General features: G+C 40.9%; 2 protein-coding genes across 2 annotated transcripts; both read left to right on the top strand.

Annotated features, from left to right (window-relative positions):
• The first annotated feature begins 51,354 nt into the window (after nucleotides 1-51,354).
• On the top strand, nucleotides 51,355-54,132 carry LOC112261050 (homeobox protein HMX1-like). Its single transcript, XM_024436408.2, has 2 exons — nucleotides 51,355-52,073; nucleotides 52,821-54,132. Exons 1-2 carry the CDS (start codon nucleotides 51,794-51,796, stop codon nucleotides 53,420-53,422), a joined length of 882 nt encoding a protein of 293 aa, XP_024292176.1. The 5' UTR covers nucleotides 51,355-51,793; the 3' UTR covers nucleotides 53,423-54,132.
• Nucleotides 54,133-55,239: 1,107 nt separating this feature from the next.
• LOC112261051 (homeobox protein HMX3-like) lies at nucleotides 55,240-57,217 on the top strand. Its single transcript, XM_024436409.2, has 2 exons — nucleotides 55,240-55,580; nucleotides 55,812-57,217. Exons 1-2 carry the CDS (start codon nucleotides 55,358-55,360, stop codon nucleotides 56,369-56,371), a joined length of 783 nt encoding a protein of 260 aa, XP_024292177.1. The 5' UTR covers nucleotides 55,240-55,357; the 3' UTR covers nucleotides 56,372-57,217.
• Nucleotides 57,218-72,089: the final 14,872 nt, after the last annotated feature.

A 72,089-nucleotide genomic window follows, 5' to 3' on the forward strand; every position in this document is an offset into this window, starting at 1 on the left:
CAGAATTATTGATATAGCGTTTTTGCCAATTCAGTGCTCTTTGCTTTAATGGGAAATCTGTGCCTGAGTGGTCCAGGGATTTTTGGTTAATGGAGTACCTAGTCTCTCATCCAGCAGCACACAGCTTCTAAGTGTTAGTCTTCCATTAGGAATTATTGCCACACTGAAACAACTGCTCCGGGGCAAATGTAATATTATTTTTCATATCAGCAGTCCAGGCGCACAGGGAAATCAATGGAGCACAGCCTGATATTAGTTGCCTATAGGTTTTGCAGTTATGAAATATGCCTACTTAAAGCCTACCTATATAGAGAGAGAGCCTGCACTGGGGAACAATGAAGAGACTCAAAGGGCTGGGAAATAACTTCCATTTGAATACCCTACATGGCCAAAAGTATGTGGACACCTGCTCTTCGAAAATATCATTCCAAAATCATGGGCATTAATATAGAGTTGATCCCACCTTTGCTGCTATAACAGCCTCCACTCTTCTGGGAAGGCTTTCCGCTAGATGATGGAAAATTGATACGGGGACTTGCTTCCATTCAGACACAAGAGCATTCGTGAGGTCGGGCACAGATGTTGGGCGATTAGGCCTGGCTCGCAGTCGGTGCGCCAATTCACCCCAAAAGTGTTTGATGGGGTTGAGGTCAGAGCGCTGTGCAGGCCAGTCAAGTTCTTCCACACCGATCTCAACAAACTATTTCTATATGGACCTCACTTTGTGCACGGGGTGGGGTCATTGTCAAGCTGAAACAGTAATGGGCCTTCCCCAAACTGTTGCCACAAAGTTGGAAGCACAGAATCATCTAGAATGTCATTGTATGCTGTACCGTTAAGATATCCTTTCACTGGAACTAAGGGGCCTAGCCCGAACCATGAAAAGTAGTGTTGTCCTGTCATCCGCCAAACCAAGATTTGTCCGTCGGACTGCTAGATGGTGAAATGTGATTCATCACTCCAGAGAATGAATTTCCACTGCTCCAGAGTCCAATGGCAACGAGTTTACACCACTCCAGCCAACGCTTGACATTGTGCATGGTGATCTTAGGTTTGTGTGCGGCTGCTCGGCCATGGAAACCCATTTCACGAAGCTCCCGACGAACAGTTATTCTGCTGAAGTTGCTTCCAGAGGCAGTTTGGAACTTGGGAGCGAGTGTTGCAACCGATGACAGACGATTTTTACGCAACTCAGCACTCTGCGGTCCTGTTCTGTGAGCTTGTGTGGCCTACCACTTTGTGGCTGAGCCCTTGTTGCTCCTAGACGTTTCCAATTCACAATAACAGCACTTACAGTTGACTGGGGCAGCTCTAGCAGAGCAGAAATTGGACAAACTTACAGTGCGACGTTGAAAGTCACTGAGTGTTTCATTAAGGTCATTCTACTGCCTTTGTTCGTCTATGGAGATTGTATGCCTGTGTGCTTGATTTTATAAACCTGTCAGAAACGGGTGAGCTGAAATAGGCAACTCAACTCATTTGAAGGGGTTTCCACATACTTTTGTATACAGTTGAAGTCGGAAGTTTACATACACCTTAACCAAATACTTAGAAACTCAGTTTTTCACAATTCCTGAGATTTAATCCTAGTAACAATTCCCTGTCTTAGGTCAGTTACAAGCACCACTTTATTTTAAGAATGTGAAATGTCAGAATAATAGTAGAGAGAATGATCTATTTCAGCTTTTATTTCTTTCATCACATTCCCAGTGGGTCAGAAGTTTATAGACACTCAAATTCGTATTTGGTAGCATTGCCTTTAAATTGTTTAACTTGGGTCAACACATTTCGGGTAGCCTTCCACAAGCTTCCCACAATAAGTTAGGTGAATTTTGGCCCATTCCTCCTGACAGAGCTGTTGCAACCGAGTCAGGTTTGTAGGCCTCCTTGCTTGCACACGCTTTTTCAGTTCTGCACACAAATTTTCTATAGGGTTGAGGTCAGGGCTTTGTGATGGCCACTCCAATACCTTGACTTTGTTGTCCTTAAGCCATTTGCCACAACTTTGGAAGTATGCTTGGGGTCATTGTCCATTTGGAAGACCCATTTGCGACCAAGCTTTAACTTCCTGACTGATGTCTGAGATGTTGCATCAATATATCCACATAATTTTCCTCCCTCATGTGCCATCTATTTTGTGAAGTGCACCAGTCCCTCCTGCAGCAAAGCACCCCCACAACATTATGCTGCCACCCCCACAACATGATGCTGCCACCCCCATGCTTCGTGGTTGGGATGGTGTTCTTTGGCTTGCAAGCCTCCTCCTTTTTCCTCCAAACATAACGATGGAAATTATGCAAACAGTTCTATTTCTGTTTCATCAGACCAGAGGACATTTCACCAAAAAGTACGATCTTTGTCCCCATATGCAGTTGCTTCCTTGATGAGCGGCCTTTCAGGTTATGTCAATACAGGACTCATTTTACTGTGGATATAGATACTTTTGAACCTGTTTCCTCTATAGCATCTTCACAGGGTCCTCTGCTGTTATTCTGGGATTGACTTGCACTTTTCACATATAATTACGTTCATCTCTAGGAGACAGAACGTGTCTCCTTCCTGAGCGGTATGACGGCTGCGTGGTCCCATGGTGTTTATAATTGCGTACTATTGTTTGTACAGATGAACGTGGTATCTTCAGGCGTTTGGAAATTGCTCCGAAGGATGAACCAGACTTGTGGAGGTCTACAATCTTGGCTAATTTCTTTGGATTTTCCCATGATGTCTCACAAGGAGGCACTGAGTTTGAAGGTAGGCCTTGAAATACATCCACAGGTACACCTCCAAATGACAAGAAGCTTCTAAAGCCATGACATAATTTTCTGGAATTTTCCAAGCTGTTTAAAGGCACAGTCAACTTAGTGTATGTAAAGTTCTGACCCACTGGAATTGTGATACAGTGAATTATAAGTGAAATAATCTGTCTGTAAACAATTGTTGGAAAAATTACTTGTGTCATGCACAAAGTAGATGTCCTACCCGACTTGCCAAAACTATAGTTTGTTAACAAGAAATTTGTGGAGTGGTTGAAAAACAAGTTTTAATGACTCCAACCTAAGTGTATGTAAACTTCCGACTTCAACAGTATATAGTGTATGTTTTGCTGAAGTTTGTTTGTGTGCCAATTGAATAATGATACTGTGGCATTTCAAATAATATATGCCATTTAGCAGACGCTTTATCCAAATCTGGGCATACATATTACGTATAGGTAGTTCCTGGAATCAAACCCACTACCCTGGTGTTACAAGTGCCATGTGAGCTATAAAGGACCTCATGAACGCCTTCTTCACAAGCTGTTGGACGAAGCTATGATTATGGCACATTTCCCAGAAAAATACGTTTCTTCACTGATACAGGTATAATAAACTACACTGAACAAAAATATAAACGCATCATGCAACAATTTCAAAGATTTACTGAGTTACAGTTCATATAAGGAAACCAGTCAATTGAAATACATTCATTAGGCCATAATCTATGGATTTCACATGACTGGGAATACAGATATGCATCTGTTGGTCACAGTTACCTTTAAGAAAAAGTAGGGGTGTGGATCAGAAAACCAGTCAGTATCTGGTGTTACCACCATTTGACTCTTGCGGTATGGCACATCTCCTTCGCATAGAGTTAATCAGGCTGTTGATTGTGGCCTGTGGACTGTTGTCCCACTCCTCTTCAATTGCTGAGTGAAGTTGTTGGATTTTGGCCAGAACTGGAACACGCTGTTGTACACGTTGTACACGTTGAGTATGCAGGCCGTGGAAGAACTGGAACATTTTCAGCTACCAGGAACTGTGTACAGATCCTTGCGACATGGACAGTGCATTAACATGCTGAAACATGAGGGGATGGCAGAGGGTGAATGGCATGACAATGGGCCTTAGGATCTCGTCACGCTTTCTCTGTGCATTCAAATTGCTATCGTGTTCGTTGTCCATAGCTTATGCCTGCCCATACCGTAACCCTACCGCCACCATGGGGCACTCTGTTCACAATGTTGACATCAGCAAACCGCTCTCCCACACGACGCCATACTGTCCGGTAAAGTTGAAACCGGGATTCATCCATGAAGAGCACACTTCGCCAGCAGTGGCCATCAAAGGTGAGCATTTGCCTACTGAAATTGGTTACAATGCCGACCTGCAGTCAGGTCAAGACCCTGGTGAGGACGGCAAGAACGCTAATGAGCTTCTTCCCTGAGACGGTTTCTGACAGTTTGTGCAGGTATTCTTTGGTTGTACAAACCCCCAGTTTCAGCAGCTGTCTGGGTGGTTGCTTTCAGATGATCCCGCAAGTGAACAAGCCAGATGTGGAGGTCCTGGGCTGGTGTGGTTACACGTGGTCTGTGGTTCTGAGGCCGGTTGGACGTATTCAAATTCTCCGGCAGCAAAACCTAACCCCATAGGGGAGGGTCTGGGTGAGCATCTGCTCTGGCGCGGGACGTGGACCCCACTCCACCTTAGTCTTGGCCCACTTAGTTGGCGCCTTAGGAGCGGCAACCCTCGCCACCGAATAGATGGGAGACTCCGGCAGCTCCGGAGTGAAGGGCGACTGGCAGCGCCGGAGTGAAGGGCGACTCTGGCAACGCCGGAGTGAAGGGCGACTCTGGCAGCGCCGGAGTGAAGGGCGACTCTGGCAGATCCTGACTGACGGGCGGCTCTGGCAGATCCTGACTGACGGGCGGCTCTGGCAGCTCCTGACTGACGGGCGGCTCTGGCAGCTCCTGACTGACGGGCGGCTCTGGCAGCTCCTAACTGACGGGAGGCTCTGGCAGCTCCTGACTGATGGGAGGCTCTGGCAGCTCCTGACTGATGGGAGGCTCTGGCAGCTCCTGACTGACGGGCGGCTCTGGCAGCTCCTGACTGACGGGTGGCTCTGGCAGCGCTGGACAGGAGGGAGACTCTGGAAGCGCTGGACGCGAGGAAGACTCTGCAAGCACTGGACAGGCGGGAGCACCTGGAGGGAGGAGATGGAGAGACAGCCTGGCGCGTGGGGCTGCCACAGGAGGCCTGGTGCGTCCGGATGGACCAGACCATGGAGGCGCACTGGCGGTCTCGAGCACCGAGCCTGCACAACCTGCCCTGGTGCCATAATACCCAGACTGTTGAGAAACATTGGAGACCAGATGCGCTGAGCCGGTTTCATTGCTCCTGGCTCGATACCCACGCTAGCCCAGCCGATACGAGGAGCTGCGATGTAGAGCACCGGGCTATACCTGCGCACTGGGGACACCGTGCGCCTCACGGCATAACACGGTGCCTGCCCGGTCCACCTCTCGCCACGGTAAGCACGGGGAGTTGGCTCAGGTCTCCTACCTGACTTAGCCACACTCCCCGTGTGCCCCCCCCAAGACATTTTGGGGGCTGCCTCTCATCCCTGTTGCGAGACGTTGTGCTAACTCCTCATAACACCGCCGCTCGGCTTTAGCTGCCTCCAGCTCTTATCCTACCATCCAAAATCTCCTCCCATGTCCAGGAGTCCAGAAACCTCTGCTCCTGGTTACCACGTTGCTTAGTCCGGTTGTGTTGAATGGTTCTGTAACTGTTGTCGTCTTCCTCTTCTGAGGAGGAGTAGGAAATATTGGACCAATATGCAGCGTGGTAAGTGTTCGTCATATTTATTACACTGAACACAGGAAACAAACGAACAAGTGAATAAAGAAAAACCGAAACAGTCCCGTATGGTGAAAAACACTGAAACGGAAAATAACCACCCACAAACAAGAGTGGGAATAACAGGCTACCTAAGTATGGTTCTCAATCAGAGACAACGATTGACAGCTGCCTCTGATTGGGAACCATACCAGGCCAAACACATGGAAATATAAACACAAGAACAAAACATAGAATGCCCACCCAACTCACGCCCTGACCAACCTAAAATAGAAACATACAAAAGGAACTAAGGTCAGGACGTGACAGAATCCAAAAAATGTCATTCAAATGTCCCCTCTGAAATGAGTTGCTTTACTGATGACGATGGCCATGGGACACCATGGGATGAAACATCAATGGCCGCCACCTCTGAGGATTTCCTTTGTGTCGTCAGTTCATACATTTCGGTGGTTTCCTGCTGCCATCTGATTTTGTATAGCCACATTGCTGGTTCCACCTGCACACTTGGCTGCCGGTGAATGAATAAATGAATAGACTCATTCCCCTGTTCATGCCTGAGACGGTATCTGTGTTTGTGACTCTCTGCTTTTGATGTCTGCAGCTCAGATTTAGCTTATTTTTTATTTTAGTCATTTAGCAGATGTTCTTATTCAGAATTACTTACAGATAATGCATTCATCTTAAGATAACTAGGTGGGACAACCACAGATCTCAGTCATAGTAAGTACATTTCTCCTCAAAGTAAGAGGGAAAAGAGTCATGTGCAAGTGTTGGTTCACAAAAGGCTTATTATTATACATTAAAAGTTCAAAGGTTTTAGAACACCTACTCATTCAAGGGTTTTTCTTTATTTGTACTATTTTCTACATTGTAGAATAATAGTGGAGACATCAAAACTATGAAATAACATATATGGAATCATGTAGTAACCAAAAAAGGGTTAAACATATCAAAATATATTTTACATTTGAGATTCTTCAAATAACAACCCTTTGCCTTGATGACAGCTTCACACACTCTTGGCATTCTCTCAACCATCTTCACCTGGAATGCTTTTCCAACAGTCTTGAATGAGTTACCACATATGCTGAGCACTTGTTGGCTGCTTTTCATTCACTCAGCGGTCCGACTCATCCCAAACCATCTCAATTCCGTTGAGTTCGGGGGATTGTGGAGGCCAGGTCATCTGATGCAACACTCCATCACTCTCCTTCTTGGTAAAATATCCCTTATACAGCCTGGAGGTGTGTTGGGTCATTGTCGTGTTGAAAAACAATTGATTGTCCCACTAAGACCAAATCTCTGGATTTATTTCCACCTTAATGCGACTGAGCCAATTAGTTGTGTTGTGACAAGGTAGGGTTAGTATACAGAAGCTAGCCCTATTTGGTAAATGACCAAGTCCATATTATGGCAAGAACAGCTCAAATAAACAAAGAGAAACGACAGTCCATCATTACTTTACCTGAAGGTCAGTCTGCTGCAGAGGATATGTTTATTAGAGTTACCAGCCTCAGAAATTGCAGCCCAAATAAATGCTTCACAGAGTTCAAGTAACAGACACATCTCAACAGCAACTGTTCAGAGTAGACCGCGTGAATCAGGCCTTCATGGTAGATTTGCTGCAAAGAAACCACTATTAAAGGACACCAATAATAAGAAGAGACTTGCTTGGGCTAAGAGACACAAGCAATGGACATTAGACCTGTGGAAATCTGTCCTTTGGTCTAATGAGTCCAAATTTGAGATTTTTGGTTTCAACTGCTGTGTCTTTGTGAGATGCAGACTAGGTGAATGGATGATCTCCGCATGTGTGGTTCCCACCATGAAGCATGTAAGAGCAGGTGTGATGGTGTGGGGGTGCTTTGCTGGTGACACTGTCTGTGATGGTTTTAGAATTCAAGGTATTCATGGCTACCACAGCATTCTGCAGCGATACACCATCCCATCTGGTTTGCGCTTGGTGGGACTATCATTTGTTTTTCAACAGGACAATGACCCAACACACCTTCAGGCTGTGCAAGGGCTATTTGACCAAGAAGAAGGGTGATTTAGTGCTGCAGCAGATGACCTGGCATCCACAATCACCCGACCTCAAGGAAAATTGAGATGGTTTGGGATAAGTTGGAACACATAGAGAAGGAAAAGCAGCCAACATGTGCTCAGCATATGTGGGAACTCATTCAAGACTGTTGGGAATGCATTCCAGGTGAAGCTGGTTGAGAGAATGCCAAGAGTGTGCAAAGCTGTCATCAAAGCAAAGGGTGGCAACTTTGAAGACCATAAAATATCAAATATACATTTATTTGTTTATCCCTTTTTTGGTTACGACATGATTCCATATGTGTTATTTCATAGTTTTGATGAAAATGTAGAAAATAGTAAAAATAAAGAAAAACCCTTGAATGAGTAGGTGTGTCCAAACTTTTGACTGGTACTGTATATACAGTGCCTTGCGAAGGTATTCGGCCCCCTTGAACTTTGCGACCTTTTGCCACATTTCAGGCTTCAAACATAAAGATATAAAACTGTATTTTTTTGTGAAGAATCAACAACAAGTGGGACACAATCATGAAGTGGAACGACATTTATTGGATATTTCAAACTTTTTTAACAAATCAAGAACTGAAAAATTGGGCGTGCAAAATTATTCAGCCCCTTTACTTTCAGTGCAGCAAACTCTCTCCAGAAGTTCAGTGAGGATCTCTGAATGATCCAATGTTGACCTAAATGACTAATGATGATAAATACAATCCACCTGTGTGTAATCAAGTCTCCGTATAAATGCACCTGCACTGTGATAGTCTCAGAGGTCCGTTAAAAGCGCAGAGAGCATCGTGAAGAACAAGGAACACACCAGGCAGGTCCGAGATACTGTTGTGAAGAAGTTTAATAAGCCGGATTTGGATACAAAAAGATTTCCCAAGCTTTAAACATCCCAAGGAGCACTGTGCAAGCGATAATATTGAAATGGAAGGAGTATCAGACCACTGCAAATCTACCAAGACCTGGCCGTCCCTCTAAACTTTCAGCTCATACAAGGAGAAGACTGATCAGAGATGCAGCCAAGAGGCCCATGATCACTCTGGATGAACTGCAGAGATCTACAGCTGAGGTGGGAGACTCTGTCCATAGGACAACAATCAGTCGTATATTGCACAAATCTGGCCTTTATGGAAGAGTGGCAAGAAGAAAGCCATTTCTTAAAGATATCCATAAAAAGTGTTGTTTAAAGTTTGCCACAAGCCACCTGGGAGACACACCAAACATGTGGAATAAGGTGCTCTGGTCAGACGAAACCAAAATTGAACTTTTTGGCAACAATGCAAAACGTTATGTTTGGCGTAAAAGCAACACAGCTCATCACCCTGAACACACCATCCCCACTGTCAAACATGGTGGTGGCAGCATCATGGTTTGGGCCTGCTTTTCTTCAGCAGGGACAGGGAAGATGGTTAAAATTGATGGGAAGATGGATGGAGCCAAATACAGGACCATTCTGGAAGAAAACCTGATGGAGTCTGCAAAAGACCTGAGACTGGGATGGAGATTTGTCTTCCAACAAGACAATGATCCAAAACATAAAGCAAAATCTACAATGGAATGGTTCAAAAATAAACATATCCAGGTGTTAGAATGGCCAAGTCAAAGTCCAGACCTGAATCCAATCAAGAATCTGTGGAAAGAACTGAAAACTGCTGTTCACAAATGCTCTCCATCCAACCTCACTGAGCTCGAGCTGTTTTGCAAGGAGGAATGGGAAACAATTTCAGTCTCTCGATGTGCAAAACTGATAGAGACATACCCCAAGCGACTTACAGCTGTAATCGCAGCAAAAGGTGGTGCTACAAAGTATTAACTTAAGGGGGCTGAATAATTTTGTACGCCCAATTTTTCAGTTTTTGATTTGTTAAAAAAGTTTGAAATATCCAATAAATGTCGTTCTACTTCATGATTGTGTCCCACTTGTTGTTGATTCTTCACAAAAAAATACAGTTTTATATCTTTATGTTTGAAGCCTGAAATGTGGCAAAAGGTCGCAAAGTTCAAGGGGGGCGAATACTTTCGCAAGGCACTGTATATATAAGGCCATCAATTATCAGTTGCAGTAGAACTCCCATAAAATACACAACACATTAATTGCACATGTGGAAAGCATTTCCAGGGGTCCCTAATAGGTGCATGAAAGTAGGGTTGAAACCCCCCTGAGGCCATCTAATATTCAGGTTTGCATCCCAGTGGCACCCTTTTCCTTATGTAGTGCACTAAATAGGGAATAGGGTACCATTTGAGAGACAGCCTCGGTGTCCCATAGCTCCCTAATTACCTGGTAGGTTGAGGCTGAGCAGATGGAGTGTGGAAGAGAAATTAGTCTTTTAATCATGACCTACAAAGTCTCTTGTTTACCAGCAGGAAGGCCTTGTAGACATGCCATGGATATTTTTGAAAATGGTAAAGTACAGAAGCCCAGCATGGGTGGTTGCCTATAGCCAGGCAGTCACATCAAACAGGTCTAGTGACCCTGGAGGTAGGTGCCCCGGGGCCCCAAATTTGGCCCTGTAGCAGTGGAAACAACAGTGATATTTCAAATTAGACTGAAATTACATTTACTAGGTTAAAACCTCTCTGATGGCATCTCCAACTAGCTATAAACCATTAAAACTGTATATTCAGCATGAAAAAATGGGACAGAGCCATAACAGGTGAGAAAGCAGTCGCTATTATATTACATGCTGAGTGCACTGTATGGAAGAAGCCAGTCATGACCGTAATTTTCCAGTCAAAGAGCTTAGCAATCAGAACTATCCCATTGTTCAGCACTTTTTAATCCCAATGGGATAGTTCTGATTGCTAAACCTGTTGTCATAAATTAAATCATTTCTGAGCATCACAGACTATATCATATCTTAATAATGGAGGCTAAAATGGTGGATAATCTTTTCAGCTTCAAACCAATTACACATTTTGAAAAGAAAGTTTACAATTACAGTGCTTCCATCAATAGAGTTTTATTGAAACACATCACTTGCCATCTGATGGTTTTCTTTGTACATCTTAGAATAAATATAGAATATTCAATGAACTCTATAGAGCACATTCAATTTAAGTTGCAATTACATTCTTCATTTTTAAATTTTTTATTTAACCTTTATTTAACCTTCAATTCCCTTGTAACTCCATTAATTTGAAACAAGTATATCAGCAATAATGAACTTTATTGGAAAATCCACTAATGTGATTGTCATTTGATATATTGTTTATTCTACTTGCACTGGCTAATGTTAAGAGGTTGGATCGATGCTGTTGTCCATGACAACACCACATCACTCTTATCAATTATGTTCTCTGTCTGGTGATTGGCCTCCCTTCCAAGCCAATGAAGTGAATGTCTAGTCAGGACAATGTTTGTTCTAGAGTTTGTTCAAGAGGTTAGTGAAGCTAACTGTTTTAAGGGAGTTCATGAACAAGCTATTTATGTTTGACTAGCTCCTGATGATGGATCATTAGGCTACTTAAATAAATAGTTGTCTGGCTGGCCTCCGATGAGGTCCTTAGGCTACGATAAAGTAAAGAGTAGAAGTTACAACCAGGGCCACGATCACTTTGACTAAGAACTAGATAGTGTGTGGAAGACTATTGATTCGCCAATCAGTGACGTAAAGAATAGACATGAGATGTATTCTGATGAAGTGGGGATATTTGTAAAGTGTTTAATACATTAACCATTGACTCTCTGATCCATCCATATCATCAGCACCAGTTTGATGTCTCACTTTTTAAGGGTACAAGGTGTTCACTCTTTGCTCCAAACTGAGAACTTCTTCCAATTGAGTTCCTCGGGACCAGACATCTGATGCTCTTCAGTGTGTGGGTGAACTCATTTTGTTGTCTGATTTGATATCGCTTTTTCTCCCCTCTGGGGTACAGCTATTAGTAGTGTAGATACAACGAATTCAGTGTGGGTGTTGTAATCTCTACAGAATCCTGAATTCGTTCAGTGTTTCCTGCAGATGTTGACTTGTGAAAGGTGGTGAAAGGTCTAGAAGCGCCATTAGATGGAGGGCAATTGAGAGTTTAGGTTTTTATTAAAGATGCCATTTGGCAGCAATGTAACAGCATTGTGTATGTGTGTGTGTCAGACCAGTCTTTTTTTTATCTCAATGGCCTCATCCACACAACTCTTGTCAGGATGGCAGGAGGGCATTGGTAAATAATTCAGTATCGAGGAAAAGAACACCTCCAGGTTTAGTTGGGGCAACGGTAATGATGGTGATGGACTGATGATCGAACCCACTGCCACTGGTGCTGTTAAATACCTGCTTATTGTCCTGTTCCCTGTTTGACTCAATCAGTACAATCAGGGTCAAGGTACGGATTCACCTAGTTTAAAAGGGGAAGTTCAGTATTTTACAACATAGTGTTAGATGGTTCCTTACTCTAAAAAGCTGAACTTCCCCTTTAAAGTCGTACTTTATTGAACCGCCTGTGTAAGCCTGGGTATAAGTTAGTCACAACAAATAATGGCTCTATATTCATAATACATTATTCCTCACAGGTGGAAAGAGTTTCCTAGATGACTAATAGTATTACATTTTCGGTGAGTCAATACTACAGACTGAGCCAGTGCAGAACCCACTATTGTGAGGACAAGAGAGAATACTACAGACACAATACTACAGACTGAGCCAGTGCAGAACCCACTATTGTGAGGACAATAGAGAATACTACAGACACAATACTACAGACTGAGCCAGTGCAGAACCCACTATTATGAGGACAATAGAGAATACTACAGTACTACAGACTGAGCCAGTGCAGAACCCACTATTGCGAGGACAAGAGAGAATACTACAGACACAATACTACAGATTGAGCCAGTGCAGAACCCACTATTGTGAGGACAAGAGAGAGGAGCCACACGGGGATTATGAGTCTATGATCAGGATTTTGGCGCCTGTAGTCTGCATCACTGCAGCCGTTTCCCTGTTCTATCTATGCCAGACTGAGATGAACACACACACATTCTCTGCTATTAGCTGGGGAATAACATGGGGTGAATAGAGATGGGGGGCTAAGCCTCAGCGCCATCTGCGAGACTGATAAGGAAGTAAAGGCTATGGGGGCATTGTGCCACCAGATGATCTATGGTGGCAAAGCCTCAATTGGCTGTGATCTACAGCAATGCGCCTTCAATTTATCTGCGCGGGAGACAACAAATCTTCAGAGGAAAATAGGGGATTTTGAATGCCAAAAGGCCAGCGGGGTTGGGATTGGTTGGGGACTGAATGGGAGACATTTGAGGGAGGAAATAGGCCTCTGTTTAGGAGTGATGTTGATAGACCTTTGTTGTTTGGGAAGGAGGCGATGGTCTATACCTCGAGCCAAGGTCAATTCCATGCCCCCTGCTTTATGATGGGGAAAGTGTGCTGTCGAGGGCCTTATATTTTGATGGAGGTGGGAACACCAAGTTCAAGATTTGTGTGGGGGCAAGGAGTGGCATGGCATACATACTTTATGAACATATACTGTATGTCTACTGGGTCCTAAGCAGTGGGCATCCCTCAGTAGCCTAACATAATTATTTTGCTGTACCAAATAAGTGGTGTTGTTTCACACTTAATTGGCCTATCAAAACCAATCACAAACATCTTGGTGACATATCTGGGGATATGTGTCAGATGTACTGTGCCTAATCTGGAGTCTGTACTGTAAATACAGTCTTTGTTGTCTGTGTATACAGACCGTATGTACTGCCTACGGTACAATACACCATACTGCCTTCTCTCTTAATTCACAAGACCTTTTATTGAATGCAAGCATATTTGGAATATGAAACAAAGAATTTACTCATGCAGGGGGTTTAGATCAAGAAGACAGACAGCTGGAGGTTATGTAAATGACTGTACTCTAGCTGGGCTCCCAGGAACTGGCTGCCAACAGAACTTATGTCACTCGCACATTGATTTTGAAATCCATTTGAAGTGAAAGCCCACCAACACTCATTTGCATTACGGTGGAAGTGTTTGCCTTTCGGAAGCGGGATTGAGCCTCTCAACAATATTTGATTTTCTTCGGCGTGAGACCCTTACAAGGAGAAGAGGCGGTGTGTGGCGTGTTGCATGAGAAGGAGCCTTCAGACTCGCCGTCTAATGGATTAAGCTGTACATTATGCATGGTGAATTATTTTAAATGCCCTCAGCAGCCAGGGCTTCTCCCCAGTGTGAAATCAATGCCTGTAGTAGTAGTAGTAGTAGTAGTAGTAGTAGTAGTTTAATTGCCATTTGCATGTATTAAAAGTAATACATATATTGGAATTGTTTTTTGGAGGTTCAAAAATAAACAAACAAACATAACAATAGTAGTCCTTGGCTACACAGTTAGCCTACTAGGTAGGTATACTTGAGTTTGACATAAAACACATAAACAAAACAAAGGACGACATTGCCATAGCAATGAATGGTGAGTTGCCTAAAGCTGAAGTGTTGAGGGAATGGGGCTGAGAAAGTACCCACATGGGCTCTTCTTTCAAGAGAGACTGCTGAACTTGCTTCAGACCCAACCCCTTGGATGTCCTTTCTTCTACCCCCGTCTGAAGTGATGATTTTAAACCTTGACCCAAATGCTCCTGTCTTGCGTTAAAGGTAGAGTCAGAGTTTATTAGAGTTTATTCTCTATTTTGGTTAGGCCGGGGTGTGACTAGGGTGGGCCTTCTATGTTCCTTTTTCTATGTTTTGGTTTTTCTTTGTTTTTGGCTGGGTATGGTTCTCAATCAGGGACAGCTGTCTATCGTTGTCTCTGATTGAGAACCATACTTAGGTAGCTCTTGCCCACATGGGTTTTGTGGGTAGTTGCTTTCTGTTTTGTACCTCACAGAGCTGTTTCGGTTGTTCTTTTTGTTACTTTGTATTTAGTGTTCAGTTTTATTTAATAAATGACGAACACGTACCACGCTGCGCTTTGGTCCTCACCTTCCTCCACCAACGGCCGTTACAGCTCTGCAGCTATTGTGATGGGCAAAATGTAAGACTAGGCTCACACACAGTATCTGCATACGTGCACGGTTTCGCTTCATGCTCTTACATGAAAACAGTGGACAATTTAGCCTTGCCCTCCAAGGTCCTTAGTTTTTGCAGAAATTGACACTATGCTGTTTACTTTTTGCATCTACGAAATATTGCTGACTCTACCTTTAATCTAGCAGGCTTGTCCTTTGGGAACAATTTACTGTAATGCTGCACGTCTTATGTCCTGGTTTGAGATGAGGGGGAATGCATTTGGATAGCACAGGGCTCTCTGTACTAAATTGGTTAGGAATCCCCTTTCAGCATACAGGAAATGTGGTTTATCACAACATAAAATTACAAGTGTGGTGATCTATTTTAAGTGTTGTTATTACACTCAGACATAAGGTATCCTTATTGCTGCCACAGTAATATCATGTACACTGTAAATGTATCATACACTCATAGAACCAAAAAGGGTTCCATCGCTTGCTTCATATATGGAACCCTTTTATAGGGTTCTTTGATCAGAACCCTGGAGGTTATTTTTCACTGAACCTAAATGGTTCCATATAAAACCCTGCATGGTGCCATTTATGAAAAATTTTGAGCGAAGAATATAATTTAATAAACAATTGAATAATGTTCAAAAGGATACCAGAATAGTTTTTAGAATTTAATGTCATTATATGCAAACACAGTTTGGAAATATGCACTAGTAGCCAGGAGGCATCTCTTTGTTTGAATGATGGCCCACATCAACTCGGGCTGACTTTTTTTCCATACAAAACAATACCATATATTTTGTCCATTAGTTACAGTGAACAACAAAAATGTGTCTTCTGCTCCGTTCTCAACCCCCCCTCCTTAACCCCATGTTGTGGGGTTAAGGGCCTTGCTCAAGGGCCCAACGATAGAGAAATGTTTTGAGGATGTGAACCCAGCAGCCCTCCAGTTGTCAGATCAATTCGGCCCGTTTTTTCCCCCAGCTCCCGGCCCTGGATATTAAAAGGACACAGGTCCAACTCCTTAGCCACTGAGCTACCGGCTTGACTGGTTTCAGACACGAAGAGAAAAGGAGCGAAAACATGAGTTGATCATCAGAAAGAAGCATGAGTTAATTTGCCAAAATGAACACAAAATGCTATACAGACATATCACTATTATGATATAGAAAAACAGCTTACATGAAGTTGTCAGCAGCAGCCCGAAGACAGACGCTCTGCCTCTATTAGTTCTTGGTTACTGCCAGACTGGGCAAAACGTAGCTAGTGTGTTAAAAGTCATGTAATTATTAAATAGGCTATTGAGTCAGCAATACTTATTATATAGATTTTGTTATAAATAATTGAAACATACCTCCTTTCACTCAGCAACAGTCTTCTAATGGCTTCATGAAACACAGGCTCGTCGCCTCAATTGACTCCACACTTAATTACTGACATAAAAGAAACAATTAGCTAATTGCCAATGTCGGGCTGGGTCTGTAGCTTCATTTGGCATATCCCACAATACAAAATGTGATTATTTGAAATATATACAGTACCAGTCAAAGGTTTGGACACACGTACTCATTCAAGGGTTTTTCTTTATTTTAGTGTTTTTTTCTTTAGTGTTAAACAAATCCAAATATATTTTATATTTGAGATTCTTCAAAGTAGCTAACCTTAGCTTTGCCCACTCTTGGCATTCTCTAAACTAGCTTCATGAGGAATGCATTTCAATTACCACGTGGGCCTTGTTAAAGGTTAATTTGAGGAATGTATTTCCTTCTTAATGCATTTGAGCCAATCAGTTGTGTTGTGACAATGTACTGTTTGTATAATGAAGATAGCTATATTTGGAAAAAGACCAAGTCCATACTATGGCAAGAAAAGCTCAAATAAGCAAATAGAAACTACAGTACATAAAGGTCAGTCAAACTGGAAAATTTCAAGAACTTTGAAAGTTTCTCCAAGTGCAGTCACAAAAAACATCAAGCGACATGAAACTGGCTCTCATGAAGACCGCCACAGGAAAGAAAGACCCAGAGTTACCTCTGCTGCAGAGGATAAGTTTATTAGAGTCACCAGCTTCAGAAATTGCAGCCCAAATAAATGCTTCACAGATGTTCAAGTAACAGAACCCATCTCAACATCAACTCTTTAGAGGAGACTATGTGAATTCAAGGCACACTTAACCTGCATGGCTACCACAGCAATCTGCAGTGATACGCCATCCCATCTGGTTTGTGGGACTATCATTTTTTTTTTCAACACGACAATGACCCAACACACCTCCAGGCTGTGCAAAGGATATTTGACCAAGAAGAAGAGTGATGGAGTGCTGCATCAGATGACCTGGCCTCCACAATCACCCGACCTCAACCCAATTGAGATGGTTTGGGATGAGTTGGACCGCAGAGTGAAGGAAAAGCAGCCAACAAGTGCTCAGCATATGTGGGAACGCCTTCAAGACTGTTGGAAAAGCATTCCATGTAAAAGCTGGTTGAGAGAATGTCAAGAGTGTGCAAAGCTGTCATCAAGGCAAAAGGTGGCTAGTTTGAATAATCTAAAATATTTTGATTTAACGCTTTTTTGCTTACTATATGATTCTGTATGTGTTATTTCATAGTTTTGATGTCTTCACTATACCCTACCCTATACCCTACAATGTAAACAAAAATAAAAAATAACGAATGAGTAGGTTTGTCCAAACTTTTGACTGGTAATATATATATATATATATATATATATATATATTCATGAAGCTCTCTTGTATATATGTATATACAAAAGTATGTGGACACACCTTCAAATTAGTGGATTTGGCTATTTCAGCTACATCCGTTGCTGAGAGGTGTAAAAAATCAACCACACAGCCATGCAATCTCCATAGACAAACATTTGAAGTAGAATGGCCTGAATGCAGAGCTCAGTGACTTTCAAGTTGGCACCGTCATAGGATGCCACCTTTGCCACAAGTTAGTTCATCAAATTTCTGCCCTACTAGAGCTGCCCCTTTCAACTGTAAGTGCTGTTATTGTTTAGTGGAAGCATCTAGGAGTAACAATGGTTCAGCCACGAAGTGGTAGGCAACACAAGCTCACAGAACGCGACCGCCGAGTGCTGAAGCGCGTAGCATGTAAAAATAATATGTCCTCGGTTCCAACACTCACTACCGAGTTCCAAACTGTCACTGGAAGCAATGTCAGTGCAATAACTGTTTGTCGGGAGCTTCATGAAATGGGTTTCCATGGCCGAGCAGCAGCACACAAGTCTAAGATCACCATGCGCAATGCCAAGCATCGGCTGGAGTGGTGTAAAGCTCACCTCCACTGGACTCAGAAGCAGTGGAAACGTGTTCTCTGGAATGATGACTCAAGCTTCACCATCTGCATTTAACGGAGGAATAATGGTCTTGAGCTGTTTCTCATGGTTTGGGCTAGTCCAATTAATTCCAGTAAAGGGAAATCTTAACACCACATCATACTATGACATTCTAGATGATTCTGTGCTTCCAACTTTGTGGCAACACTTTGGGAAAGGCCCTTTCCTATTTCAGCATGACAATGCCCCCGTGCACAAAGCAAGATCCATACAGAAATGCTTTGTCGACATCGGTGTGGAAAAACTTGACTGGCCTGCACAGAGCGCTGTGTCACAACTTCCACTGAAGGTGGGTTCTCTCCTTGTTCGGGCGGTGCTCGGCGGTCGGCGTCGCTGGCCCACTAGCCATCACCAATCCATTTTTCCTTTTCCGTTTGTTTGTCTTTGGTTCATTTACCCCTGGTTCCCCGCTTAGGTTTGTGCGGGATTATTTTCCATGTTGCTCGTTGAGGTTTTGTTTCCTCAGTTTCTTCACGTGTACCGTGTGTTAAGTATAGTAAGGAGCGTTGTTTTTCTCCTTCCGTGAGTAACTGTGTGTTCCCATGTCTTGGGCGTTTATGGACATTGTACCTGTACCGTTTTGGGACTTGCCTATTAAAGACGCTACATTGACATCTCTGCTCTCCTGCGCTTGACTCCTTCACTACCTTCAGTACGATTACGCAACACGCTGACCTCAACCCCATCGAACACTTTTGGGTGGAATTGGAACACTGACTGTGAGCCAGGCCTAATCGCCCAATATCAGTGCCCGACCTCGCTAATGCTCTTGTGGCTGAATAGAAGAAAGTCCCCGCAGCAACGTTCCAACATCCAATTTCCAGAATTGTGGAGCCTGTTATTTGTAAGGGCTGACACTTAGTAGAGGAGCAGGTACAGGGAACATTTAATGAGGAACAGACATGGAACAAGACAGGAACAGCGTCAGCACACAGGTAACACAACGACATACGAACATTAATCCTGAAGCAGGGAACAGAGCTTGGGAACAGACAGATATAGGGGAGGTAATGACACAGGTGATTATGTCCAATAATTGCTGATGTTCAAGACGGGGGAAGGCAGGTGTGCGTAATGATGGTGGCAGGAGTGTGTAATGATGGGGAGCCTGGCGCCTTCGTGCGCCAGGGAGGGGGAGTGGGAGCAGGCGTGACAGTTATAGCAGTAAAGGGTGGATAAACTCCATATTAATGCCCATGATTTTGGAATGAGATGTTAGACGACCAGGTGTCCACATACTTTTGGTAATGTAGTGTTTATATTTTTTATTTTATTTTACCTTTATTTAACCAGGCAAGTCAGTTAAGAACAAATTCTTATTTTCAATGACGGCCTAGGAACAGTGGGTTAACTGCCTGTTCAGGTGCAGAACAACAGATTTGTACCTTGTCACCTCGGGGGTTTGAACTTGCAACCTACCGGTTACTAGTGCAACGCTCTGAACAAAAATATAAACCCAACATGCAACAATTTCAAAGATTTTATTGAGTTACAGTTCATAGAAGGAAATCAGCCAATTTAAATATATGCATTAGACCCTCATCTATGGATTTCACATGACTGGGCATGGGCGCACCCACAGGGGAGCCAGGTCCACCCAATCTGAAATTGTTTTTCCCCACAAAAGGGCTTTATTACAGACAGAAATACTCCTCAGGACAATCCCCCTACTCAGAAATCATTTTTCCCCACAAACGGGCTTTATTACAGACAGAAATACTCCTCAGGTCAATGCCCCTACTCAGACAATCCCACATATGTGGAAGCCGGATGTGGATGTCCTGGGCTGGCGTGGTTACACGTGGCCTGTGATGGTGAGGCTGGTTCGATGTACTGCTAAATTCTCTAAAACAACATTGGAGGCAGCTTATGATAGGGAAATGGACTTTCAATTATCTGGTAACAGCTCTGGTCGACATTCCTGCAGTCAGCATGCTAATTGCATGCTCTCTCAAAACTTGAGACATCTGTGGCATTGAGTTGGTGACAAAACTGCACATTTTAGAGTGGACTTTTATTGTCCACAGCACAAGATGCACCTGTGTAATCATCATGCTGTTTAATCAACTTGTTCTGTTTAGCTAGTTAGCTAAGTTAGCTAGCGAGCTAGCTTACAAACGTGCTCAATTTCTAATAACGTTTCAACTTTATTCATCATTTGGTGTTCTATATACGTAGAACCTTTTGGTCCTATGGACGAGAGTAAAGAACCCTTTACTAAAAAAGGTTCTATATATCCAGTAAGGGCCAAGAAACTTAAGGGTTCTATCCCTAGTCCATACCCCAGAGTGTAATTGGGATTTTCTTTTAAATCTACAGCTAGCAAAATTGTTGCATGTTGCATTTATATTTTTGTTCAATATATATTGTACACCTTGTCTATCCAAAAGCGTATGCTTTTATTAATCACAGTATTATTCTAGCTAGCATTTTGTTAGCTGTTTATTTCAGAAATCCCCACTACACTCTGGGGTATGGACTAGGGATAGAACCCTCAAGGTTCATTGCCCTTACAGGGTATATAGAACATTTATTAGTCAAATGTTTTTTAATCTCGTCTAAAGACCCAAAAGGTTCTATATAGAACACCGGAATAACCCTTTTTTCAAAGAGTGCAATACATATTCATTATCTTCTCCAATTTGTGCCACTTTTATGTTGCAACACCTTTATAGCATTTGTAGGTACACAATACAACAGACTCAATACACTTTTCATCCCAGACCCCTAGAATTGACTGAGAGATAGCCTTAGCAGGAATCAAATTCTCAAAGGGCACTCCATCCCTCTCTAGCTAATTGGGCTCATAATAATGAAGTGGAATTATAATGTATTAATATTATTACCAATGTTCCTCTTATACTGTACCTGTGAAACTTGAAACTAGGCTACAGTGATTTTTACATTTGGTGCATAGTAGAGCCAAGCAACCATACTGTATCTCTACAACACAAAATAACTGAATTATTCATGTTTTGAGTCATCTTAACCACCAGCTGGCTCTCTCTCTCTCTCTGTGCATAGCAATTGAGCCTGGGGATAAGGCTAACGTTTAAGAGATGCATTGAATTTGTTTCTGAGGTAGGGGTATGGAAGAAAACTCTGATTATCTCAAATAAGCAGTCTTTCTCATCCGTAAAATAATTAGCCTTCACCAAGTCTTTGCTTGTGTGAACCAGAACGGCTCATAGGAGCAGGAGCCTATCTCCTCTACCTTACCTGTCACCCTAGACCCACTTCAATTTGCATACCGCATCAATAGATCCACAGATGATGCAATCGACATTGCACTGGTTAAGAGGAATACCTATGTATGAATGCTGCTCATTGACTATAGCTCAGCTCAGCATTTGAGGCCCTGGGTCTGAACCCCACCCTGTGCAACTGGGTCCTGAACTTCCTGACGGCCGCCCCCAGGTGGTGAAGGTAGGAAACAACACATCCACTTCGCTGATCCTCAACACTAGGGCCCCACAAGGGTGCGTGCTCAGCCCCCTCCTGTACTCCCTGTTCACCCATGACTGTGTGGTCCCGCACACCTCCACCTCAATCATCAAGTTTGCAGACGACACAACAGTAGTAGGCTTGATTACCAACAATGACGAGACAGCCTACAAGGAGGAGGTGAGGGCTCTGGGAGTGTGGTGCCAGGAAAATAACCTGTCACTCAATGTCAACAAAACAAAGGAGACTCCAGGAAACAGCAGAGGGAGCACCACTCTATCAATATACACGAGACCGCAGTGGAGAAGGTGGAAAGCTTCAAGTTCCTCAGCGTACACATCACTAACAAACTGAAATGATCCACCCATACAGACAGTGTGGTGAAGAAGGCGCAACAGCTCCTCTTCAACCTCAGGAGGCTGAAGAAATGTGGCTTGGTACCTAAAACCCTCACAAACTTTTACAGATGCGCAATTGAGCGCATCCTGTCGAGCTGTATCACCATCTGGTAAGGCAACTGTAACGCCCGCAAACACATGGCTTTCTAGAGGGTGGTGCGGTCTGCCCAACGCATCACCGGGGGCAAACTACCTGCCCTCCAGGACACCTACAGCATCCGATGTCACAGGAAGGCCAATAAGATCAGGGACAACAACCACCCGAGCCACTGCCTGTTCACCCGGTTATCATCCAGAAGGCGAGGTCAGTACAGGTGCATCAAATCTGGGACTGAGAGACAGGTTCTATTTCAAGGCCATCAGACTGTTAAATAGCTATCACTAGCACATTAAAGGATGCTGCCTATATACTGTACATAGACTTGAAATCACTGGCCACTTTAACAAATGGAAAACTAGTCACTTTAATAATGTTTACATATTTTGCATTACTAATCTCATATGTATATACTGTATTCTATTCCATTCTTCAGTATCTTACTCTATAACACTCTGACATTGCTCGTCCATATATTTATACAGTTGAAGTCGGAAGTTTACAAACACTTAGGTTGGAGTCATTAAAACTCGTTTTTCAACCACTCCACAAATTTCTTGTTGTCAAACTATAGTTTTGGTAAGTCGGTTAGGACATCTACTTTGTGCATGACACAAGTAATTCTTCCAACAATTGTTTACAGACAGATTATTTCACTTATAATTCACTGTATCTAAATTCCAGTGGGTCAGAAGTTTATGTACACTAAGTTGACTGTGCCTTTAAACGGCTTGGAAAAGTCCAGAAAATGATGTCATGGCTTTAGAAGCTTCTGATAGGCTAATTTACATCATTTCAATCAATTGGAGGTTTACCTGTGGATGTATTTCAAGGTCTACCTTCAAACCCAGTGCCTCTTTGCTTGACATCATGGGAAAATTAAAAGAAATCAGCCAAGACATCAGAAAAAAATTGTAGACCTCCACAAATCTAGTTCATCCTTGGGAGAAATTTCCAAACACCTGAAGGTACCACGTTCAGCTGTACAAACAATAGTATGCAAGTATAAACACCATGGGACCACACAGCTGTCATACCGCTCAGGAAGGAGACGCGCTCTGTCTCCTAGAGATTAATGTACTTTGGTGCGAAAAGTGCATTCAATCCCAGAACAACAGCAAAATACATTGTGATGATGCTGGAGGAAACAGGTGCAAAAGTATCTATATCCACAGTAAAACGAGTCCTATATTGACATAACCTGAATTGCCACTCAGCAAGGAAGAAGCCACTGCTCCAAAACCGCCATAAAAAAAGCCAGATTACGGTTTACAACTGCAACTGCACATGGGGACAAAGATCGTACTTTTTGGAGAAATGTTCTCTGGTCTGATGAAACAAAAATAGAACTGCCATAATGATCATTATTATGTTTCGAGGAAAAATTGGGATGCTTGCAAGCTGAAGAACACCATCCCAACCGTGAAGCACAGAGTTGGCATCCATACCTCTTTTTAATAACATTGAAATGTGTGCTGTATTCACATCTCTCCAAATTAAACTTTGTGAACGACTGTGTTAATCACTTCAAGCAATAGTGGGCCTAATTGATTCTAACATTTTAAATAGACCTCAAGAAGAATACCATCGCATCCAGGTGATTTGCCTCTACTCATGCCCTTTTGAGTTCATTGAGAGAGATTTGGGCTCCAGACGATTTGGCCTCTTCTGTTGAGAGAAGACAAGTACTTAATTATTTTAGGAAGGACTTAAAAACCTCTTTTGGCTAGGTGGGCGTCCCACCTCGCCAACATCCGGTGAAATTGCAGAGCGCGTAATTCAAAATACAAAATGTGTAATATTAAACATTCATAAAAATACAAGTGTCTTATATTGTTTAAAAGCTTAACTTCTTGTTAATCCAGCTGCTTTGTCAGATTTCAAAAAGGCTTTATGGCGAAAGCATACAATGCAATTATCTGAGGACAGCACCCCACATACAAAAGCATTAAACATTTTCCAAACAAGCAGAGGCGTCACGAAAGTCAGAAATAGCGATAAAATAAATCACTTACCTTTGAAGATCTTGCTCTGTTTGCAATCCCAAGGGTCCCAGCTACATAACAAATGTTCGATTTGTTCGATAAAGTCATTCTTTATATCCCAAAAAAGTCAGTTGAGTTGGTGCACTTGATTCAGTAATCCACCGGTTTCCCTCATATAAAATGCATACAAAGGAATCCGAAAAGTTACCAATAAACTTTGTCCAAACAAGTCAAACAATTTCTAATCAATCCTCAGGTACCCTAATATGTCAATAAACGATCAAATTTAAGATGGTGAATAGTATTGTAATGAAACAGCAGGGAGCAGATCTTGAACTCTCGACCTCCGAGCCCGAGGTCCGGCACGCTATCGACTGTGCCGCAAAAGCATGCTCATGCAGTCGATTTCCGCGCTTATAAACCCAGGGTCGTTACACTACTCCCTCCTTTCAAAGAGCGTGTCCTCGCGCTAGCTTACGGCTCTACATCTTACAGGCACGCGCTCACCGGCCAAGCACACGCACTGTCGTGGACGCAAGGCTGAAACTCTTTCTAAAGACTGTTGACATCTACTGGAAGCCCTGGGAACTGCAATCTGGGAGGTATTCCTTTGATTTCCCCATAGACAGCCATTTCAATGAGTGGTGACCTCAAAAAAAAGAAATTCCGGATGGATTCTCCTCGGATGTTCGCCTGCCATATCAGTTCTGTTATACTCACATTATTTTAACAATTTTAGAAACTATAGAGTGTTTTCTATCCAATACTATCAATTATATGCATATCCTAGCTTCTGGGCCTGAGTAGCAGGCAGTTTACTTTGGGCACCTCAGTCATCCAAACTTCCAAATACTGCCCTATATCCCTAAGAAGTTTTAAGTCCGGCTTGGTGTGGATTTACAATCAGAGGTGTACAGTTCTTTATTGAAGCGGGAGAATCTTTGATTATTTTGAGTTCTGATAGTAATTCCACTGTTTCAGATTCAATAGATGCTATATCTGCTAATTGATCATTACTACAGAGCTTTTTGGCCAGTAAACGACTAGGACGATTATCATGGATGTAATGGTTGAGTCTAACTAGATGGATGGCAAATTCTGCTCTGTGTCTTATCAATAAACTACATTCTGTCTTGACTTTGGAAAGAGTAGAAGCTACCTGGTCTGAAAGGACTGTTCGTTGAGAACGTTCTAATGCAATTAACAACATTTCCAATCTTCTTTCATTGGGATTTAATTCCAATCAGATGCAAATGCAGTTGCATTATTTGTAATAAAACTTTTGGTGGCATCCAATAGAATCCAGGATTCATCAACTGCATTTGTATTGATCATTATGAATGAATTTAGTTCAATTGATCACAGAATGTAGAATTTTGTAGTAATGAAACGTTGAAACGCCATCTTGTGGCTGTTTTAGCCGATTCTGTTGAAATTCTATTTTGTTGATTAAAAAAATTAGAGGGGTAGATAATAGTATGACATCGATTCTGATCATGTTTTATGCCTGTTTGTGTAGAAAGTGTACTCTTTTGCTTCAAGATTATGTGCTCGCCAGGTGTCAGAAGTTGTAACCAGAGAGTATATACTGGAGAGCCTTGGTTGAGTATGTACTCTAGTTGGTGTTATTAGATTTGTCTCGCATGTCCAAAATGGCATTCATGTCTGTCCCAATAACCAGATGGAATTCCATTCATTCTAACCATATGCTATTCAGAGAACCAAAAAACATAGGATCATATGCATTTGGAACGTACACATTTTAATAAAGGCAATTTTCTTTCCATTATGGATACATTTAAGGAAAGTGATTCTGCCTTCTTGGTCTTTGCCTTTACCCGAGATGCTGATTTTGAGTTTCTTATGTATCATTACGATTACAGCTTTAGTTTTGTTTGGGGCTGATGAAAAAGCAGCTACTGTAGTTGGTACAAGTGGTTCTGCATTCTATGTGCATCCTTATGGAGCAGGTGTGTTTCATGGAGCATTGCTATATCAATAAGGTTTCTTGCTAGGATATCAAGACAGCTGGAACATTTGATAGGAAAATGTAGACTTTTCAAATTCCAAGAGAGAATAGCTAGCATTGTCATTGTTTTTCAGAAAGGAATGTTACCTAAAGATAATAATTATGTCATCAATATATCTCCTCAATGCCAAGCAGACACACAGTCCATTTGTACAGTCGTTGGTATGACTCAGCCAGGGATTGAACTCCCAACCATCCAATCTCAGGACGGACACTCAAACCACAAGGCCACTGAGTCAGTATTTCCCATAACAAGCTAATCAAAGACGGAAAACCATATCTCTAGATTATAGCAATTATTCCAGTGTTATTTGCATAAATATATCTTGATTACATGCATCTGAGTCTCTCTCTCCCCCACCAGTCCTGCTTTTCTGCAAATATAATTTCAAAATTTTGCTGCAACATAGGACATTTTCAGCAAATAAATATTCAGTGATTATCTTGGCGACACACAGTACCGGTCAAGAGTTTCAGAACACCTACTCATTCAGAGGTTTTCCTTCATTTTGACTATTTCCTACATTGTAGAATAATAGTGAAGACATCAAAACTATGACATAACACATATGGAATCATGCAGTAACCAAAACAGTGTTTAACAAATCAAAATATTTTTAAAATATATTTTAGATTTTAGATTTATCAAATAGCTACCCTTTGCCTTGATGACAACTTTGCACACTCTTGCCATTCTCTCAACCATCTTCATGAAGTAGTCACCCGGAATGCATATCAATTAACAGCTGGGCCTTCTTAAAAGTTCATTTGTAGAATTTCGTTCCTTCTTAATGTGTTTTAGCCAATCAGTTGTGTTGTGACAAGGTAGGGGGTATACATAAGATAGCCCTATTTGGTAAAAGATCAAGTCCATATTATGGCAAGAACAGCTCAAATAAACAAAGAGAAACGTCAGTCCGTCAATACTTTAAGACATGAAGGTCAGTCAATGTGGAACATTTCAAGAACTTTGAAAGTTTCTTCAAGTGAAGTTGCAAAACCATCAAGCAGTATGATGAAACTGGTTCTCATGAGGACCACCACAGGAATGGAATACCCAAAGTTACCTCTGCTGCAGAGGATAAGTTCATTAGAGTTACCAGACTCAGAAATTGCAGCCCAAATAAATGCTTCACAGAGTTCAAGTAACAGACCCATCTCAACATCAACTGTTCAGAGGAGACTGTGTGAATCAGGACTTCATGGTCGAATTTCTGCAAAGAAACCACTACTGAAGGACTTCAATAATAAGAAGAGACTTGCTTAGGCCAAGAAACACCAGAAATGGAAATTAGACTGGTGGAAATTTGTGCTTTGGCTTGGAGTCCAAATCTGAGATTTTTGGTTCCAACCGCCGTGTCTTTGTGAGACGCATTGTGGGTGAACGGATGATTTCTGCATGTGTATTTCCCACCTTAAAGCATGGCGGAGGAGGTGTTATGGTGTGGGGGTGCTTTGCTGGTGACACTGTCTGTGATTTATTTAGAATTCAAGACACACTTAACCAGCATGGCTACCACAGGATTCTGCAGCAATACGCCATCCCATCTGGTTTGGGCTTAATGGGACTATCATCCAGTCTGTGTAAGGGCTATTTTACCAAGAAGGAGAGTGATGGAGTGCTGCATCAGATGACATGGCCTCCACAATCACCCGACCTCAACCAAATTGAGATGGTTTGGAATGGAAAAGCAGCCATAAAGTGCTCCGCATATGTGGGAACTCCTTCAAGACTGTTGGAAAAGCATTCCAGGTGAAGCTGGTTGAGAGAATGCCAAGAGTGTGCAAAGCTGTCATCAAGGCAAAGGGTGGCTATTTGAAGAATTTCAAATATAAAATCAATTTGGATTTGTTTAACACTTTTTTGTTTACTACCTGATTCCATGTGTTATTTCATAGTTTTGATGTCTTCACTATTATTCTACAATGTAGAAAATAATACAAATAAAGAAAAACCCATGAATGAGTAGGTTTTCTAAAACTTTTGACCGTTAGTGTATGATAATATAATTCTGTTCCCATGCAGTTCCAAAATGCTTTGTTGATAAATAAGCCCTAAACAATTCCCTCAAGTGAATTATCTATTAATGAGCTTCTCACTGGTGGCTGCTGAGATTATACCAATGCCAGGTCTGTAGGGAAATGAAATATCAACATAATGAGATGGCACAGAGCTAGCATCATATTGTAGCTGTTTATCTGAAAGCAGTTGGTGATCACGTCTCGTTTCCTGCATTCGTCTGTGCCACTACTTACTGTATGTCTATCTTGTACAACATAGTTGTCCTTTCTTATAAACTTTTATCATTCAATATTTTACCTATTATATTTACTTGGGTAGACAGTATACCTGTTCCATAGTATGCTATGGACATACTGTAGTCATTATGCAATCCCCTATAGTTTGAAAGCCGTTGATTGATGAAATGAAATCTACATGATTTGTAATAGTGCAATACTGCCACCCAGTGGCAGAAGATAGACATTGTAAACAGGGCTAGTAAAATTAGTTCACTCTGTCTTTGTAATTGGGCATGAAAGCCCTCTTACTGGACAAACTAAAATGATTTACAGTAGAGTAGTGTTGTGAGGCCCCAACTTAACAATACGTGTCACTGATATCTATGGTAGTTACACAGGTACAGTACAGCACTGGTCACACTGATTTGTTATAATTATTATGTAACAATGTCAAATTACACTGTACCTGCCTATGGTACTGACATAAATAAATATATTTTGGAAGCATAAAATGTGTATACACTAATAGCCTATAGTCTTGTACTGGCAGAAACAACACTGGGACATAAGATGGTGCCTTACCACATGAGAAGTGGCCACCTGAGAGTTAGGGTTTTCAGGCCTTTGTTCCAACCAAACACCAACACTCCTGATTAATTTCATAATCAAAAACATGATTAGCTTGACCAGGGTGTGTATGTTCTGGGCTGGATCAAACACCTGGACACCCTGAAGGACTAGCAGTGGTGGAAAAGGTGCTCAGTTGTCATACTTGAGTGAAAGTAAAGATACCTTCATAGAAAATGAGTAGTAAAAGTGAACGTCACCCAGTAAAATACTACTTGAGTAAAAGTCTAAAAGTCTTTGGTTTTAAATATACTTAAGTATCAAAAGTAAATGGAATTGCTAACATGTACTAAAGTATCAAAGGTAAAAGTATAAACCATTTACAATTCCTTATATTAAGCAAACCCGACAGCACAATTTTTAAATCTTTTTTTAAATTGATAGGTAAACAGGAGCACACTCCAACACTCAGACATAATTTACAAACTAAGCATATATGTTTAGTGAATCTGTCAGATCAGAGGCAGTAGGGATGTCCAGGGATGTTCTCTTCATAAGTGTGTGAATTGGACCATTTTCGTGTCAAAATGTAACGAGTACTTTTGAGTGTCAGGGAAAATGTATTGAGTAAAAAGTACATTATTTTCTTTAAGAATGTAGCGAAGCAAAAGTTGGCAAAAATATAAATAGCAAACTAAAGTAACTAAAAAACTACTTAAGTAGTACTTTAAATGATTTTTTACTTAAGTAGTTTACACCACTGAGGACTAGATAGATTTTGTGGCCACCATAAAGACATGCTCTATGCAAAATGGTAGTAGAGGCTACATTGCTGCCCTCTTCTGACTAAAGAATTACATTATTTTGTTATTCTCACTACTGGGACCTCTACTGGTCTCTGAGATCTAGCTATTGCTCTGTGCCAACAGTATACTGTAGCTCCTGGGCCTTGAGCCATAATGGATTAACAGCAGAGTTAGACATGACATTGGCCTTATTGCACTTTCTTGCAAATGATGTGTATTCTCAATGGGCTCCAGATGAGTGTATCAGGGTGACTCGTTTAACAGTGAGGACACGGAGACACTGTTAACAATGAACAGATCCTCCTTATGATTCCCAGCCAGTTGTGGATATAGGTCTATCCAGATGGTGTCGTGACAACATCCATGTGTGTTGTTGGGCTTTTGATATAGGAAAGCTGGGTTACACATCCTTTGACCAACGGCAACTCATGTCATAACAACAAGCCAACCTTTTAATCTGCAGCAATCTTAACTTTTGACACCTGCTGTCACAGACTGCTCAGGATCATCCTGCAATCAATTATTACAACATTACTGCAACATGTTTTAAATAAACACTTGTAAATGAGACACTGTATATCCTGTCAGTGTCCCTCAGTCTCTTTGCCTTCACATTACTTAACCATTTAATGAAAAGAGGATGTATGCTACTTATGCTCATTTCTATGCATTATTTGGCATGATTGAGATTTACAGCGCCATTAAAGCATTTTACCCTATCCCTGTTGACTTTATTAATTGGAAACGGTGAACTTTTTAAGGGTCAAATTGGAGAGTGCTCTGCGACTTTTGGCTTACGTCTCCCAAGTCCACCATGAATTTGCCACAATAGTGCTATGACTGTAGGCTTCATTACAAACACATGGCATAGAGATCCCATTTCTTGGGTAGGTCTAATGCCATGTAGGGAATTGACCCCAATATTAAGCTACACACGTAAGTTCGTTGATTGAAGTTCAACACTATATACTCGAAATATAATGAAAATATTCCCTTAAAATATAAGATAAAAAATGTAGGCAACATCGACGCCATTAGCACATTGAATCCCAGTAATGTGTTGTTTCTAGTTCAGCATCCTGTTGGAATAGGCCCTTACTTTTAGTTCATTAGAGTGCATGCCCTTTACTTTGAAAAGAGGCTTTCGGAAACAATTTTCGGTTTCCCTTTGTTGCAGTGTCAAAGTAAGTGGGGATGACGCCGTTGTTTTTGATCAAGCAGCATGAAACGCGCTTGCCTGGTCGAAAAAATAAATCGCTCAGGTGAGCAAGAAAATCAGTGCTGACATCTGAGTTCCCCCTAAAGCCTCTCAGTTTCAAAAAAATAAGAACCAGTTCTGTAATTAATAAATTACCTATTTGCATCTTCTCGGCCCTATGTTTGGACTTCCACCCCTCATAGCCAGCGACCTAGCTTTATTCTCTAGGCCAACTCACTCATTTTAAGTTAGACGTATGGGAGAAATAGGCAACAAGGAAATTAGGCTATTGCAACAATTTATTTGGCACATAAAGAGGTAAGTTAATCACTATTTTAATGTATTAATGTTCGGTGAGAATAGGGTGTAAGTATATCGGTTTTGGCCTTTGCGTGGATCAAACCACTCAGTAGGTCTATACTACCTAAATTCCGAATATATATTAACGTAATATGTTGTCTACGTCTGCTTGTATGAGCCGACTTGTAGGCTAGGCCAAATATACAATGTTAAATTAGACGTGTGTAAGCCTAAAAATCAAATCGAATTAATTGAATAGCCCACATTTTCGTTCACAAATTGACACTTTGTTTGAATTTGAGCGCTCCAAAATTGTTTGCATAGTTTTATGTTGTGTAAACTCAATAATTGTGTTATGCCTTAGTCTATAATTATTCGAGATATTTTGCGGTAATAGCGCTAGAGACAGTTCCATTTCAACGTTTGCTGTTCAAACCGGTTAAATAACAACGAAAAATTGGAACACACGTAATTGTTTTGTCTCTATCTTTCTCTTGTTCTGTCTTGGGTACACTATCTTTGAACCAGAACGTCATGGATCAATGTCTCCCCTCTGCACCCAGTTATTGGGGCAACATGGGCTATTTCCTTTCTGGAACTGTACACAAAACATACTTCTCTTTGTAGGCTATTGTGAATTAACCCCGACAAATCAGAGGTATGTTAGGACAGTTAGGACACCATCAGAACTTGTACTTCCATGGGCCTTTAGTTTTTGCATTTAACTGTGTTGAGATTATATTATTTTTAGATTACGGAAAGTATGAATATTACTATTATTAGTAGTATTATCAGGAATAGGCTGAAAATATTATCATCCCAGATACAGGGGTTCTACCATCCTAAAAGTGCAGAAGTGTTTAGTGGTCGAGTATGCAGGCCTACTGTTGGAACTCACTCTTTCGGTTGGGAGGCTGGAGTTCCACCTTTACTTTGCAAAAGATGTCATGCAGCCTCATATAGTATTTTTCATGTCCAACATTTCAAATGAAGACATCACATTGTAATGCATGTGTAATTATGTGCATAAATATAATCTGTATAATACAGGGATATAGCCTATTGAATGCCTATGCGGGCCATTATATATGTGTGCATTCATTTGCCCCCAATTACCAATCTTAGAGTAGCCTGTACTATACAACAAGCGCTTTGGACTGGTCGCTAAAGTAGGCATAACCTTGAATAAAGTTCACTCAAACTTTAGTCCATAAATTAAAGTTCCCAATCATTTTCATTGTCTTTCCTATCATATTTTTACTACTTTCTACAGTTTGTATGATAAACTCCCATGTGGCCAGCCAAGTCACTGTTAAGTCACCTGAGATTGCAAATGCAAACATGTTTATATCTGCAGTATCCCATAGCTATTTCACTAGTTTTAAAGATATTTCGACCCGCACCTTATACAATACAAATGCATTCATTGTGTTCTATACGTTTGGGCATGTCATAGTAATATCCTTATTCGTATCCTTTAACTCGTGAGTTTACTCATAGTTTCATGCTAGGCCTACTCAGGGCTCCTCGTTACAGCCTATATAGGCTAAAACCAACTTCCGCTCTTGGCAGTCTATTATGAATTAATAAAAAGCACTTTAAATGTGCTCAAATCGAGGGCAGTTGTCGTTGCTATCCTTGAATGGATTCGGTAGCGATAAAAAAAAAATCACCTTGTCAAAAGAGAGAGATTCGGGTCAGAGTTGCGGTAAGATACCGAGGGCGGTGGAGGCAGGAGTAAAAAGGACTCGCGTGACAAGCACAGGGAAAACACGACTTTCCCAGGCATTCGGGTGTCCTCCAGGCACACATTAAAAGTGGACTCTCATCTTTCATGTCGCTTCTGGTTATCTTGGCCTGCTCCTTGCCCATGTATGTTTAATCATATCAGATGCTCCTCCGTTGAGTGTAGACTCCGTAGGGAGAATCAATAGATTGTCCCAAATTGATTGAAAGAAGGAAGTAGGCTACAAGATGACATCTTTGTTCATCTTTTTAATATAAAATAATTGTTTGTTGGACGGAGAGAGAGAGAGAGAGAGAGAGAGAGAGAGAGAGAGAGAGAGAGAGAGAGAGAGAGAGAGAGAGAGAGAGAGAGAGAGAGAGAGAGAGAGAGAGAGAGAGAGAAAGAAAGAAAGAAAGAAAGAGAGAGAGAGAGGGAGAGGGAGAGGGAGAGAGAGAGAGAAAGAAAGAAAGCATGGAGATGTCCCAAATTGATTGAAAGAAGGAAGTAGGCTACAAGATGACATCTTTGTTCGGCTTTTTAATATAAAATAATTGTTTGTTGGACGGAGAGAGAGAGAGAGAGAGAGAGAGAGAGAGAGAGAGAGAGAGAGAGAGAGAGAGAGAGAGAGAGAGAGAGAGAGAGAAAGAAAGCATGGAGATGTTGACATGTTACTTGTATTTCAAAAATGATAAAACAACTACTGCTACTAATAAGTAGATATAATTATTATTATTGTTTTTGTTGTTGATGCTAATAGCCTCCATTTTTGTATTAACAGTACATGAACTTAAAATAATGAATGTGTCCACCAGATACAGTATATGTCCATATACTGAGTTGTTTTAAAACCCTAATTAATGTTTCAGTTGGGGTTTATAACTTTAACCAAACCACAAGCAATGCTTGCAACTGTAAGAGCAAGTGTCAAATACTTTTTCAATCTTATTTAAGAAAACTATGATTGCCTTTAATGTATAATAGTATCAGGCTGTTTGAATATTTAAGGAACCCAATATCATTTGATGTCACTTGATTTTAAATTACGGTCCACACTACAAATGCAACAAATTATCCCACCATACTTGATCAATAATTACCCTTTATTAGCTGAGTAAAATGAAGCGGCTGATCGTCAAACGATATCCACACAAGCGGGGCACCCAGTGAAACATCTCAGGAGTAGGCTTAACTTAATTAAAGGAAAACTTCACTCATAAACTAACTTTTGGTACTTTTTAAATTTGTCCACTGATTATACAGTGCCAAGGTCTTTTGCATGTCAGCAGTCAGGTTTATAAGATATTGGACTTTAAAGAAGCGTGTGTGTTAAAGAAGAAGTGTCACCAGCCACATCACCATGAAACCTTGACCGCTAACATGCAAAATATGTTGGGACTGTATCAACAGTGGACTAATAAAAAATAAATACCAACTGATTTTGGGACAGTGTTGCCCATCAAATCATAATATTGCAATATGCAAATATGCAGACATGGCAGAAATACTTATTCGGGCCAAATTATGTGCCCTAGTTTGGATATTATATTGCAATCCAATAACTGTTAGGCCTATTCAATGAATCTGTCATTTCAGAGGAAACTCTTTAAAAACCAGTTTAATCACATTTCATGGCATAAAGTTGCATGATTCTAATTTAATAGTAAAACATGTACATATTTTAACAGTTGTAGGCTTGCTCCTTATCGAAAAACAAAACAAATGTGGAAATAGTTATCACATGTAAAACCCTATAACTTTAATGTAGCCTCAACCATATATGTTTTACAAGACCTATAAAATAGCACTAACTTATTAGGTATTATCAACATCCTCATTAATCCCATTGGAGGAAACAGACATCAAGCACAGCCGCCTAATAGCCTACACTCTCAGCAATGGCTTCGTAGCATGATTTATTGAAAAATATGGACCTCGTGTCCAAGCTAATATGACAGAAGTGCTTTGACCTTGGGGGTAGTGTACTTTCGAGTTAGCTGCATTTTTTTCCATGTTATCTTGAGTGTGCTTTCCTCCTTTCTCACGCGATTCCTGTATTTGAGAGGAATTAGGCCTGTCGTTGAGTACCTTTCCCCAACTAAGCAGGGTTATTTCAAGTATGAGCTGAACCACAAAGCCTACAGGGTCAGTTTGAATGGGATGTGTTGGGCAAGCTGTTGAAGTTCAGATGCTTGATGCTACCAATCCTAATCAAAAGCTCCTCTTGTGGCCCCAAACAGTCTCGAATCGCAATTAGATTAGTATAGGAAATATACAGGGTTTGCTTCCAACACAGATAAACCTTAATGGGCAATTTAGCCCATTTACAACCTCAAATGCAGTATCTCCAGCACCAAACCAGTGTCTACGTTATCACTGTGTTTCTATGATCTGTGGTTAAAAAGATAATGTCCTAAAAAAACACTTCTCTGTGACATCACATTAAAAGTTAAATAATTGTGTTTTTTTCGGAAACCTGTAACGAGCTTCTAGCCAGGTGCAGGGTATTGTCTTCCTCCCCACATCACCGCAAATCTCATAGTGTTTGAAAAACACTGTTTTTAAAATGTTTGAACTTTTGATGATGTCATCGGGCAGACATTTTAGAAATTTGCCATTTTCACATACTGTACGTAGACACGGGTATTGTGCTGGAGATAATGCGAATGAGTTTGAAAAGTGGAAATTGCCCTTTAATCTAACCCGATAACGCCATCTCAAACAATGGTTAGTGCTGCAATTATCTACCTGCAAGTGATGCCAACCACATGAGAAGTGCTGTGTTAACATTTTGACCCCAGTTCCTGGCACTGCTAAAGGCATTAGTGGAATTATGTCGAGGCAAATATGCCTTGGAACTAACTCTGATATACGCACATTGATCTAATGTCCCATAAGCCTATTTATTTCCAGTGGACTACATAACCCATCAGAAGTGCTCCTTTGTTCCAGCCCTGAGGGATAAAACGTGCTTCCTGTGTACCTGCACTTATCCCATACAGCGAAATTAACCTTGCTTTGAGTCGACCTCCAGGCCTATATGGTAAGGAGCTCAACAATTATGCTGATGTTGATTCCTTCCATACACTGAGGGTTCATGGAGGGTCAGGTTATGATTCAAACAGAACGCAGTAGCCTAATTGCTAACTAATAAAGCCTTCGCATAAACAAAGTTGTAGGGGTCGTCTATGTGAATAGTTGAGTTCTATTGGGCCAATGATCGTTATCAGGAGATTATCTTTCCCCCATTCATTCCTCTTTTTTTCCATTACAACTGATCCCCTGATACAGCCACAGGCTTTCATTGGGGGGAAAAAACATAGATTTATGTGTCCTACTAGCGTTTATAGATATTTGACATCTCAGAACATGGTCTTTAATCTTGCCATCTCCCCAACCATAGACTTCACACACACATGATCTGTGGGAGAGGGCAACTCTTGGCACTAAGCTGTGATGTGCTTATAATGTCAAGCCTTTTCTTCTATTGTGCTGACCTGACGAGCTGGCCTTAACAGGGGTTAATTTGCTGTTAAAGGGTTAAACAAACGGCATTTGTACTGTAGTTTCATAAAAATGACAAGCTCAAATTCCCACCTAATCACATAAAACAATTGTGTGGTAATATTATTTTTTGGCTAGCCGGTTATGTGTCCAGTTTAGGATTTAGCAATGTGTTTCGTTAATGACTAAACCAAACAAATCCCAGAATGCCTTTTGGCCTGTCCTGGTAAATTGCGTCCTGTGTGCAGTGAGGTGAAAGGTAATGGGGATTAAACTTGGAGAAGTATGTGTCAGTTTCAATGGGAATGAGCCGCCTGATCTGGAGTGGTCTTTTGAGTTTCTGGAGAGGGGATAAAATGCAGATTAACTCTAAAAGCAAAAACAGGGGTACATTTTGACCGCAAGGTGTAAAAATAAATCATTTTTTGATCCTTCTGAAATGTTGGGATTTGTCAAGCAACTAGTTACCAACATAAAACACAATTTACAATGATTTATATGTTAATATGAATGAATTAAATATAATATATATTTTGTATACTAGTGGTGCACGGATAAACTGGAAATGTGGACTCAGCAGTAAATAAAGCTAAAGTTTGTGATAAATACACAAAATTTGGCACAGAGGTAGATGTACAGTATATACCCTGAAAAGATATAGATTGGTATGCCCGTTCCCTCATCCTTAGATATGGAGCCACCTAAGACTTGGTCCCTATAACTAAAAAATAATGCCTTCAGAAAGTATTCACACCCTTGACTTATTACAAATTTGTTTGCGTTACAAATACTCTGTAATGTGAAATTGGAATAAACATTCTAACATCTGTAAACAAAAAAAAATATGAAAAATAAAACAAAGTATGCCTTCAGAAAGTATTCCCACCCCCTGACTTTTTCCTCATTTTGTTGTGTTACAAAGTGGGATTAAAATGGATTGAGTTTTTTGTCAACAATCTCCATAAAATGCTCTGTAATGGGATATATATATATATATATATATATATATATATATATATATATATATATATATATATATATATATATATATTTGTGTGTGTAGAATAAAATGCTAAAGGACAAACAGTATGTGGACAGGTGATCGCCGAACATCTCATTCCAAAATCATGGGCATTAATATTGCGTTGGTCCCTCCTTCGCTGCTATAACAGCCTCCACTCTTCTTGGTAGGCTTTTCCACTTGGAACATTGCTGTGGGGACTTACTTCCATTCAGCCACAAGAGCATTAGTGAGGTTGGTTCTCAGTACGCATTCCAATTCATCCCAAAGGTGTTCAATGGTGTTGTCATGCTGAAACAGGAAAGGGCCTTCCCCAAACTGTTTCCACAAAGTTGGAAGCACAGAATTGTCTAGAATGTCATTGTATGCATTTTCGTTAAGATTTCCCTTCACTGGAACTAAGGGGCCTAGCTCAAACCATGATAAACAGCCTATTATTCCTCCTCCACCAAACCTTATAGTTGGCACTATGCATTGGAGCAGGTAGCTTTCTCCTGACATCCACCAAACCCAGATTTGTCCGTTGGACTGCCAGATAGCGAAGAGTGTTTCATCACTCCAGAGAACACGTTTCCACTGAGTAACTAAAATGGTGCTGATCCATCCTCAGTTTTCTCCCATCACAGCCTTTAAACTCTGTAACTGTTTTAAAGTCACCATTGGGATTATGGTAAAATCCCCTGAGTGGTTTCCTTCCTCTCATCTACCAGGTTTTCCTGTAGGATTTTGCCTGCACTTAGCTCTATTCTGTAGTCTTTGCCGATGACAAGCATACCCATAACATGATGCAGCCACCACCATGCTTGAAAATATGAAGAGTGGTAGGCTACTCAGTGATGTGTTGTGTTGGGTTTTCCCCAAACATAACGCTTTGTATTCCAGACATAAAGTTAACTTCTTTGCCACATTTGTAAAAATAATAATAATTTTAAAAAAAAACAATTTCACTTTTACATTATGGAGTATTGTGTGTAGGTCAGTGACAAAACAGGCTAAATTCAGGCTAAAACACAACAAAATGTGGTAAAAGTAAAGGGGTGTGAATACTTTCTGAAGGGACTGTATTTAGATTCCAGTCAATGTCTCTATACCACTTTGTGTCTAATCTTTCAGAAGCAATTGGAACTGCGTTGATAGTCCATAGCATTCCAAAGGTGGAGCTAAAAGTCTGGTGGCCTATGACTTCCATACCGGTGCAGTGACGTGTGGTGAGGTCGGTGCACGGGCTTTTACCAAAGCCAGATTAACTCAGAAATAAACCTTTATTAAGCCCAAATTCACCATACAACAGATAGCTCCAACAACCAGAGTGACATAGGCTACCATTTCATGCGGATTAATTAAACTGTCAATGTTGATAATACTTTTAGCAAAAATCTTTCATTTAAAATCTGTAGAAACTATGAGAATAGAAAGGTTCGGAACTTTTGTGAAACCTCAGAGCGCAGTTGAAAAATATACAGCAAATAGAAATCCAAGATGGATGATGTTAAGAGATAGATGGGAGGGGTTGAGGGTGGGACTAATAACAATAAGATGACTAATGAAGAGTATACTGTGTCCGTAAAATGTATAAAGGTTCGGGGATTTTGTGAAACAGCACAGTTAAAATTATATGGCAAATAGAACTGGATGGTCTTAAGAAATAGATGGGAGGGGTTGAGGGTAGCGGAAGGATCGGAGTAAAAACAAAAAAAAGATAACTATTGTAAAATAGATTTTGTCTGTAAAATGTAATAAGTATGTATAAACTGTGTGTTGTTGTTCATTAGTTTACTCCAATTAGGGAGGGCTGGTATGGGTAGTGGAAAATAATGAAGCCAAATATATTTTAAAAGATGTGTATATACAGTACCAGTTAAAGGTTGGACACCTACTCATTCAAGGCTTTTTCTTTATTTTTACTATTTTCTACATTGTAGAATAATAGTGAAGACATCAACACTATGAAATAACACATATGGAATCATGTAGTAACCAAAAAAGTATATATATATTTGAGATTTGAGATTCTTCAAAGTAGCCACCTTTTGCCTTAATGACAGCTTTTCACACTCTTGGCATTCTCTCAACCAGCTTCATGAGTTAGTCACTCGGAATGTATTTCAATTAACAGGTGTGCCTTGTTAAAAGTTAATTTGTGGAATTTCTTTCCTTCTTAATGTGTTTGAGCCAATCAGTTATGTTGTGACAAGATAGGGGTGGTGTACAGAATATAGCCTTATTTGGTAAAAAAAACAAGTCCATATTAGGGCAAGAACAGCTCAAATAAGCAAAGAGAAATGACAGTCCATTATCACTTTAACACCTGAGGTTCAGTCAATCCGGAAATTTTCTTCAAGTGCAGTCGGAAAAAAACATCAAGGGCTATGTTTAAACTGTCTCTCATGAGGACCGCCATGGGAAAGGAAGACCCAGAGTTACCTCTGCTGCAGAGGATAAGTTCATTAGAGTTACGAGCCTCAGAAATTGCAGCCCAAATAAATGCTTCACAGAGTTCAAGTAAAAGACACATCTCAACATCAACTCTTCAGAGGAGACTGCGTGAATAAAACCTTCGTGGTCGAATTGCTGCATAGAAACCACTACTAAAGGACACCAATAATATGAAGAGGCTTGCTTGGGCCAAGAAACACGAGCAATTAGGCTGGTGGAAATCTGTCCATTGGTCCGATGAGTCAAAATGTGCGATTTTTGGTTCCAACCACCGTGTCTTTGTGAGACTCAGAGTAGGTGAACGGATGATCTCTGCATGTGTGGTTCCCACCGTGAAGCATGAAGTAGGATGTGTGATGGTGTAAGGGTGCTTTGCTGGTGACACTGTCTGTGATTTATTTAGAATTCAAGGCACACTTAACCAGCATGACTACCACAGCATTCTGCAGCGATACGCCATCCCATCTGGTTTGCGCTTGGTGGGACTATCGTTTGTTTTTTAACAGGAAAATGACCCAGCACACCCCCAGGCTGTTTAAGGGCTATTTGACCAAGAAGGAGAATGATGGTGTGCTGCATCAGATGACCTGCCCTCCATAATCACCTGACCTCAACCCAATTGAGATGGTTTGGGATGAGTTGGACCACAGAGTGAAGGAAAAGCAGCCAACAAGTTATCAGCATATGTGATAACATATGATAACATACATTCAAGACTGTTGGAAAAGTGGAGTAAGGTTGATCTGAGCGTTCTGCCCTAACTACAGCAGTCAAGCGCCCAAGCTAACTGGCTAACGTTGGCTATGTTTCTAGCTACTTCCAGACACAAATGAGAGAACAGCTCACTCTGACCTTTTTACTCGCCCTAACAGAGCTGGTTAGGCTGTTTTTATGTTATCCAGAGTGTTGGTGACTGCAACTGTGCTGCTGGCAACAATTTAGTTAGGCTTTTTTGCCAACGTTTACTGACACCGGCCATATTGAACGAGTGTTGAGCATTCGTACATTCGTCAGTTATTCTGAGCTCTGGCACACTCAGAAGAGAGTGCTCTGAGATCGGAGTGGATAGCCAGAGCAAATTTACCAGTTACGTCTGTCAACAGTTGTTGCATTAACATCATGAACATTCTATTGAAATGGATACTTGCATAGTGGAATCTTTTGTGAAGATCTGTAGCTAGCTAGCTAAACAATGAACCATAATCCCAACTCATGATGTTACTACCTAGCATGAATCTGCAGGTAGCTAATCCACCAGGTTCAATGTTAGCTAGCTAACATTAGGCTATAACTAGCAAAGCAAATGGCTCTTAGATAAAATAATATTACTACACAGATCATACACGTAACATTAACTAGAACTAACATTAGTTAGCTAGCTAACAGTACACTAATTTGTAACGAAAACGACTTTCTGATAAAACTAGAAACATGTCATATCTGAAAATGTAGACTATCTTACCTATTTCCATGGATGGACGCTTCTCCCTTTGTCAGGGATGCCATTGTTGCCCTTAGTTTGAAGATGCAATCCGGAGACAGGGGCTTTCTCCATCTCCTTAGCTATCATACTCTAATTCCACTGATTTCAAAACTCAATCTCTCGGCATGTCCAGCCCGCTCATTATCTCAGCCAATCATGTCTAGTGGGAAGGTTTCTGTCTTTTTCTGTGGTTAAACCAACTCGGCTCGTAATCTAACAATTGTATTCGTATTTACAGATGGCATACAAGTTTGTAATTTAAGCATATGAAAGTTCACATGTTCCAGAAGGCATTTCTGCCAAAAAACACATTTTGATTTAAAAAAAAGTTTACATTCAAATGGCTCTCCTGTGAAGTAGTGATCTGTGACATACGTCTAGTTTCCTGAAAAGAGTCACATATATATATATATATATATATATATTTATATAAATATAAAATTCACAATTTGTCGCTAGATAATGCAACAATTGCAGAGGAAATGCTTTTATGCACAAATATTGATAAAAAAAACATCAAGTTGCAGTAAACTTCGAGTCATGCAATGAGTTTGTTGTAGCCTACTACCACCACAACATGGAAAAGCATGAGTTTATAGACAGTTGGAAAAGTTATGATGAACTTCAAAACTTGTTTCAGAACTTCATAATTTATGGTGTTTATGTGCACGGTGATGAGCTTCATGCAAATTTCCACATAAATATATATTTTTTACGATCTTGCTTTTATCCATATTTCATCATATAAACTACCCTTTCCCATTTGACAGTGAACTGTTGTCTATAGAACATGCGCCAAAACCAGATTGGACAAGTATGCTATTTACGCAACAGTTTCTATGACAAAACCATTGGTAGAGTTGAAAATGAAATGGAAACACATTAAACCTGTGGGTTTTTTTTTGATACATGAAAAGCAAAAGTGATTTTATGTGCACTATGTCATCACACACAGCATTTATCCTCTAAATAGTCTGTTTGATGGAAACACACATCTGGTGGGAAAACATTTTGCATTAAGATTTTTTTAATATTCACATGAAAATCTGTCGCCAATTGAATGGAAACCTAGCTAGTGACAAATATTTTCACCAAATGTAAATAGCAGTGTAGCCAAGATAGACATGTGATAGCTTGTGATGGCGGAATATTTCCATTACATCTGACAAAATGACACTGCTCAGCACTATCTCAACCATAGACCCATATAGCATCCACAGTTACAACTGATAGGTGGTACTTAAATACCAATATGGACACATTTCATCCGAATAATACGCAATGCAAACTCCATAGCCTTTTACAATGGATTTACAATTCTTCCAATGCGCGGTGAACACAAACAAACAAACAAACAAACACACACACACACACACACACACACACACACACACACACACACACACACACACACACACACAAATATAATAATAATATGTTATATATTATTAGGCACACATATATAATAAGTAACGTTCTAATGACATTTCCACATCAATAACTGAAATGACTGAAAAATGCTGTTCAAAATGTCAATGTGTCCCATCAAAACAAAATTCCAGCTTGATAAATCAAATTTGGGACAGAAGGTAGCCTAGTGGTTAGAGTGTTGGGCCAGTAACCAGAAGGAACATGCATTTAAGCATACCTCTACCCTTAATTGAAGTCCATTTGTCTGTCCTTCAGGGTAAGCCTCTCTGTTACAGCATTTTAGAAGTCACAGCTTAACCCCATGTCCATTATATTATTCTGTATGCACACGGCAGTCCCACAGTCGTGGGAGACGCATCCTCAAGGCCCATTACGACTACAAAAGTAAATGTCTAAGATGTGTAAAAGTCTGGGTAAAAAGTATTAAAGGGAAACTTCACAATTTTTCACCTCTACCACCACTCCAACATCAACATAACGTGAAAATTGTGCTTTTCTATGTTTTGTAGTGAAAAATATAGAGGATGATAAGTGTTTCCATTGACATAATCGGTGTATGTCTTGTGATTTTGACCAATTGTGAGTAAGCATTGCATACTAATTGCCTACCAATTGTCCATTAATTGGTTGATGATGTCATTTCTCTATATTTTTACTACAAAACGTAGAAACGCGCCATTTTCATATATGTTGATGTTGGGGTGGTGCCGGAGATGCTGAATATTAAGTTTAAGTGGTAATTACGTTTCAGTGGACAGTCCAGTACACACTATTCACCTGCCTGGCAGCTAGCAGTGAGGGAGAGGGTGTCAGGGTGGGTGCCTTTCATGTCACGTTGGAAGGCCGCGTGTGTCAAGGATTTTAATGGCTGTGAATAGATGGAAAGAACTGCATGAATACCCTGGCGCCTTTCCTGAGGTTTCGATGCAATTTTAGCAAATTTTGAGATGTTGAGCTTAAAAACCACCAGAATGATTAGCTAGATCTCCATCCAATTGGCGACAGATTTTCATGCGAATATTCTAAAATCCGCAAAAAAACAAAACATGCGCATTTTCCCACCAGAGAGGTGTTTCCATCAAATTGATTTGTTGCAGATAAAAGGCTGTGCTTGGTGATGTAGTGTACCGAATAAAAAATACAAGTTACATGGGTTTCCATCGCATTTCTAACTCTATGGATGGTTTTCTCAACAACAACAAAAAATGCATTATATAACGTGTGTCCACTCTGGAATTTGCACTTGCGTTGTTGTCTGTCATTACATTTTTTTATACGACATGTCCCTTACTCGCAAATAAAGTTTGGATGGAAACCTGGTTATAGACAAAAATATAGAACATTTTATATATATATATATATTTTTTTTATTATTATTTGCCTTTTCATAACAGCTTTTGTTTTACTAGTTTATCACAGGGTAAGCATTGCCTACCCTGACTGCATGTCACTGTATTGGCGGCAATCTTAGGTCATACCGGTAAATCAGATTAGCTCAATCATACCATATTTTACAGTAGGTATCAGGTTATTCTCTGCTCGTGCATTATCATTATCACCCACCACTGGTGTGCGTGGCCAAATAGCTATATTCTAATGTTATCCAATGTAAATGCCTGGATTAGCACTTGGATTGGACCGGTGCTTTGGTCAGATGACATGAACATTTCTTTGGCCATGCACACCAGTGTTGGGCTTGGCGTCTAAATGAGAATGCATGATCAGAAAAGAATCCCATACATACTGTAAAATATGGTGGTGGATCATTGAAGTTATGTGGCTATTTTATACAGTCATTTTGGCTCATCTTTATCAAGGGTGTTAATAATTTCGGACCACACTGTATGTGTCAAAAATGTTATGAAAACGGCATGAAATTAAGCTATAAACCACTGTAATATTTTGGGGAAAATATACCGGTAGAGCAAGACAGAGAAAGATCGAGACAGAGAGCGGGATAGAGAGAGAGGTACAAATAGAGGTACTAAATTAGGCAAGTTCAACAAACACAGGACATATCTAAAAGCAATGGTGTTCTGGAAGACTGCCTCTCTAAAGGCAGATTCATCTTAGATGTCTGGACCTTCATGACCTCATATACACTGCTGCTTTCTGGGCCATGGCCTTGACCTTGGCAGAGTGCCCTCTGACAGTGACCTATTATCGTCTCTGCTGCTGCGGTAATGGTACAGGAGGCTTCCCGACAGACAGACAGACTTCTAATACAGTCATCCTCATCCTCTGGATTCCGTAATGCAGACGGTAGAAGAAGAAGCAAAACATACCGTATATGTTACTAATGATATAGGAATTTGAATTTGGGGACTATTAATGGGTTCGGTATATGGATGAGTAATCTCAAGACTAAACCTGGGAATCAGAATAATCACTGGTGTATAGAGCAAATGAATTATGGATTGATAACCCTTGTCTAGTCCAATTGAAATAGGGGGCTTAAGTAAGTGTGTGCTGTTGTAGTCTTATCTAGCCTTAAGCCTCTATAGTACTGTACACCTATCTCTATAGCCTGTATGCATTTGTGGGGGATTATTTTGACAAGTATTTATATAAGATTAAGATTAACACTGAGTAATCGGTATCCTGGGAGTGGGGGGGGGGTAAATAATAATGTCAGTGAGCACATAGACTAAATAGATCTAAGACAGAGGAACTGTGGCTGATTAAACTAAATGTAATGAAATGCTATAGGCCTACACACACGGAAATGAAGAAGATCCAAATGAGTCAATTGCTGTTCACTGGAAATAAAAATCAAGTTGTTTCAACTAAATATTATTAAGTAACTGGTTCCACTGCCTTTTGTTTTGTTTACTCAACTTTTCAGTCAAAGTTTTATCTGATTTTAACATTATTAGTTGGCCAAATTTAGCTCCAACATGAGAAAACGTAGGCAAAAATTCAGTCAACTTAAAAATGTGTTTGCTCAACTTGTTTCATATGTTCATTCAACAATGTTTTCAAGTTACATATTTGACACACGCTGACATACATGATTACATTGTGCATGTTCATTTATACAGTAATTAGTATTCAACATGTCCTCACCTGCGATTTGAACTCACAACCGCTTGGTTCACAGTATTCCAATCTTCCTGCTATACCACCATGTCTATGTCAATAACTGATATCACCTGTTTTGCTACACTTTGCACGTCAAAGTAAATCTCAGCTCTGTTAATAGAGCAAATCTCTCTGAAGGCTGGAGGTCCTGTCCTCTCGTATTCTTGTAAGGATTCAACATGTCTCTATGGTCGTGTCTACACTTGACACTTACATGCAACTTCTGCTATGAGAATACGAAGATCACATTGAAAAGGCGGTTCTAGATGCACAAAAGTTGCTTTGTGGTCTGACTCTGTTCAGATCTGGCTGACCACTTCAGGAGGTGATTGTTTGCAGGTTTCTACTCAGACTGGAGACAATCAGGCTACCGAAAGTGCATACAGTGGGCAACGTCATCAGCACTCCGACAAGTCTCCAGAATACTTGTGTTTTGGAACCGAGGCACCATTTCATTATAACGTTGGAGGAAATACGTTCCTAGCACGTGAGGAATTTGTTTGCTGGCCTCATAAATGCTTGCCAGCTAGCTAAAATTGAGTGTTTGGCTAGTTATGCTAACCCGTTTTCTATCCCTTTAGCGTCGCTTGCTAGCTTGATGTCGAGCTACAGAGGTTAGCCTGCCAGTTAGCTACAGTAGTTAGCTGCTGCCATCAGTTGTTGTTGTGTTATTATCATATTTGGCCTATTCCACCATTTGTAGAATGCATACTGGCATTTGAATATAGCGCGGGAAAAGGGAATCTGGAAACACAGGGGACACGATAGACACATTTAAATATTGGTGTAGATGCCTGACATGTTTAGAATTCCATGATCAGAAATCTATGATCAGAATACTAAACCTGCATGAACTGTCAAGTCTAGACACGGCCTGTGACTCATGATAATCAAGCAATGTTGCATTGTTACATTTTTAGGGGGTGTGTTGTATAGTTTGTGTCACGCCCTGGCCATAGAGAGGCTTTTATTCTCTATTTTGGTTCGGCCAGGGTGTGACTAGGGTGGGCATTCTAGTTTCTTTATTTCTATGTATTCTATTTCTTTGTGTTTGGCCGGGTGTGGTTCTCAATCAGAGGCAGCTGTCTATCGTTGTCTCTGATTGAGAATCATACTTAGGCAGCTTTTTCCCACCTGTGTTTTGTGGGTAGTTGTTTTCTGTTTTGTGTCTGCACCAGACAGAACTGTTTCGTTTTGTTCCACTTTGTTCTTTTGTTTCAGTGTTCAGTTTAAATAAATATCATGAACACGTACCACGCTGCGCTTTGGTCCACTCCTTCTTCATGCAACGACGAGCATTACAGAACTACCCACCACCAAAGGACCAAGCAGCCTGGTAAGGAGGAGCAGCATGGCCAGGGGTGTGAGACAACCTGGGAGGAGGTAGAGAGGTGGTCGGTCGACCAAGGGAGAGTGCCAGAGCCCGCCTGGGATTCTATGGAGCAGTGCGAAGAGGGATACCGGAGGATGGAGTCGGCGAGACGAACACGGCTGGCAAGGAAGCCCGAGAGGCAGCCCCAAAAACATATTTGGGGGGAGGCACAAGGGGGGTGTGGCAGAGTCAGGTTGGAGACCTGAGCCAAGTCCCCATGCTTACCATGGCGGGCGTCGTACTGGTCAGGCACCGTGTTATGGGGTGGAGCGCACGGTGTCTCCAGTACGCGTTCTTAGCCCGGTGCGCTACATTCCAGCTCCCCGTATCTGCCGGGCTAGGGTGAGGATCCAGCCAGGACGGATGGTGCCAGTCCTGCTCTCCAGACCTCCAGTACGTCTCTATGGCCCAGGATATCCTGCACCGGCTCTGCGCACTGTGTCTCCAGTGTGTCTGCACAGCCCAGTGCGTCCTGTGCCTGCGCCCCGCACGTGCGGGGCCAAAGTAACCATCCAGCCAGGACGGTTTGTGCAGGCTCCGAGCTCGAGACCCCCAGTGCGCCTCACGGCCCAGTGTTTCCGGTGCCTCTGCCTAGGACAGGGCCTCCTGTATGTCTCTCCAGCCTGGTGAGTCTTGTACCTGCGCCTAGAACTAACTCTCCTGTATGTCTCCCCAGCCTGGTGAGCCCTGTGGCAGCTCAACGTACCAGACTGCCCATACGTGTCCTCCCTCCAGTGATGATCCATGGCACGAGGCCTCCAGTGATGATCCATGGCAAGAAGCCTCCAGTGGGGAGTCATGGAACGAAGGCCTCCAGTCCGGAGCCTCTAGCAACGACGGTCTCCAGTCCGGAGCCTCCAGCAACGACGGTGTCCAGTCCGGAGCCTCCAGCAACGACGGTGTCCAGTCCGGAGCCTCCAGCAACGACGGTCTCCAGTCCGGAGCCTCCAGCAACGACGGTCTCCAGTCCGGAGCCTCCAGCAACGACGGTCTCCAGTCCGGAGCCTCCAGCAACGACGGTCTCCAGTCCGGAGCCTCCAGCAACGACGGTGCCCAGTCCGGAGCCTCCAGCAACGAGGGTGCCCAGTCCAGAGCCTCCAGCAACGGGGTGCCCAGTCCGAAGCCTCCAGCAACGGGGGTGCCCAGTCCGAAGCCTCCAGCAACGGGGGTGCCCAGTCCGGGGCCCGCTACGACCGGTCCCTGCACCAGAGGCGCCACCGAGGTGGGGGGAGCCAGAGGCGGTGGGGGGTCTAAGTCCCGCACCAGAGCCGCCGCTGTAAAGGAGGCCCACCCGGACCCTCCCCTTTAGAGTCAGGTTTTGCAGCCCCGGAGTCCGCACCTTTTGGGGGGGGTGTACTGTCATGCCCTGGCCATAGAGAGGTTTTTATTCTCTATTTTGGTTAGGCCAGGGTGTGACTAGGGTGGGCATTCTAGTTTCTTTATTTCTATTTCTTTGTGTTTGGCCGGGTGTGGTTCTCAATCAGAGGCAACTGTCTATCATTGTCTCTGATTGAGAATCATACTTAGGCAGCTTTTTCCCACCTGGGTTTTGTGGGTAGTTGTTTTTTGTCTGCATCAAACAGAATTGTTTCGTTTTGTTCCACTTTGTGCTTTTGTTTCCGTGTTCAGCTTAAATAAATATCATGAACACGTACCACGCTGCGCTTTGATCCACTCCTTCGTCATGCAACAACGAGCGTTACAGTTTGAAAACATGATGATTTTAAAATAATATTGTATTTTGGGTCACACATGCAATGTAAGTACAATGCGGGTAAACACTGCAGAGTTCAACTGTTATACTTTGTGGCTTGCACAATTTAAAGGATATGTAAACTGCAATCTAAAGCAATATTTCTAGATTGAGGCAATATGTATCCACAATTATTCGAATTTGTGTACAAACCTAACGCATATAAAATCCAATGTTTTATTACAAAAACTGCAAATGAACACCACTGTTTTAAGTAAAAACATGTGCATACATGCCTGGCTAGGTTTTAGAGCCACTTAATGTAAAGTGCCACAGCCAATATATTTTTCACCTGTGTTTTTCTCTCAGTGTTTTTCAATGGGTGTTTTTAAGGTGAAGACACTGTATAAGGTTATAGTGTAGTTATTTTCATTCTACATATTAATAGATGCGAGCGAAAGGCTATGCAGCCCTAGTTACACCTTCTTACGTAGTCTTTACAGGATAACCAGCACAAGACTCTTTGGCATCATTGCAAAGAGCTGCAGACCCTGACATATGATATAGGCCATAGGGGCCTTGCTTAGAGGTGAGTCACATGTTCTCAAGTCCATCAGTGGGTAAAATGCACAATTAGTCACATGTTTATCGTGAGATAATTATGAAACGTGTGATGTCTGAAGGGTTATCACAGTTCGTATCACAATTAAAAACAAATAAACATATTAGTCAATTAAACTAAAATAGGTTCATCCTACAAAGCACAGGAAATAAAAGGGATTACGTTTTCAGAATTAGGTAGACATAGCTTGGTGGTCGATCAACAATCCTAAATTCAACCAAAAAAGTTTGCATAGACATCCATTTGAAGTCAATCTAAAATAACATATTGGGAAAACCTTTAATCTAGTCATTTGCATTGAAGTTTAAATTAATATTTTGTCTATCTGTTGTAACTACTGATGAGAGAAATTTCTGATTTGTTATCTGAGGGGGATTTCTGTTTTATCTGAGTGGTTTGTTTTTTCAATGAATCAACGAACACTTGATATCCATTTTAGTGAATCTTCAAATTACTGACCCTATGGGCTATTAATCAACTTGAATATACATGAATTTATAATAATAATCATATTTCATATTTCTGTGATTACTATAACACGCCACGCCAGTCCTAGTGCATGGTCTGGTGTCCAAAATACAAAATAAACACCTCAAATATGTCTATTTGGGTAACGCCCAATTTTCTACGACGCAAATGTGATTTTAACCTAACATTTATCACGATAAAGTGAATATTGAATAGTAATTCACTCTAGTAAAGCTCAGTACCGAAACCTATAACATTCAATAAACATTTAGAATATTAATGATGGCTTAGTTTTACTAAATTGGGTTAAAGGCACTCGGGGAAACTGTTTTGGGATTGTTTTGACGTTTTACTGGCCAGGTTTAGAGCATAATGTGCAATTGGAAATCAAATTAAAAGTTAGATGAAATAGCTAAGTTTATTAAAAAATGTAATAATAATAGTAATAATAAAAGCCTAATAATAATCATCATCACCGTAATCATCATAATCATCACCCTAATATACAAAACTCTCTTAAGCTGCATAGCATTGCTTGCCTGAAACCATTCAATGAAAATGAACACATATGAAATTAATACAATACACAATACAATGCACAACTTATATTTGAATTTCAGGCCCAATAAGACAATATTTCACACGCTGTTTTGCATAATATCTGTTCGTTTTTATATTAAAATGCCTATATTGGAAACCACTTCAATTTACCCTGTTATAAAAATGTATTTAATATTGGGTAGTTTGGCTAAACAATCTGAGGTAGATATACAATAACAGCGATATCATTATTTGAATGAGATATCTTGGGACACTTTTTGGGCACTAAAGTAACTTTCAAAAGTAGGCCAAAGAAAAAACAAAAACATGTTGACTAAACTTAGTATTAATGTAATAAGCCTTTTACATATAGAGGTAAACTAGGCCTAGATCAATAGCTATATGCTGCTTAACAAGACAATTATCGGCCATAACACACAGACACACTCCAACACACACATCATATTTTGTTATTTTATTGTTTGTATATCGTTCTATTTTAAATGTGTGTGACTGTCTTTGCCGATCAGCGTCAGTGTTTGTGTTTTTGTTTTTGTGGACCCCAGGAAGAGTAGCTGCTGCTTCTGCAAAAAACGAATGGGTATCCAAATAAACAAATAAATAAATAATGACTAATAATGAAAAATGAATTCCTGCAAAATCCAAATCCTAAACCCTGGACACTCTATACCCGTTAGGGATGGGGTTACGTTATGTTTAGCTAAACTGCATTGATTGTGGAATTGATAGTCTATTGATATTCTATGAATTGCACGTGTCCATCCTCCTATCAATTGGAATAGTCATTGCACGAGAAAGAATGCATGCAAATATAAATGGTATAATGCATTTAGAGCGTGCATAGACAAAAGTAACCAATAGGAGGTACTGTGTCATTCTCCAAGAAGCCATCTCATCTACCATGCATCCCAGCCCGGGGACACAGCCGTATCTCGGCTTTGATTTGTTCCCTAATTGACCTAAATAAAGCATCTGAGAGACGGGGTCCCGTCCAACCCCTCAATGCAGACTATCACACAGTGTATAGTAGGGGGCTCAAAGCGAGTAATTCTCTTATTTTTCTGGAGTAATCTTGCTCGCTGCCTCCACTGTCCAATCGCAAGAGGCATTTTTTTTTGCTTCGAGTGGATCGCGCCATGTAATTTACAGTAGTATATCTACGGATTCACTCACATTCTCGCGCTCTATCTCGAACTCTCATGGATAGCTCGACGGACTTCGAGAGAAAGATTAGGCATAACTAAGACCAAGCAAAAGAGACACACAATAATGTCTAAACATCACGTAAATATTTTGTAAGTCATTTATTTATCGGTGACTAGGTGGTTTGAAGACGACAAAAAATATGCTTGTTAAGGCACCGGAGTCTCAACATCATGGTCCAACGTCAAGAAGCTCGTCATTTTCCATTGAGAATTTACTTCGATCTACTACCGGGACTACAGACAGGCTGTCTACGACCGAAGATGAGGGGGATTGTAAGGAAACGGGACTCTCTTGCAACCAAGTCGCTGTCATTGAGAGCCGCTGCAACCAAGTGGAGCGTCAAGTGTCTTACTTTGGATTAAACGCCCAACGCCACTGGTGTGGGACATCGCCAAACAAATCTTGCAGTGATTTACAGAGTAGGTCTTAGAGTCACTTTTGTTAATTGTCCCAAATGTCTATCTATGTAGTGTATGTATGGAAGCGACATAACGGGTAGCCTATAACCACACACAACTGTAGGTAGGGTAGCTTGTTTACCAGCTAACATCCTACATTCTTCTTAGGCAGATCCGCTCTCACAATAAGGAGCATTTGAGAATAGGCTACGCATTTCCTCAGACAAAAACAACGTGAAAGAGCTGCTATCGATAATGCTTTGAGGTTCCTGTGCGTAATAGCCTATTAGCTTATATTCTTCTTTCCAATGTCAATACACAATACATGCCATGCCAGTAAAAATAGACAATGCATAGCCCATATATCCTGCAACAAACCATAACAGCACTAGTGTGTTCGCTCTTACCCCGTAAAACTTCTCCATTCGGTTCCTCTTTAAACCGGGTATGGCACGCCACTTCGATACATTTCAAACGTAACACTGACTGAAAATTAATCTCATACACCCTAATTATGCTTATCATACAATTGCAAGGCTGTGTTTCATTACGTGTTTCATTACAAGCTAAGAGCTCATTATTCTATGTTTTGTTAGGCGACAGGATGGCCTGCCCGCAGCACTTTAAAAATCGACTACCGTCGAAAACTGCAATCATTTGTCACTGCTGCCATTGGGGTTGATATCATGATTGCGAGATACATGCACTTATTGATCCCTATTGGCCGGTGCGTAAAATGTAGCTCATGACACTCCTCGTTCATTTCAGGTCCGCAGTGCCACTCCAGCAACTCCGATGATCCCGGAGGCTCTCTAAAAACCAGCAACCGGGATTCTCCCGCTCTACCGGAGTCGGTGGAAAACAACGACCAACCGGACGAGAGGGCAGAGGGAAGTCTGACAGACGACAAGGATGACGAAACAGGGTCTTCCTGCTTCGCCCGGGAAGACAGTGAAACACCTGATACGAAAGCAGCTTGCAAGAAGAAGACCCGCACCGTGTTCAGCCGGAGTCAGGTTTTCCAGCTGGAGTCCACCTTCGACATGAAACGCTACCTGAGCAGCACTGAGCGGGCGGGGTTAGCCGCCTCTCTACAGCTCACCGAGACGCAGGTCAAGATTTGGTTCCAGAACCGCAGGAACAAGTGGAAGAGACAGCTAGCCGCCGACATTGAGGCCACGAGCATCTCGTATTCGACTCAAAGGATTGTCAGGGTTCCTATTCTGTACCACGAGAACGCAGCACCTGGGACACTGAGCGCAAACCTGGCACAGGTGTCGCCACCCTTCTCGAGTACTGTGAATTATCCCGTCTCCCAGTTCACCCACCCTATGTCTTTTATAAGATCACAAATCACAGGCCTTGTGTGAGACACACATTATTGGTGTATTATATGGAATGAACGTATTGGACATGGTAGAGCAGCGTTTACCAAACTCGGTCCTGGGGACTCCAAGGGGTGCACGTTTAGATTTTTGCCCTAGCACTACACAGATGATTCAAATAATCAAAGCTTGGTGATGAGTTGATTACTTGAATCAGTTATGTAGTGCTAGGGCAAAAACGAAAACGTGCACCCATTGGACTCCCGAGGTTTCCGCGTTTGGATTCATTACTGACGGTGACTTTATTGCAAGTCACCAAAATCACAGCCACATTCATAAGGCAACAACACTTTGACCAACCTGTTTAGTCTATAGGCCCCAACTTCTCTATTTTAATATGCAAGTTGCAATTGCCATCTATTTTCTTGATTTGAGTGTGTACAAAAATGTGAATCCCTCAAGCCAGACACTATTCTACATTTGGGAATGTTAACTTAAGCATATGTCATTAGATTTATATAATTATTTACATGGAAACTGGATGGAATATTGTCAAGGGTTAGTCAACCAGTTTGTGTGTTTGTATTCTTTTTAAATGACAACATTTGTAACCTGTAGATAGACTTTTTACGAGCACGGAGTTACGGGGACTGTATTATTTTACATTTCTTAGGCTATTTAAAGTGGGTTTCATATGATATTTTGTACACGAGTTGTCCGATCAATGTAAATAAAAATGTATGAAGTGCACACAATGTTTGATGTTTATTGTGTTGATTAAAAGGCCTGCTTTGTATTATCATCGTTAGCACGAATTGTTGTTATGTTGAAAGCCAGTCTCAGTAAGGCTCTATCTGACCAGTGGCTAGGCCTCGGCCTACAGCCATCGAAAATAACACTGAAAGCCCAATCCAACCCGAGCAATACGCATTTTCCATTTCAAAATTCCTGAACATTCACCAGAATATTTTCACGACCAGCAAACTATGTATACCCCCGCATTTAGGCCTTATTTGGTATACAATTCAAAAAGTTAAGGAACAATTATTTTAGAAATTCCACACCACCGTTTAGAAGATGCAGACATTTAAATGGACGACTGAAAATATATTTCTTCTTATTCAACAGGCTATTTGTTAAGGCTCAGGATAAGGGCATGGGTAAATAAAGATTTCCATTTTTTTAACACTTTGAATTGAATGAAATTGTTAATTAAGTTGTTTAAAATGGTTAATTAAATGAAATTGTTGAAATTAACTACATTAGACATAATGGAAACTAATTTCGTCAAATTAGAACATTTTAATAGAATGTCTAGAATATAGGCTAGGCCTCATATACTGACATAATTTATCAGCCTAATAGCCTACATTTCTAAAAACCTCAATCTCCCTATAGCTGTCTAATGAGTAACACTGAAAATCAAATGAAATTCCAAAACGACATTATGACTAATCTGTTGGAGAGGTAATATCAGTGCCCACCTTAACGTTTCAATTAATATGATTAATGGGAGCAAAAAAGTGAAACTGGTTAATATCAGTATCAACTTTATGAATGTGAAATCATTTAGGCATATATGGAGTGGAATACCTATATAGCCTATTTTAGCTATATGCCAATTATTTATGTAGCCTAATTGTGTAAAGAATTGGAACATCTACAAAATAGTTTGGGCACTATTAACTGTAAAGTGAATATTCCCAAGAAAACACGAGGAAACAATCAAGGAGGTTAACTTCAGTCTTGCCTAAATATGCTTCCCGCTCTCATCTGATAGGCGTCACCTATTTGTCTTCACGCTGCCTCACAATCTCACCAATCAAAAGCAGCTAAACCACATACTTCCGGTTCATTGAATAAACGATACCCTACGTCCTGGTGTAGTTGCAATCGAGGAGCAATGGTGCTTGGAGTATCTGGAGTCTTCGATGTTTTGGGGTCCTCAATTCACCATTCAGAACACAAGAAAAACTGCAAATGTCGGGGATTATGAACAAGGAGGTTATTCCCTGTCGGACTGCTTCATTGAAATTCACAATTGACAATATTCTTAGTCTGAAGCAAAACAACAACAGCAACTTGGATGCATACGACTCAAAAGTGCAGAGCGACGCCGGCTGTACAAATATTTTTACCCACCGATATGAGCACTACGACGTAGAAAGAAGGCATGAGTCAAACTACACACACACCGAGACAGGTGAGCCCTTATTTGGTTGTCTTAAAATCGCCCATTTAGGTTTTGCATGTGTTCATTTATGGTAAACTATAACAGCTGAGCAATTAAAATACTATCCAGCCTAGGCTACTTCAAACTCTGGGTTATATCATTTTTCATATAACACTTACTGTGGTCCAGTGGGTGTGACAGATGATATACGAGTTGTTGTCACCATTGCATCAAAACAAGTTTTATCGCTTCATTTCACAGCGCAAACAAACAGCACCCGCCACGATGCCTCCACTCGTGCGCTTTCTGTCTGCGGGGAGGACGTCAAGGCGACGAAGATGATTGACACTTGTCCAAGGACGGAGAGCACTAGCAGCTGCGACGATGTACCTGAGCAACATAAAGGCAACTCGAAAACCAAAGCAATGGCAAAGAAGAAAACACGCACTATATTCTCCAAGAGGCAAATTTTTCAGCTGGAATCTACCTTTGACATGAAAAGGTACCTGAGCAGTGCAGAACGCGGGTGTCTGGCGAATTCATTACAACTTACCGAGACCCAAGTGAAAATTTGGTTCCAGAATCGTCGGAATAAATTGAAGCGACAGTTATCCACGGACATTGAAGGACCAGTTCCAGTCGACCACTTTTCAGATGTCGGGAAAAATGTGCAATTACCAACTCTTTACAAAGATAGCAACATATTGGGCGGATGTTTGCTACCAATGCCTTTCCCTGTTATGTATCCAGGAAACAGCGCGCCTTACATTTATTTTTCAAATGCTGGTAAATATTTTAGCCTTTTCGATGCAGACGGATGACTTTTAGGGATGTAGCCTACTCTGGAATGCGCTACCCAGTCGACATCCATGGCAATCCAAAACGTTTGATTGCCATGGATGAACCCACTGACACATGGTAGTAACGTTTTACTTTTGTAAATTTCATTTTGAAGAATGTTAATACAAATTCAGCATCACTGAATATGCCACATTTCTTCCGTATACATAGATAATAATAGGGCTATTCAGTTTATGCTGGCTTTCACAATTGCAAACAATTAAGTTAATACAAAGTTATATGGTTTTGGGTGAGTTGAAATAAAGATTAGGGCCCAAGGGGAGCCTATATAGTCGGTGTAGCCTACACGTTATTATTATTATTATTTTTTATATTATTATAAAGTATATTATAATGATTATTTCTACTTTTCCCACAGCTATTTCATCAATGATTACGCACCATACCAAAGTATGATCTATGCATGCATTATTGTTACTTGATCCATTTTATTTTGTACAGTAATGACATTTGAATGAATGTATGTTTATGTTGTGTTTGAGATTTGATCTTTGACCTTTTGGTTCACTTTATTAGGCCCACCTTTGTTATCACACCAGTAGTTGTTGCTTGCTTCCTATATAGTTCCATGTAACATGTTCTAAGTATTGTAGCTATAGTCTTACATTGTTGACATATCTTTCTCTCTGTGCAGTCTAATTAGAGTTTAATTTATATGGCCTTACTTTTGCAGTTCCATGTTCATTTATACTCTCTCTTTTTTTTTACATCTCATTATCTAATAGCATTTTAAAGGACAGATTGTAAAGCTGTTGACTTATATCATGAAGATGATAATATGCAATAAAATGTTGTAATATTTGCGATCACTGAGTTTGTTGAATTACGTCTTGACTATAATAATGCTAGGCTACAGGATATTATATCAGATATTCAACATTCATACAGCAAGCTTCAATAAGTATTCACGTTGAATGTTGTTGTTTTTTCTCCCCAAGTGATAATTCGGTCCAACTTTATTTTGAAGTTACAGCTGTGATTCCTGTCTGCAGTTTGTGTGGTTACACATATAAACATATACATCTTTATGCCCATTGCATTATCAAGGAACATTTAATTAATTATTTTCACCTACTCAACCATTATTGCTTAAGGTTATGAATTTACCTTCAGTAGCAGTTTATTCGCAAATATTTTAAATTGTGCCAGCAGCAAACAGACAAAACAGTTGTAAGCATAGCAATGTATGTACTTTGTAGTTTACTTGCCTATGTAATATTATGCTTCAATAGAGAGAAATAGTAATGGCGTCTTTTTGTAGGCACTTAACTCTGCCATGGCTCGTTGGCCAAAACCTACTGGGATATGTATGTTTGTTTTTCTGTAGGGTTTTCGGGATAAACCCAGAACATAAAGTCTGTGGTAAACACAGGCTTATGAGATCCTATACGTTTTGATCTCAGATCATTTTCATCAGCTAATGTCACTTTTTGTGAATTTTGCAGCATTCATGTAATCAAAACAAGCACATAAAGCACATAAAGGCTTCATAATTCATAAAGGTCATGTTAACTGACTGCTGCTATGCCATATAACAAAATGTATAAGATCTCCTAAGCCTGTGTTAAAGTCAGACCTTATTTTTGGCATTTATTCCAAAACCCCATTCTTTCCCCCATTATTTTCCACCATAGGAATGGCTGAACAAACCAGCGGTAATTCATTTGCGTATTTTTGGACTACAAGCTGACAAGCTCTATTGAGTGGGGCTCTAATGCTTATATTTAAGTACTACTATAAGCAAGTTGGACTTAAATGGTAAGAGAAGTGACAGGAATTGACTTGAAGGTCTGTGAACTACCCAAAAACCAAGCAGGGGTTTCTTATTGCAATATAGGACAGAATTGGAGACACATATGATGTTTAATTCATGTGCAACCTTGTGTATTTCCTCTATGTGTGTGTGTGTGTGTGTGTTGGCGCTTTTATGAGGATCTATGTTAAATATGTTCTGCCTGCTTGTGATTCTGTGTGTGTGTGTGTGTGTGTGTGTGTGTGTGTGTGTGTGTGTGTGTGTGTGTGTGTGTGTGTAACGGTGCATGTATGTATGTTTTATGTGCTTGCATGTGTGTGAGGGAAAGAAAGACACAACGAAAAAGAGAAAGAAAAAGGAGAGATATGGTGCATGCATATTTACATTCGGAACGGCAATAGATGCCTGTGGAGAGATTTTTCCTAAAGGGCCACGCTGGCTGCACTTCCACAGTGTTTCCGGGTCAGTTCCCCCTTCAGTGGCAGGGCCTCGCGCTGCTTTCTCCCTGTCACAGCCGCTCACAGCCCTGCTACTGTTAACCTGTTCACTCAACCACTTAGTCTGCACTCAAATCAGTTGTTTTCTCTACCAAATTCCTGTCTCTCATCCCTTTACAAAGACTGTACACTGTACATATCTACATATGAAATCCAACAGCACGTTGGCCCTTTTGAAATTGTGAATAAATACGAAGTGAAATGGAAAGTGAAATGAAAAGAAAACCTTGACAAGGTTGTTTATTACCATTGTGTTTGAATGGAACATCTATTTAATAGGATTTGTCCTATCTTGCACCCATTATTGCAACCATGAACACTGGGATTATCAGTGGGTGAACCTCAATGATATATTTAGACACAATTCCCAGTACTTGATAGTGCCTTTTTATTGTAAAAATAATACTATGAATTAAGGTGTGTGCAGACCTATGACCGAGAACTAGGTTGATATCTGTAAATAAAATATCTGCAGTGTTTTGTGGGTGAACATGAGCAACACATATACCAATACCAAATGGACTTTATTTCAATGTAGCACTTTCACCGTGTTAAAACAGTCTACACATGATTAAATACGGATCTTTAAACTCAAAACGAGCATATAACAAATCATTTGTTGACCTTTCAACTTGAAAGCTTTTTCATTGTGCAGGTCAAAATGTGGAACGTTTTCCAATGACCTCATGAGTGCAGAGTTCCCTTATGCATGTTCCCTGTGTAAATACATAAGAGACGAGTCTGTGCCTACAGTGCCTTCTGAAAATACTCACACCCCTTGACTTATTCCACATTTTGTTGTGATACAGCCTGAATTCAAAATTGATTAAATTGATGTTTTACACAATATCCCATAATAACAAAGTGAAAACATGTTTTTTTTAAATGTTTGCAAATGTATTGAAAATGCATACAGAAATATTTCATTTACGTAAGAGTGAATACTTTGTAGAAGCACATTTGGCAGCGAATACAGCTGTGAGTCTTTCTGGGTTAGTCTCCAAGAGTTTCCACACCTGGATTGTGCAACATTTGCCCATTATTCTTTTAAAAATTATTCAAGCTCTGTCATACTGGTTTTTGATCATTGCCATGGTCTTGCCATAGATCTGGCCAAGCAGATTTAAGTCAAAACTGTAGTTAGGCCACTCAGGAACATTCACTGTCTTCTTGGTAAGCAACTTCAGTGTAGATTTGGCCTTGTGTTTTAGGTTATTGTCCTGCTGAATGGTGAATTTATCTACCAGTGTCTGGTGGAAAGCAGACTCAACCAGGTTTTCCTCTAGGATTTTGCCTGTGCTTAGCTCTATTCCATTTCTTTTTCTATCCTGAAAAACTCCCCAGTCCTTAATAATTACAAGTATACCCATAACATGATGCAGCCACCACTATGCTTGAAAATATGGAGAGTGATACTCAGAATTGTGTTGTATTAGATTTGCCCTATACATAACACTTTGAATTCAGGACAAAAAGTGAATTGCTTTGCCATGCTGTATGTCACAAGGCAGTCAGAGGTCCTCTATCCAGACCAAGTCTCACATTGTCATTCATCCAAACAGAATCCCATACCAATCATGTCATAGCTCCTTGATCCAGTTGGAGCCAATCTGGTGGATTGGATTTTAGTTTCTCTTTACCCAACAGGAGACGTTTTTATTCTACTAATCCAACTCAGAATAGTACTAGTAGAACTCTAACTACTAGTACCGTACTCAGATTAGTTACACTCAGATTAGTTGTGCTATAATAGCACAGCTGTTTTTATGTGTGGATTAAAGCAATATATTGTCATTTAATCGGGGATATAATCAATATCATTTAACAACAGAAAAAAGAAAAGTAGACATTTTAGTGTCTTGGTTAATGAATTAGGATAAATATGATCCGTGCTATCTAATATTGACAGATTGACACGGCACATGCATTCAAAAACAAAAGTGCAAGTTTTATGCACAAATGTAGTAATATGATCCCGATTGTCTGTGTGCGCATGCACATTTGGGGTGGGGTGATGAGTCTGAGAGTGTGTGTATGTTTAAGCGGAGGGGGGTTACAGTCGCCAGACTTCCTGACTCTCCCAGTGTCCGACGGTTGCGAACGCAGCGTTCGCTCTCTGTATCTAAGCACTCTGAGCCCAAACCACAAGGTTCAGATGACCCTTTGGCTGCCTGTAGTCTTCCCTGAGCCGGGCTGCAATCCACAGACTTGTCAGTCAGAGGCGGCTAAAAATCCATTAAAAATCTCAACCTGATCAAAAGAATCCAATGTCGAGACACCATATGCACTCACTTAGGGCTATCGATGACTGGAGAGCATTATGGGTAGTTTAATACATTCTATTGACTTCCTGCCAGCCGTGGCTTACAAAGGAGGGTTTTCTATCGAGAAACAGCACTGTGAGTTTGGTTTGGAGACATTTCCGGGCTGTACTACAGCTCAAGACTTTCCAGAACAGTCAGCACTTCTCTCAAACCTGACCATGAGTACTCCACAGAGCACATGTTTCTGATTCGGTGTTAAAATGTCTTATTTTTCACTACATTTCGTGAGATCATTGATCCCGAATTGCGAGTGATAATGTGGTCACGTTGATCCCTTGTGGAGTGAGCCTTTCTCATGCCACTAAAATGCTAATGCTTCTCTGTTATAGCTTAAACAGAAACACACAGCACCGTTCAACTGCTTTGGCCATATTGGTTAACATCACCGTTTCTCAATGCAATGGTTCCATATTCCTGTGAAGATTGGAGAAGTCAGGTTGAATCACCTTGAAAACACTAAGTGGGCAATGGATGCCAGTGTAGCCAAGGGGTGTACACGATTATACTGATCTAAAACACAGGACAACTCAGTGTGTGTGTGTGCGTGTGTGTTTGCATATGCGTGCGTGAATGTATTTCTACGTTGTCGACATTGCGCTCACTGGGTTTCCTTGTTTCTACAGAAATCAATTCGTTATGAAGTCTCACAGTTTGTTCATTTCCATCTCAGAGGTACCTGACCCAATGTTGTCATACTAAATCACATTTGTATTACCTAAGAGGGACAGCTTGGATCAAGGATTCCATGTCAAGCCTTATCAATTGCTTTGTTGTTAACAGGCGATTAGAGTTTTACCAGATGCTCAGTTAACCTAATAATGTGCCATTCATCTTTTTTCACACTTCAGTGATGAAGGCACTATTCTCATGCCAGTGTTGCCATAAAGCCCTCTGTGTGCATTCTAGTATGGGATATATAATTACCACTAATTAGTAGTGCACAGAGCAGCCTTTGGGTGGAGTGAAATTGATAAAGCAACCAGCAATTAGGGATAGTTGTGCTTGTCACGTTTATAAATGCATCGGAACTGAGACATTGGGAATCAGCACAGTTATTTCAGCAGTAGCCCTATATATGAGACAAATTCTAAAGCAGGGGTCTCAAACTACAGGCCCGCGGGCCAATTGCGGCCTGAGATCAGATTTAATATCCTTAAGAGTCCACTGACACACTTGTGCATCAATCGAATCAACATAATACAAACATCCCAATCCAAATCCATCAGTTTAATTAAGCTAGAGATATCTGTTTTTCTGCGTGTCAATCCACCGCATCCACCTACTTTATGTCAGCCTTCCGCATCTGCGGTGGAAAGTGGCACAGCTACACCACTGTTTGTCAGACGAGGAGACATCCCAAGTTCTGTTTGTAGCTTCCGAACCGTTTGGGCTACAAACTAATATGACCCCCACTATGGAAAGGGGAGACTCTCCCGAACATGATGATGTTATCCATTTGGTTCTACAAACCCCACAACTGTCACAGAACTCATCTGGAGGTACTTTTTAAATTTTTTATATGGCAGAATGAGGGTAGTTTTGTGCCAACAAAAAAAGGGGTTAAATATGTGTCCAAAAAAACTAAAATATTACCTGAGCTTTTTAATCTCCTAGATATAGAAATGTCGGTTAATTTTCGTTTTTTAAACAATGAATTGACCGGCATCAGTTCAATTATTTGAATTCCATTTAGCACGTTTTTTTCTGTGAGCTCAATGTGCACATTGCACATTTTCTCTAAACATAAATCAGATCCAGCCTGAACTGTGTGATGTTGTAGGGAGTTATCATTTCCAACAGGCCAATATTCAACATAGTTTGGCGTATTAAACATGGTCCATAATCCATTGCACATCTACTTGTCCGGTCTGTATTTTTTTATGCCTGCTATGGAGAGGCAGAAGAATGCATGATCGTGAGGGGATTTGAAGAGCAGCTGTTGTTTCGCCAGATATCTCTACCTGATAAGAGATACACTAAGTGATTGATAGTTGGTATTCAGTAGTCATAAAAGTATGCCTTATTTACTTTGAGGAACTAAAAAAAATAGTGATTTTGTCAGACAGCATACAGTGCCTTCGGAAAGTATTCAGACCACTTGACTTTTTCCATATTATGTTACGTTATAGACTTATTCTAAAATTGATTAAAAAAAACGTTTTCCTTTCCTCATCAAACTACACACAATACCCATAATGATAAAGCAAAAACAGGTTTTTAGACATTTTTGCTAATTTGTTAAAAATAAAATCTGAAATATCACATTTACATAAGTATTCAGACCCTTTACTCAGTATTTTGTTGAAGCACCTTTGGCAGCGGTTACAGCATCAAGTCTTCTTGGGTATGACTCTACAAGCTTGGCACACCTGTATTTGGGGAGTTTCTCCCATTCTTCACTGCAGATCCTCTCAAGCTCTGTCAGGTTGGATGGGGAGCAACGTTGCACAGCTATTTTCAGGTCTCTCGAGAGGTGTTCGATCGGGTTCAAGTCCGGACTCAGACATTCAGAGACTTGTCACGAAGCCACTCCTGCATTGTCTTGGCTGTGTGCTTCTAGTCCTGTTGGAAGGTGAACCTTCATCCCAGTCTGAGGTCCGGAGCATTTTGGAGCAGGCTTTCATTAAGGATCTCTCTGAACTTTTTTCCGTTCATCTTTGCCTTGATCCTGACTAGTCTCCCAGTCCCTGCAGCTGAAAAACATCCCCACAGCATTATGCTGCCACCACCATGCTTCGTAGGGATGGTGCCAGGTTTCCTCCAGACATGACGCTTGTCATTCAGGCCAAAGAATTCAATCTTGGTTTCATCAGACCAGAGAACCTTGTTTCTTTTGGCAAACTCCAAGCGGGCTGTCATGTGCCTTTTACTGAGGAGTGGCTTCCGTCTGGCCACTCTACCATAAAGGCCTGATTGGTGGAGTGCTGCAGAGATTGTCCTTCTGGAAGGATCTCCCATCTCCACAGAGCTCTGTCAGAGTGACCATCGGGTTCTTGGTCACCCCCCTGACCAAGGCCCTTCTCCCCCAATTCCTCAGTTTGGCCTGGCGGACCGCTCTAGATGAGTCTTGGTGGTTCCAAACTTTTTCCATTGAAGAATGATGGAGGCACTGTGTCTTTGGGGACCTTCAATGATACAGACATTTTTTTGTACCCTTCCACAGATCTGTACCTCGACACAATCCTGTCTCGTAGCTCTGCAGACAATTCCTTCGACCTCATGGCTTGGTTTTGCACTGTCAACTATGGGACCTTATATAGACAGGTGCATGCCTTTCCAAATCAATTGAATTTACCACAGGTGGACTCTAAACAAGTTGTATAAATATCTCAAGGATGATCAATGGAAACAGGATGCATCTGAGCTCAATTTCGAGTCTCATAGACAAGGGTCTGGAATACTTATGTAAATAAGGTATTTCTGTGTTTTATTTTGAATACATTTGCAAACATTTCAAAAACCAACCTAAAAAAGCGCTAATCGCTCAGCACCAGTGTGTTTTGCCATTTATGAATGTGTTATTCAATGCATTTCTATTGGCAAAATACAATATTTATCAAATCATTTCTAAAAATATGTGTTTGTATATGTTTGTATATACGGATATGTCGATTATGGCAGCCCCCCCGCACCTCTCTGTTTCAGAAGGGTTGGGTTAAAACCAGAAGACACATTTCAGTTGAATGCGTTCCGTTGTACAACTGACTAGGTATCCCCCTAAGGCTTAGATCCGCAAGTATCTTGGTCAATGTGGTACCGTCACACTTAACAGTATTGTTATTGTTCTATAATTAGCCCTGTAAATACAGTGTAACAAGTATTGTTAAGCCTTACACTGTATTAGGGTTAGGGCTAAAGCAATGTTACAATTAGTATTTGCAGTGGTTTATTACCTTTGTACGTACAGGAACAACCCCCCCGTGACGGTTGAGCAAACTTGCGCTGATGTGATTAGCGTAACATTGTAAGTACCGAGAAAATTTCCCAGGACATAGACATATCTGATATGGGCAGAAAGCTTAAATTCTTGTTAATCTAACTGCACTATCCAATTTACAGTTGCTATTACAGTGAAATAATACCATGCTATTGTTTGAGGAGAGTGCACGGTTATGTACTTGGAAATGTATCGATAAACCAATTAAGCACATTTGGGCAGACTTGATACAACATTTTGAACAGTAATGTAATGGTTCACTGGATCAGTTTAAAGTTTGCACATACACTGCTGCCATCTAGTGGCCATCTAAATTGTGGCTAAACTGGAATAATACATTGTGGCCTTTCTCTTGCATTTCAAAGATGATCAAATATATACTTTTTAAATCAATAAAAAACTCATGTTTTTTCTTTGTATTATCATTTCACCAGATCTGATGTGTTATATTCTCCTACATTAATTTCAAATTTCCAAAAACATCAATGCGTTTTTTTCCCAAATGGTATCAAGAATACGCATATCCTTGCTTCAGGTCCTGAGCTACAGGCAGTTAGATTTGGGTATGTCATTTTAGGTGAAAATTGGAAGAAGAAAAAAAGGGTCCAATCCTTAAGAGGATATTCAAGGCCCAAGGAGCATCTCCCTAGTGGTAAGGTCTGGAGAGGGTGGCTTGTTCAAAAGACTTAATGACACTGCACTTTACAACATAAACAACAGCCCATTCATTATGACCAGTAACCCGATAGCAACTGGGGGAATCTCTGTACTCCCCATAGGCTTTCAGATGGCTTATTGATCCATTAATTTAGCCGACTTTAGTGGCTTGGAGTGACACAGTGCCTCTGTAAATTGAATGAGGGCTAAGGAATTACAGTGACCCTATCTGAGAAAAAAGGCCTTGGGACATGAAAATAAAGTCAAAGGTCATTCAACCTTCCTGTCTCAAGCACCAGTCCACTTTGTCAATGAAACACAAGCAGTGTCAGCGAAACACCATATTCTTTCCAAAGTTGCAAATTAAAAGATATCTGTCATCATTCTTATTGACCTTTTTCCTTCGAGCCATTTACCATTCTGTTATGGAACTGAACAATGACTAGCAGTGAATAGCAGTTCCCAAATATTGATAACACTGTTTTACACTATAGTTTCCATTGTCACAACACCTTCAGACTAATATGCCTTTGAGTATGAAGATAGAGACCCAAACCTATAGTGCATTCCAAGCATCTCATAAGGTTGTAACCACATTGAGATTTGCTGTGCCGTTCTTCCATGTCGATGACAACAACAGTTCTCTTCGTCTAGTCCACCGAGATGAAATACCTTGACTTTTTACGTCCATTTCACTTTGACTTCAAAAGCCCTGTCATCTGGCCATGTCTGTCACACCTCATCATACTATCGGACACATCTGTTTAGCCTGCTTGCATAACTGTTATTAAGGCAATTATGAAAGGCGATAAGATATTGCAAATATGCAAACAGAGTTACAGAGCCCTGAAAATCATTAAAAGGGCAGAATACACAAGAACTCCAATGCCCCAGTGGATAGAAATCCATCCAACACGTCAAATCGTCCCTGTTTTAAGATCATTGTATATACTTTGGACAAAAGACCAACATAAATCAATAATACAAGATACTTGAGACTAATGGACATAAGGAATTGTGGGTGACAGGCGCAGGGGCTAAAATTCATATTGATACAGACAGCAGAGGCCAGTGGGCTCCAAGGGGGCGAGAGGAGGTCATGGGTTGCTTTGACAGCCTATCCCCTCCTAATGGAAGTCTATCGACTGGAGTCGCTAGAAGGCTACTGTGACTATAACATGTCACCAGGAGGCACAAAGTCTGCACGAGTATGTGTATATATGTGTGTGTGCACCCTGTGTGTGTGCACCCTGTGTGTGTGTGTGTGTGCACTGTGTGTATGTGTGAGTGTGTGTGTGTGTGCGTGTAGACATATCTGTTTCTTAGTTCTTTTGTGAGCCCCTCTCTTTTCTCTCTGATCAATAGTGGACTGTTAGTGGTTCATTAAATATGACCACTTAAAGAACATGCATCATCCAAAACACGTTTCTTGATAAATTGCTGTGTCCCATCTAATTAAAAGATTAAAGCTACTTTGCCCACTGCGGGTGATATGGCTGGACAATGTTGCCAGCAGTGTGGTGTGTCACAGGGTTCAGCTCTACTAGCTAGCCTACATAGAGTGTTTGAGGTGACTATAGATGAGCTCGGCTAGCTACATACTGTACTGAGTGAAATACAGTAATCAGAGGATATGACTGGCCTCCTCCCAGCAGTCCCTAGGGCTGTTTGGTACCACAAGTGAACACAAACAATGGTCAGATTAAACTCTTAATTGGATTCACTTGGCATCCCACCTAGACAGCTGAGCATCAAAATCACCCGTCTATGAAACTAGAATAATATCCAATGAGTGTGTGGTAACACTGTTATCGTTGGCATGGATGAACATCAATGATCATTCCTTAGTCTAACACCCTTTTATTTTAATACCTGTGATAGATGAAACTGTTTAATGCCATTAGCTTGGGTTCTGGCATGAGATGGAATACCGCCTATCAGTAGTAGGGCTTTACTCAAGACTTTGTGGCAACTAAAATGGTGGCATACTGGGTTTGCATGTGCAAGACCTGTACTGGTTTGAAGTGACCCTCAGATTTGGTCCACTGGTGTCAGCAATGGGTTCCAAATAGGTGCTTAAATGTACAATGTAAAATGTGGTCAAAATACAAATGTCCACTTTTATAAAAACCTTCCAGAGGTCAAACAATCATCAACTGTGACTTCCTGTAATGGAACCCGATGAGTCATGTGCTGACTCCTTTATGACTGTAGTGTGAAAGTGAATGCCATCCAATTGCTGACAGCTGCTGTATTTCCTGTTGATTTACCACTCCCCTTCCAGACAGTTGGCGATGGGGATGGCAACCTGACCCACGTCTCCTACCACAGGAATGTAAACGGGTTGTCCCGAAGCCATTTTGTTTCCTTTAGCCGGAGCGGTTGCATGTGCTCCAAGCAAATCCTTCCAGAGGGCTTAGCAGCTACGCATCACACGGCTCAATCCTGTGTGACAGCTTAAAATCACAGGCGCAAAACCAGAGTCATGGGATTTTAACATGGGGAAATGCATATCACTGAACAATCACCAGCTGAGTGGAACACGAGCAGACGAGCAGAGCTCCGCTTGATGCAAGCAAAAGGCAATCGCCTACTTACCCAAATAGAACTCATTGGATTGTGGGTAATTAGCCTTAAGTGGCAGCCTGCCAGGTAGATGCACCTGCGGTTTGTTAACAGCCTGTGTCACCCCAGCTTGTAAACCGCTTAACCTATGGAGACGATAGGATGGCACAATAACAAGGCCTTTCTCCATATATCATTAATCGAAAAATAAATGCAAGGAAAGTGTGTTTTGACCTGCTGAATCACAAGCTTTACCCTTCACATTCATACAATCAGATGTGATCTGAATTAGTATGTCACACAGTGACTCTATAACAATATCCACACTAGTACACTTCGAATGAAGCAATGTGTTGGGTGTGACTTCAAAGTGGCTTGCTAGTATGGCGATTGGAACATGCAGTGCTTTCAGAAAGTATTCATACCCCTTAACTTATTCCACATTTTGTTGTGTTTCAACCTGAATTAAAAAAAAATTAAATTCTCACCCATCCACACATAATGACAAAGTGAAAACATGTTTTTAGAAATTGTTGCACATTTATTGAAAATGAAACACAGAGATATCTCATTTACATACAGTACCTGTCAAAAGATTTATAACACCTACTCATTCAAGGGTTTTTCTTTATTTGTAATTTCTTTATATTTTGTATTTTTTTTTAACCTTTATTATTCCCTGCAAACCCTACCACCCTTCCCCCAATTGGAGTAAACTAATAAACAATAACACTTAGGCTTCTACCTTCAGTTTATGCATACTATACACATTTTACAGACACAATCTATTTTACAATAGTTATATTTTGATTGTTTTTGGTCTTGGCCTTTCTCTATTTCCAATGTCCATCCAATTTTATTTTTATTTGCAACTGTGCTATTTCTCAACATTTCGGAACCTATATACATTTTACAGACCCATATGTTTTACATTGGTTATCTTGTTGTTATTAATTTTGTACATTGCAGAATAATAGTGAAGACATCAAACTATGAAATAACACATATAGAATCATGTAGTAACCAAAAAGTGTTAAACAAATCAAAATATATTTTATATTTGAGATTCTTCAAATAGCCACCCTTTGCATTGATGACAGCTTTGTTTATCACTTCTTTGGTTACTACATGATTCCATATGTGTTATTTCATAGTTTTGATGTCTTCACTATTACTATACAATGCAGACAATAGTTAAAATAAAGAAAAACCCTTGAATGAGTAGGTGTTCTAAAACATTTGACCGGTAGTGTAGGTATTCACACCGCTTTTGCTATGACACTCCAAATTGAGCTCATGTGCATCCAATTTCCTTTGATCATCCTTGAGATGTCACTACAACTTCATTGGAGTCCACCTGTGGTCAATTCATTGTTTGGACATGATTTAGAAAGAAACACATCTGTCTATATAAGGTCCCACAGTTGACAGTGCATGTCAGAGCAGAGACTAAAACATGAAGTTCAAGGAACCTCCAAGATAGAATTGTGATGAGGCATACTTTATATCTGGGGAAAGGTATAAAACTATTTCTAGAGTGTTGGAAGTTTCCAAGAGCACGGTGATCTCCATCATTGGGAAATGGAAGAAATATGGAAGTACCCAGACTCTGCCTAGAGCTGGCCATCCGACCAAACTGAGCAACCGGGCAAGAAGGACCTTGGTCATGGAGGTGACCAAGAACCCAATGACAACTCTGACAGAACTACAGAGTTCCTTGGCTGAGACGGGAGAACCTGCCAGAAGGACAACAGTCTCCAAAAGCACTTCACTAGTCTGGGCTTTACGGGAGAGTGGCCAGATGGAAGCCACACATGAGAAAAAGGCAAATGACACGACGCCTGGAGTTTGCAAAAAGGCACGCAAAAGACTCTGAGATCATAAGGCAAAAGATTCTGTGGTCTAATTAGAAGAATGTAACTATTTGGCCTGAATGCAAAGCGCTGTGTCTGGAGAAAACCAGGCATAGCTCATCGCCCGTCTAACATCATCCCAACCGTGAAGCATGAAGGTGGCAGCATCATGCTATGAGGATGCTATTCAGCGGCAGGGACAAGGAGTATGGTAAGGATAGAGGCGACAGTGAATGGAGCCAAATACAGTCAAATTCTTGATGAGAACCTGCTTCAAAGTGCAAACGACCTTCAACTGGGGGCGAAGATTTATGTTCCAACTGGACAATGACCCCAAGCATAGAGCCAAACCAATGCTGGAATGGCTTCAGAACAAGAATGTGTAAGTCCTTGAGTGGCCCAGCCAAAGTCCAGACATGAATCCCATTGAAAATCTGTGGAAAGACTTGCAGATTGCTGTTCACTGCCAATCCCCATCTAATTTAACAGAAATTGAGAAAATTTGCAAGGAAGAATGGGAGTACATCCCCAAATCCAGATGTGTAAAGCTGATACAGACATAAACAAGTCGACTCAAAGCTGTAATCACCGCCAAAGATGCTTCTACAAAGTATTCACTCAGGGGTGTGAATACTTATGTAAATGAGACATTTCTGAATTTCATTTTCAAATAGATTTGCCACCATTTCTAAAAACTTGATTGAGATTTTTGTTTTTATCCATTTTGAATTCAGGCTGTAACACAACAAAATGAGGAATAAGTCAAGGGGTATGAATACTTTCTGAAGGCAATGTAGCCCTGTTCTCTCTTTAGACATCCGTCTTTTGTTCCTATGAATCTGCAGCACTGATGAATGAACTAATAAACAGAGTGCCATTCCACTTGCTGTGCTGCTACTCCTCAAATCGGCATCAACGTAATGGTGCCTCTGTACCAGGGCTGTGAACCGTTCCCCAGTCCTTTGGCCCTCGCTGGAATCCAAGGGAAACACAATTTGTAACACTTCAGCTATTCCGGTTGGAACCACTCGTCTGAAACAAATCCAATGGCTTTGACTAATACACACATGCAGATGGTGGGACAGAACTAGCCGGCTCATTACACAGTGATCCTACGAGCTGACCATAGCCTCTGCTTAGATATTATTCAATCAGTTTGCTTACTCTACCCACAATTACTGTTCCCGATAATATTGTTTTACACACAATGCATGCATTATATCATAGTATGTATACACTCTTAGAAAAAAAAACATGCTATCTAGAAGTTAAAACGATTCTTCGGCTGTCCCCATAGCAGAACCCTTTGAAGAACCCTTGTTGGTTTCAGGTAGAACCCTTTTTGGTTCTAGGTAGAACCATGTTGAGTTCCATATCGAACCCTATATGGAAAGGCTTCTACATGGAACTTAAAATGTTTCTACCTGGAACCAAAAAGGGTTTACCTGGAACCAAAAAGGGTTCTCTTGTGGGGACAGCCGAAGTACCCTTTTGGAACCATTTTTTCTAAGAGTGTAAATATACATTGAGTATGTATTTATGCATTAATGTTTCATGTATTATGCTCTAGTTATTATGAAGTTATGTACACCTTATGTAAATGAGTGAGTGGGATAATTTCACTAGTCGCTTCGTATTTCCAAACACACTTAAGTCCCAGACTCTCTGACTCATAGCAAACTTACCCAAGAACTGTACAGTATAGTCAGTCACTGCAGGAAGGCACCAAGAACCTCCCTCACACTACATTTAATCTAGGAGTCAACACAGTATGACAGCAGCCTGAGGTTGGGCTATCATCATAATCCACACTGGGGAGAGAAGCTCGGGAGACAATCATCCAATCTGTCATCAGCTATTCATGCCACTATTAATACGAGTATCAACGTTAGTCATCTACACACAGGGCTGAATGATGTGCCAAAAAGGTTCAAGTTTACCGTCGCATGGGCTATCAATTTTAGCCACATGTCCACGTGTTAAAATGTTTAGGACTCAGGTACCAAAAGCCATAGATATCAGGGCTTGGGTCAATTCGAATTGAAGGCAGTCAATTCCGGAAGTAAACTTAAATGACAAATCCACATTTGAA

Source organism: Oncorhynchus tshawytscha, linkage group LG10, assembly GCF_018296145.1.
Source record: "Oncorhynchus tshawytscha isolate Ot180627B linkage group LG10, Otsh_v2.0, whole genome shotgun sequence".
Taxonomy (NCBI): domain Eukaryota; kingdom Metazoa; phylum Chordata; class Actinopteri; order Salmoniformes; family Salmonidae; genus Oncorhynchus; species Oncorhynchus tshawytscha.

What these genes read in the sequence shown, in the direction of transcription:
- LOC112261050 (XM_024436408.2), top strand. Translation starts at nt 51,794, where the DNA reads ATGCTTGTTAAGGCACCGGAGTCTCAACATCATGGTCCAACGTCAAGA. An exon ending in ATCTTGCAGTGATTTACAGA is followed by an intron (nt 52,074 to 52,820) that starts GTAGGTCTTAGA and finishes CGTTCATTTCAG; the next exon opens with GTCCGCAGTGCCACTCCAGC.
- LOC112261051 (XM_024436409.2), top strand. Translation starts at nt 55,358, where the DNA reads ATGTCGGGGATTATGAACAAGGAGGTTATTCCCTGTCGGACTGCTTCA. An exon ending in CTACACACACACCGAGACAG is followed by an intron (nt 55,581 to 55,811) that starts GTGAGCCCTTAT and finishes TTCATTTCACAG; the next exon opens with CGCAAACAAACAGCACCCGC.